Source organism: Ursus arctos, unplaced genomic scaffold (genome assembly GCF_023065955.2).
Source record: "Ursus arctos isolate Adak ecotype North America unplaced genomic scaffold, UrsArc2.0 scaffold_4, whole genome shotgun sequence".
In the NCBI taxonomy this organism is placed as follows: Eukaryota; Metazoa; Chordata; class Mammalia; order Carnivora; family Ursidae; genus Ursus; species Ursus arctos.
In genome coordinates this window covers 47,064,586-47,136,674 of record NW_026623056.1, presented here as the reverse complement: position 1 = coordinate 47,136,674, position 72,089 = coordinate 47,064,586, and the positions used below count along the sequence as shown (strand labels likewise).

The 72,089-nt window shown below is 35.0% G+C and overlaps 1 long non-coding RNA gene across 2 annotated transcripts; it reads left to right on the top strand.

Annotated features, from left to right (window-relative positions):
- The first annotated feature begins 32,233 nt into the window (after nt 1–32,233).
- On the top strand, nt 32,234–56,320 carry LOC123001140 (uncharacterized). 2 transcript variants are annotated; one of them, XR_007188657.1, is made up of 3 exons: nt 32,234–32,338; nt 51,714–51,805; nt 56,254–56,320. It is a non-coding gene; the product is annotated as an uncharacterized LOC123001140 (long non-coding RNA). The 2 variants fall into 2 exon arrangements; XR_006409756.2 differs by lacking the exon at nt 51,714–51,805 and adding an exon at nt 48,360–48,506 and having other exon boundaries at nt 56,254–56,302.
- Nucleotides 56,321–72,089: the final 15,769 nt, after the last annotated feature.

Genomic DNA, 72,089 nt, shown 5'->3' with positions numbered 1-72,089 from the left:
ACCCGACTGATATCGGTGCTTTGATGAGGTGGGCTCCCACTGCTGCATACGCAGGACTCTCCAGCTGTTAGAAGGACAGTGATATGAGTGAGGCTGTAGCAAACCTGTTAGTTCATTCCCCCTAAATAGGATTGGATAATGAAAATATATTAGGATCATTCAAACAAGGGGAGACCATAAAAATCAAAGAAATGTTAAAAATATAACAACGAAAGTGGGTAGAAGTATTCAGATAGTTTATTTAAAATGGCTTGGAAATAAGGGAGCTAGATAAAAGAGCCATTCAAAATTTAATGGACCATCTAGTAGAGATTATGTGATCTAGTTGCTCTACCAACTCTTCAAATTGTAAAAGAACCATGGCAATAAATTGATTACTAATTAAATATGGTTTTTTCTCTTGATAATCAACTATAGACGAACATCTTTAGGGGTTATAATTCAATTTCTGAATGCATTAGGTAATTAATATACATTATTATGTTTTTAATAATCATTCAAGTTAATCTTATCCATCATACCAGTGTTAAATAAAATTTTGAAACAATCTGTTGATTCCTTTCATAAAATTCAAATTTCATTGGTGAAAGAAGGTTAAAGAGGTGCCAAACTTTTGAATGATTATTAGCATATACTGAAATATTTGGTAAACTGAAATGTGACTTTAAAGCAAGGATTGGCAAAATTTTTCTTTATAAGTCCAGATAGTAAATATTTTAGACTTTTCAGGCTACATACACTATCTTTTCCATATTTTAATATCTTTGTTTTTATGTCCCTTTAAAAATATTTTAAAAATCTATTTTTAATGCCAGGGCCATGCAAAAATATGTCTATGGGTCAGATTTTGTTTGTGGACCATAATTTAGAGACCCCTGCTTTATTTATTTATTTATTTATTTATTTATTTATTTATTTATTTATTTATTTATTTTCCCAAATATTTTATTTATTTATTTGACAGAGAGAGAGACAGTCAGCCAGAGAGGGAACAAGAGCAGGGGGATGGGAGAGGAAGAAGCAGGTTCCCAGCGGAGCAGGGAGCCTGATGCGGGGCTCAATCCTAGGACGCTGGGATCACACCCTGAGCCAAAGGCAGACACTTAACGACTGAGCCACCCAGGTGCCCTGAGACCCCTGCTTTAAAGTAATATCTAATACCTAACCAGCTGACTGGAAATATTACATATATTTTTTAAATACAGTCACATTATTATTGCTAAGGTTCTTCTTAAATTGTCATATGATTGACCCTGAAGTTCTTAAGTAAATGTTCAGTCATTGTTATAACGTAGACAAACCGTGACTAGTTGAAGATGTACCAACTACAGATTTTAGAGACTTCTGAATTCATGACGAAATTGTTAACTGGCAGGTTTGTTACTTCTAAGCCTCCTTATTACTGTCACAAATTCAGGGTTGCTTTGTTACCTTCTGCTACTCCTTCCCCATCCTTGAAGCCCACCTCAGGCCTTCCTGTTGGCTTTCCTGCCAGTATGGGACTCTTGTTCTGACTCTTATGGGAAAATAGGGTGGTATTCCACTTCTACCTTCCCGAAAGCCACTTCATCAGTTTCCTCATTTTTCCAGCTCTAGAGGCTGCCCACACTGCTTGGCTTCCTTCCTCCATTTTCAAAGCCAAAAATGGGGGGTTGAGTCCTTCCCATAGCACATCAGTCCAACCCTTGCTTCCATCATCACATCTCATTTGTTCTATTGCTGTAAGACACCACTCTTAGTTTTTGACTCAGGTGTCTCATAACTCCCATCAACTTCCACGAAACTGTGGCAGAATATTTATTATCTTACAAGCATGGTAAAATCTCAGACTTCTCACAGTTCTTGATACTAAAGAAGCTCTCTAGCTTTCATATTTAGCTTTCAATTGTTAATTAATCACATTAAGTCTTTCATTATCTTTCTCAGTAAACACATTGTCCCTACTAACTGCCACAACGTTTTTGTTTAGCTCTGTATTCTAAGGACATAGAAGGATGCCTAGAACATACTAGCTGTTCAGAACATTGTTGAATAAATGCATGAAAAAATGTACTATATAGATTCATTCTGGAGCTAAGAATCTTTTACACACAGAAGAGTGTCAAAAATATGAACAGTATTTTATCTTTCTCCACATAGATCCTTGAAAAAAGAACACAGTATTAGTCAAATCAGAGTGAAAGGAATTTAGCATCCAGGTATAACTACCTCCCTCACTTCATGTCAAGGGTTAATTGGCTTATGCAATGTCTTCAGGTATGAGTGATAATTAGGATGAAGAAAATTGCTTGCCTACTGCTATATTAGGGTTCTCCAGAGAAAATAGGACCAATAGGATGTATACATATATAAAGAGATTTACTATATGGAATCAGGTCACATGATTACAAAGCCACTAAGTCCCAAGATCTGCAGAGTGAGTCAGTAAACTGGAGACCCAGGAAAGGTGATGGATAGCTCTAGTCTGAGCCTGACATCAGCAGAACTGATGTGGTCCCAGTCTAAAGGCTGCAGGCTCATGACCCAGAAAGAGCTGATGTTTCAGTTTGAGTCCAAAAGCAGTAAAGTGCCCATGTGACAGTCTGAAGCTAGAAATGCAGGAAAGAATCGATTCTCTCTTACTTGGTGTGGGGGTGGGGGTTTCAACATTTCTGTTTTATGCAGGCCTGCAACTGATCAGATGATCCACACTCACATTAGGGAGAATAATATTTATTCTGTCTACCAATTTAAACGTTAATCTTATCCCAAAACACCCTCACAGAAACTCCCAGGATGATGTATGACCAAATATCCCAGCACCTGTGGCCAAGTCAAGTTGACACATAACATTAACCATCACAACTACCTACTTGGTCCTGGTGATGCATGGGAACATAGTTGGGCATAAATAAAGAGAAAACTACACCTTGTATGCTTACAGATTTGCTGTAACAGATTTTCTGTTGTACAAACTTTACCAAAGCAAGGCCTAGAAACAAAGGCTCTCACTTTCAGGAAGTCTTCCCTACCACAACTGACAGATACCATTTCTTTCTTCTCTCACGAATTTTATCTGTAAAAATTAATATTCTATTTAAACAAAATCTGCTACTTTATGAAAATCTTTGCAAAATCTTGGCTTTTACTTTAGTCTTTTGGGAAAGATTATGACAGCAATTATTTAAATCTTTTTATTGTCTATTTTTTATTTTCTGGTAGGAAGCAGAGGGTCCTACACATAGTAACCCATTAATAAATGCTTGTTAAATAGATGAAAATATTATAACTAAATATGTTTGTAAGGAGAATAGAGAAACAGGTAAAACAGTATGATATTACTTTATCTTACAGCAGGAGAGGGTACTGACTAAAGATGAGTTAGTATTTAAGAGTAAAATGATAAAATAGTTACAAATCCTTTCAATTTGGCTTTCAGAGCTTTATTCTGGAACAAAGCTGAACTGGATATGCCAAAGCCACTGTTTCTCTTCACACTTACCCTTGGTAACTATGCACTCGGCTTTTGAAAAATGTATCTTTGAAGACACATCATTCACAAACCTGACAAAACCATCTAACCAGAGTAGAAAATACAAACACTCTTGTTTCAGAGGCTTTCAAAAACATTCACAGAGGACGGTGCATTGCATCCTTCACACTACTCAAAGACGCAGGTCATCAGGGGCTACCCTTGCATGGTGTGGAACTCAAAACAAACACTGATTTCATGTGACCCAACCAGTGTTAGATACTTACAGGTAAAATTGTTGAGAAAAAGTAAACTAAATAAAGGCTGTAGAAAAAGTGACAGCACTTATTTATATTTGATAATCTTTCAGCAAAACTGAGCAAAGGTGAAAAAATAGTCTTAAAAATACAACTTTCACGAAACACAATAGTTAAAATAACAACTACAACACAAACTGCTGCAGGCATATATCCAAATTTGTCTTTTCATTCGAAGCATGGTTTTCAAGTATACGTTCTCCTTTCCTCTCCTTACATGTAACCGACAAGAGGATCTGACTTACAATATTTTTAAATACTATTTATTGGCCAAGCAGAGTAAAAACTATATGAAATCTCTAGAAAGTAGAGATAAAATTAAATTTGCTTAACACTGATCCCCAAAATTCTACAAATTCCTTTAGGTTATTTGATATTTGTATTCTTATTTTTCTTCCTTCCTTCCCCATACATAACTAAGCATGTGCATGATTTGGGTGATCTATTTTTTGTTGTTCAATAGGAAAAATATTTTCTGTTGAGTTGATAAAGAAAGGTTATCTTTAATTTGATTTTTTGTTTTTCTCCTATTACTGTTCACAACTGTTTAACTTACTACTTTAATTACAATGCTTAAACCTTACTGTAAAATGATAAATCATTGCAAATATTGGATTTATATATTTTTCTGAGAGTTTAGGCAGTCACTGGGTAGGTCCAGGTGAACTGAGAAATCTGGACATCTCTTAGTAAATTTAGTCTGGAATCACCAATTCACTGGATATGATGTGGTCAACTATTTAGAAGTTCCACTTTCTGAATAAAATCTTAATGAATCAGGAACTACTGTTTATGTGCATACTTTTTAATTAGCAGCTGGAAAAAGTGGGTAGAATGTATTTATAAATTACACTATGGTTCTGAAAAGGATTGGAAGCCCTTCAATTATTTAAATCAACAGAAGCAGTTCCATATGTTTAGGTAAAATTTCTTTTTGTTTGTTTTTGCCAAAGAAAGAGGGATATGGGGAAGTAGAAGGACACAAGGAAGAAAAGGAGGTGATGGAGGTTTGAAAAGCTGACAAATCTGTGGCTTCAGCTAATCTTGTATCTTTCCCCCATAGCGTTGGTCAGTGGGGTTTCATGGCTACTACAAAAACTGCCTCTTCCCTTCTCAGTGGATGGAGTCAACTTATACTAAGCCTCTGGAAGCCCAGCAATAAAAAAGCATTACCAACAATACAAAGCATATATACTTAATATATACACAAATACATATTATATATGTGATATGTGCTATATATTATGTATAATGCATAGACATTTAATATAAATAACTATTAAGAGACATTCAAGCTAAGACTAAAATACTCTCCTTACGTGATATCTGCTGCTAGCTTCCTAAAATAACGGTTACATATCATTCTGTTTTTAATCAAAATTCTCATATGATTTATCTGCTGAGGCCTTCCTGGTAAAAGGAACGTTGTTTTTTTTATCCAACGCTTCTTTGAAGATCCAGGTCCAGGCATCTAGGATTCCATTCTGATTAAAAGTAATACATGGAGGGTGTGTGCACGTTGCATATGCATTGTTCATAACATGGCAGGTAAGCTACACATTTCTCTTGACACATTGGGCAGAACTCACCACAGGAAACCAAAGAAATGTATTTTTAGTTTGCTTTTAGGTTTGTTTAGGCAACAGTATTCCTCCTGTGTATTCAGAAGATTTTTTGCTTTTGGGCCCCCCAACTGCTAGGGGCATTGATTTTGGGGTATTTGTTAATGACCTTTTCAATCACAAACTTTAAAGCGCTTTAACTGTGCGTGCGTGTGTCTCTCTCTCTTTTTCTCTCTTGCTTCTCTCTCTTCTGTACTGCCTTCACTATTTCTCTTTCAGTGTATAAAACATTTGTATTTTAGCATTTGATGTAATATTTAGTGGCACAGCATTTGTCTTGATCATTGAGGGCTGTTTCCCTAGCCTTGCTGCTACATAACAGAAAAGAAAAAGTTCATTATCCAGAGATTTATAATTTTACTTTGCATTTGATATTGGATTTCTGCTCTAACCTCTGAATGTTCTATGATGTACTGATTAAAAAAAAAAAAAAGCACTGTGTATGAACAATGGAATGTGCATTTTAAATTGTATGGTAATTATCTGGTAATATCTTCTTGGGCTCTTTTCAATCAATGTTTCCTTCCAGCATGTGACTATTGTAGGAATCTGCCTATTAAAATTCAAATTAGGTAACAAGGTGCAAATTGCCTCATGAATGCTTTTTTTCCTCTTTTGCAAATTCTTCTTCATGTTTATAGCTCTCACAGTTGCTATACTTTCCATGATGCTGAGTTTTCATACAAAATTATTGTGCAAATATGAGTATGGTGGTTCTTAAATGAGAAACATGCACATTTCCATCATGTTGCCTTTGAAATGGAAACTCAACCGGTTAGCACGTTAACAAGAGCAGAAGAAGCTAATTAAGAGTCTCCCTAAATCCTGAGGATGAGTTTATAGTAGAGAAGTATAAGTCAGTTTTCAAAGTTCTTACTATCACGTAAGTGAAGTTTTTGATGGGGGCAATGTGGTAATCTCACTCCTGGGGCTTGTGGCTGTAGCCTGACTAAGTTGCTTATGAAAATGTGATTTCTCAGGGCTTTGGGCAAATTTGATTTAAGGAAAGAAGCCAAGGAATTTTTGATACAGCCCTGAAGTGACAGGTTAATATTACTGGGAAAAAAGTGGAAATGTACGCTTTTCCATTTCAGTATTTCGATTTGTCAATAGGATTGGCACTATAATTATCTCTGGATTAGTCACAGGCCTACATACTTGTTAAAAGCGAATATCAAGTAAACTGTAACTTGACAGGAAATTTGTTTTAAAAGATATGACGGGGGAGGGGGCGAGAAGTTCAAGCAGAGAAAGAAGTTGAGTGTTTTAAAACTTAACTGCTAAAACTTAATATTATTTTTCAGAAGATGTTGCTGATACAGGCAGCTTCAGGGAATCTCCACTTTCTCAAGAATTCGGAAATCACAGAACCAGGAAGTTTCTAACAGTAAAAATATGTCAAGCCCTAGGCGATTCCTGGACCCTTCCTCCCTTGGGATTCTGTCTACCTTCCATTGAGCACTTGGCTTTTAACTCCTCCTAACACAGCAGAAAAACAGAAAGTATCTGTTGAATGGAAGGATATGAAAAGATTTCCTCTTGCTTCTTTCTTCCATTCACTGATCTGTTGCTCTACATTTTTATTATAACCATAATCATATACTAAACATAAGCAGTTCTTTAGGCGAGTGAGAAGTGTTGGGTTTTGTTCTTCTCTTCGCTTTTTTTTAAACAGAACTTTGTTCCTCAACAACAGAAATCACATTTAGAGATTTCGGAGGGGGGGGGCAATAAAAAAATAACAAAGCCCGGCCAGATGGAGAGACATGACAAAAAACAAATATATACTTCATACAGTGTTTGGAGTAACACCAAGCTCTTTATTTTTTTTCCCTACCTGTACATTTTCCTACATGCTGCTAAATATTCAGGATAAAATGTGTTGAAGAGAAATGTAATCATTGTAAGGGCAAAGTACAATACATACTGAGACATCAAACAACAACAACAACAACAACAACATGTCATTCCTTTCCATGATGCTGGAATATTATAATCTACAGCAGCCACAGATACGTGACACAGATATGAAAACTTTAGAGCACACACTACATTTAGGAATGTAGTCCAAAGAAATGCTTACTTGCACAAGATGCATACAAAGAACCACTGCTGTTATAACAATGTTTTTAGTAGTGAATGAAAATTAAGTTGTTCACCAGTAGGGGACGCACTGAAAGAATGATGATGAGATTTTAAAATTCATAATCATGATATTTTTCATTAAAAAATATATATTCCAAGTTAAATTTGTCCCAAACTATACAAATTTTTGTTTTCAAAAAACAATAAAAAATAACAAAATTTGTTTTCAAAATTATGACATGAACACAACAAGGATGATGAAAGGCAAATAGTAACAGATTAGACAAAATTCCAAAGTGACTATGAACAAATATGTAATTCTTGGTTTCTTTTTTCTTTTTAAGATTTTAATTATTTATTTGAGAGAGAGAGTGTGTGCGAGAGAGAGTAGGAGCAGGGAGAGAAGCAGAGGGAGAGGGAGAAGCAGACCCCCACTGAATAGGGAGCCTGACATGGGGCTTGATCCCAGGACCCTGGGATCATGACCTGAGCCGAAGGCAGACGCTTAACCAACTGAGCCACCCAGGAGCCCCAATTCTGGGTTTCTACCTTTAAGAAATTAAGCCCTATTCCTTCTCCTTGGCGTGATTACAGTGAAAATATTTAATTTTAGCATATCACCTATGTTATACTATGTTTGGAATATGGTAAGTACCATAATCATAGTAGGCTCAACAAATGGTCACCTTTCATTTTTTTTCCTTTCTATATAATGCTAGTTTAATAATAACAAGTGTTTTTGTATTTGCTTCATTCAGATTAATGTATGATATGGTAAAAAAAAATAACAACACACAAAAATTATCATTGACCTACGTTAGGGAATTTTTTCTATTTTGCCTGCTTATACCCCACCTGGTGCTAAGATATTTAATTAAATTCAGTCAAATTACTGAATACCCATAATTTATTCTGCATTTTGCTAGGTACATTGGAGATGACAGACGTAAGTACTACAACGATTCTTCCCAAGAGGCAACATACGAGAGGAAAATAATTATAATGCAGTGAGAAGTATAATATAGAAATAGACGCAAGTCACAATGACACCACAGAGGAGGGCCTGCTTAACTAGATGTTTGAGGGAACGACAGAGCAGGCTTCCCTTCTGGAAGACATGATTTTTTTTTTTTTTAAGATTTTATTTATTTATTTGACAGAGAGAGAGACAGCCAGTGAGAGAGGGAACACAAGCAGGGGGAGTGGGAGAGGAAGAAGCAGGCTCCCAGTGGAGGAGCCTGATGTGGGGCTCGATCCCAGAACGCTGGGATCATGCCCTGAGCAGAAGGCAGACGCTTAACGACTGCACCACCCAGGTGTCTCAAGAAAGACAGGATTTTTGAGGTGGGCTTGGAAGGTTGACTAGATGGATAAGGAGGCAACAAGTGCTAGCCCAAGATTAAGACATAGAGAAAACCATGTAAAATGCTTTTACATTTGGAAGAATTGTGAGTGTACCTCCCCCAGGAGCAAAACACAAAGAGGGAAGTGAGAGGTGGAAACAGGAATGGAGAAGGGGGCTAGTGTTAGTGCTGGGAGACCCTCAGCAAGCTCCCAAAGCCCTCTGACACAGCTACATTGTATTTCTTTTCTTTCTTTTGAGAAGCATATGAGTTTTAAAATGTCTATTTTGCTTAAGGATGCTACAGTAGGAACTCTGTGATCCTTTTCCAAAAGATAAACTTTACCGAGAAAACAGAAAATGTATGGTCTATGGAATCTCTGCACAAAATCTCTTTGTTTGGAGATCAGGCTGACTTCCCATCTAAAATTCTGCTAGAGAAAATAAACTTGCCCTCAGTTGAAAAGCTTTGTGACCAGATGCCATTGCAGTCCTATAAGTCTGTTTTATAGGAAATAACAAAAGGGGTCACTTTTCTCTCCACCTGAGTAGCCACCCAGAAGTACCCATATAGCATGGCTATGGTAGAATTCAAACTCCTCCTTGGCTACCTACTGACTGACCCATTGAGCCATTTCATCTCAGTATTTTCTGTACATTTAAAGAAACCTTACTTTTGTCAGAAGGCTTGAAACTGTGTAAGACCTAAATTTGCTTAGCACTGTCATGGATAGTGAATAAAAAAAACATAAAAACTATTCCCTGATATTCCGAAACTTTTTATCTCACTAAAATTTAAGAGTTAATATTAGTCCTGACCCAGAAGGGGAAAACATTTCTAAATATTTGGCTGTTACCAAAATGGCTACATTATAAAAGCACTCACGTGCTTTACTAGAGAAATGCCAAATGCTTTGGAGTTAGGCTGCTTGTAAATCTACTGTAAAACCGTCTGGGCCTGGTTCTTTTGAAAGTAGTTCTATTTACTTCTTTCTCTCCTTCCTTCCTTCCTTCCTTCCTTCCTTCCTTCCTTCCTTCCTTCTAACATCCCAATCTCTTCCATCGTTATTGATTTGTTTAGGTTTTCTCTTCTGGAGTGAGGTTTGGTAATTGGATGTCTGTTTTACCTGGCAGGAATGAATTATAAACATGCATTACTAGTAATTTGCCAATCTTAACAATCCTTGAGGTTTATGTTTTATACCTGCATTGCTCTCTCCATGTATTCATTTTCCTTTCTAGGGAAAAAAGAAATCCTACTTTGCAGGCTTCCTGCAAGGTCCATCTCCTTTTGGCATACACTCACAGGATGGCAAGGAAGCAAGATAGAATCAGAATCCATATAAGTGCAAAATTTATTGATCCTATAAGATGGTACAGAGATTTGTTTTTCTTTTAATAAAATTTTACACAGATGAATTGGAATTATTTTTTTTAATTGTTTCTGTGTAGCTCTGTTTCTATTGTTTGATTGGATAGTCATATACTGGAAGTAGGAAAAGACAACTATATTGCTATCCACTGATCCACTCATACATTATTCAACATGCATTCAGGGGACAATATTTTGTCACATATAATAAAAAATAACACTGGTAATTAGCTACCTTAAAAGACTGATAATAGGAATATTTTCAAACTAAAAATCTCCTCTATGACCATGAACCATATCATGAAAGTTTTGAAAGTGTCAAAATAATTGACACTGTGCAGATGACAGAATTATTGCCAGTGTATACATTGAACAATCCATAATCAGTAGAGTTATTGAACAAATAGTTGGGGATCATACTTGAGGTAAACAGCATTAGCACTTTGACCACTTCAGTCTGCTGTCACTTGTAGCAGGAACATGTTAAAAGTTTAACTTGAAAAGCTGAGCCTGGAGGTCTTAAATCTAGTTAAGCAGAAACTTTATCGTGGTACTTGGCTTGTACCAAAGATGTATAAGCAAGGAACCCTCCACTGGACAACTGCTCCACTAGGTTTTTACTAAAAACTGATAAGGCTGGTCTCCTAAAAAATCTATTTCTTTACTCTCCCCTGACTCACAGTGTCATTGATACACCTTGGCTCCATATTTTTTAACTGTTTTATTATAGATACATCTATTGCAAAATCCAGCCTTTTGCCATTGCTTTACAATGTTACGCTTTTTTTGTGATTAATGCTAATTGTTTTTAATGGATTGCTTTCCAACTTTAATTCAACCTTATTATAAAGTTGGTGTCATATTGCAACCCTGTGTCTCTATATTTCTCATGTACCATACTTTTATTGCAGGTGGGAAACCAAATGCAAATCCAACAAATTATGAGCCCTTCCAAACTTAACTTCCCATTAGAGGCTGACACACCCTAAAATGATGAACAAACATACACCTAAAAGATAACTACTTCCCTAGAGATGAGATTTTAGCAAAGGTGTCCCATAATATAGAGATTTTAACACAGAAAAAAAAGTGCATAAGAAGACAAATTTTCCCATCTTTTGCTACCCCTCAAACCCAGTCCTTTAATGCTTGCTCAAAGCAATTGCATGGCTGAACAGGTCTTGAGAAATCACTGGCATTCAAATACTTCTTTATAGTAAGTACAAAGAAGACTCATATCATACCCAGGTAAACAGAGAGGGGAACCATGAAGAATCTATCTAAACAATAATTTTTGGTGAAAATTACAAATTTTTTTTTAAAGATTTTATTTATTTATTCGACAGAGATAGAGACAGCCAGTGAGAGAGGGAACACAAGCAGGGGGAGTGGGAGAGGAAGAAGCAGGCTTCCAGAAGAGAAGCCTGATGTGGGACTCGATCCCGGAATGCCGGGATCACGCCCTGAGCCGAAGGCAGACGCTTAACTGCTGTGCCACCCAGGCGCCCCTGAAAATTACCAATGTTAACAGGAGAAAAAATATACATATATATGTGTACACACACACACACACACACACACACACACACACACACATATGTATATATATATACAACTATGCAAATATTTGTAATATGCGAATGATAGAAAATACAATTCTGAAGGAGACACTCTAGGAAAAGAAGACGCATTTGTATGGCTAAATTCTCAAGGAAATTTTTAATGAATTCTATAAAATAAGAGATAAAAGGGGAATTGGAAGAGTTTCAGAATTCACTTGAAAGACAAATATATCAACACTGTTAGCAGCAAAACTAGTGCTAAATAACATAGAAAACCAAGTGGAAAGCCACTAGAATTGAAAATACTGCAAAAGAGACAAATTAATGAAAAATAAGATGATTTGCACAGAGGATGGATGAGGCTGATCCAATCAGATTAGTAACAGACATAACTGCAGAAATGAACTAACAAGTAAGTCAGAGAATGTATTTGAAGATACGAAAGAATACTTCATTAAAATGAAAGTATCTAAATAAAATTATTGTTAACAAAACATTATTAAAAAATCTCATACTAGACACTGCAGTAAAAACATGAATTTCAAGGATAAAGAAAAAAAATCTGACACAAATTGCCTATAAATACTAAGGCAAAATATCTGGCTCACCTAAGACATCTCTAGGTACAAAGCAATTTGATGAGGTGATTTTGACATAGCCCTTTCCACATTCCTCGGATGACAAAGGGACATTCTGAATTAACTTAGAAAAAAATAGCTTAGTATTTTTTAAATTGCATAATAGGTAGAACAAACACCTATTCCATCTTAAAGATTTATTTATTTATTTTACAGAGAGAGAAAGAGAAAGAGAGAGAGGGTGAGACTGCAAAAGACTGCTCACGCCCAAGCAGGTGGATGGTCAGAGGGTTAGGGAGAAAAGCAGACTCCCCGCTAAGCCTGACATGGCAGCTTGATCTCACAACCTTGAGATCATGACCTGAACTGAAATCAAGAATCCCATACTTAATCGACCGAGCCACCCAGACACCCCTGTTCTATCTTAAATAAGCATCCCACCCCTGGCTCTGTTTTATGTGTGTATCCTCAAGATTGTCTAATTTTCTCTTTGATGTCAAAAATGTCAGTGGTTTGCTAACCTTTCATTATAATTTTGCTTTCAATTTGTCTTTATATTTTTATCAGGTTTTCTTTATATATTTTATTACTTCTTTGTTGCATAAAGTTCATTGTATTTATATATTTTTATTGTACTGTCCCCTTTGGCAATTAAAAATTTACTTCATTTGTCTGATTTGATGATTTTTATAATGAATTCTAAATATGTATGATTTAATATCTTGACCCAGGATTGTATTTTGCTTTTTGTATTTGTTTATTGTATCTTTGAACAGTATTTACATTCAAACTTCTAAATTTTTTTTTAAATTATGTCATGTTAGTCATCATACAGTACATCATTAGTTTTTGATGTAGTGTTCCATGATTCATTGTTTGCATATAACACCCAGTGTCCATGCAATACGTTCCCTCCTTAAATACCCATCACCGGGCTAACCCATCCCCCCACCGCCCTCCCCTCTAAAACCCTCTGTTTGTTTCCCAGAGTCCATAGTCTCTCATGGTTCATCTTCCCCTCTGTTTTCCCCCCTTCATTTTTCCCTTCCTTCTCCTAATGTCCTCCCTGCTATTCCTTATGTTCCACAAATAAGTGAAACCATATGATAATTGTCTTTCTCTGCTTGACTTATTTCACTTAGCATAATCCTCTCCAGTTCCATCCATGTTAATGCAAATGTTGGGTAATCATTCTTTCTTAAGACAATTTGGTTTTGATAAATCTCTTATAATTTCATATATTTTTAAAAACACATTTCAGGGGTGCCTGGGTGGCACAGCGGTTAAGCGTCTGCCTTCGGCTCAGGGCGTGATCCCAGCGTTATGGGATCGAGCCCCACATCAGGCTCCTCCGCTATGAGCCTGCTTCTTCCTCTCCCACTCCCCCTGCTTGTGTTCCCTCTCTTGCTGGCTGTCTCTCTCTCTGTCAAATAAATAAATAAAATCTTAAAAAAAAAAACACATTTCAAATGTTTTCCTTTTAGTAGATATGCTTTTTATTAAGTCATATCCCCTACCCGTCTGTAAGCTTTCTATTTTTTACTTTTTTTCTTTTAATGCTGTTTCCTGTTTTCTTTCTTTTCTCACTTTCCCTACAGGTCAACTTTCTTTAATCACATCTTCCCCTATCCCCCATCCCCTGCAGTGGGAAAATAAGAATAGCTTTTAGGTTTTTTTTTTTTTTTTTGGTTTTGTTTTTGTTTTTTCTTGCCATCTAAACTCTGAAAGTGCTGATAGCTACGATATTTCTCAACTTTACAAAAAGAAAACCAATATCTGGTACTTAAATTTCTCATCTCTTTTTTTTCCAATTCTCAATTTTGTTAGTAGGCTTGAGTTTTTACTCAGTCTTTTAGATCTAAAGTATAGCTGTTATTGGCATTCAAGTACTCCTTTAGAGTACAAAGAAGACTCATGTCACGCCCTGGTAAACAGAGAGGGGAACCATGAAGAATCTGTCCAAACAATAATTCTTGAAAGTTTATTTCAAAAATTATAAACTTTAATAAGGTTTTAAATATAATTTCACATTATATTTCTATTTATTGCAATCTTAAAATGTAGTCATTGCACAACAGGATTTCATTCACACCATTTCCTCTCCAATTAAGAGTTCCTTTTTTAGACAAAATACTGTCACATTTTACATATGGTTAAATTCTACTGACAGCATGTAGGATTACATTGATCTCCATCAAACTGTCATTGAAAATCCCTTAAATTACAGAATTATGAGCAATATATACTCCATTATCTCCTGTAGCAGTCTAAAGTTCTTATTGGGACCGTACATGCTATGTGAGAGCTGCATATGTGAGAGCTGCATATGTGAAAGAGATTCACTGTAATCCAAATGTAATATTACTTACTGAGATCTGTTTTGACCAGGTCTCATTATCTTAGTTTGAAAAACTCTTGTGAAAAAAAAAAAAAGAAAGCCCCTAAGTAACTAACTTCTGTATTTTACATAACTGAGGATATAATTCGCCACATACATACTGTGCTATGAGGATACCCAGGGATCATTCCTTTGGTTTCAATAATAGAGTAGTTATACTCAGCAATATTTCTGTTATTATATTCATACACTATGAATCATGTAACTAATCATGAAACTCTCTTTCTCTTGGCTACTTGGATGTCACAGACAAATTTATGGCAATTGATTGACATATTCTTGTCTAAATATACATTTTTATCTTTATCTCCTTTATTTCAACATGTATTTACATGAATGCCAAATTTCTCATCAAATATTTTTATTCATTTTGACTATCATCTGATGTATATTCTTTGTCAATCAATCTCATTTAGGAATAAGGTACAGTATAAATCATTAGTAATCTAGAGCATCTATTAGGCATGTATCATACTGGAAGGCAAGTTTACAGATAGAAATCTAAAGATTAAGTATAAAATAAAGGTTCTAAGTGATAACTGAAATGAAACAGAAGGACAACTCAGACTGCTGAAATGGTTAGGAAAGGCTTTAGGGAGGATGTAGAGGTTAAGCTTGGTTTTGGGAGAAGTAGGAAAAGTATTTTTCCATTAGAAAAAAATGCAAAGGAAGAAACTATAAAGGCATATATGAGGACTGATAAAGGAAGACATCCTACTAGAATAAAGGTGGCTGTAAGAAGAAAGCAATAAAGTTAAAACAGGCATTGGGTAAAGAAAATGTCAAGATGTTGTTATCATTAAACAACTGTGAACTTTATCCTGCTGGCACATGGGTGTCATTGATAATGGATGGAAAGAAAATCGGCATTGATAAAACTACTTTTAAAAGAAAAAACTTACCTTAAAATATAAATAAAAAGAAAAGAAAAAACTTATCTTGCAATAATGTGTCTAGTAGATTACATAAGGTTGCAGAGATAAGGAAGTCCGTTAGAAAACTACAGTGACAGCTCAGGCATGATATCTAACACAGAATACAAATGTTTAATACATGTTCATTCAATAAATTAATGACTGACATAACAAAGGAATGGATAAGAGGGAAAAGGAACACCATTTACTAAGATGGATAAGAAAACAATTACAAATGGTGAAGTGACAGAATTGGAAACTAATTGCAAAAGAAGGTGTAGAAAAGATTAGAAATTCAGATGATTATCATGTTGGCAAAATATGAAACACAAGAACAGTAACATCTTTACTGAAGATGACTAATTTGATTTTAATTATATTGAATTTGAGGTGAAAAAATCTAGATGAAAATATTTAAGTATATTTAGAATATAAGATTATAAGGCAGAGATTTTTTTATTTATTTCATTCACTGATTTACCCCAAGCACTTAGAAAAGTACATGGTACATAGTGGGCATTCAATATATATGTCTTATATTAAATTGAAATGTTTAGGCAAATGTGACTTGACTGACATTCCCAATAGACATTATGTCTCATGGTAATTAGGTACATTATCTACATAAAAATAATATTGAAAGCATTCTTCTGAAGTGAACATAAAATAATGTAGCAATACTTTTTTTTGTGTACATTTACCCAGAATTTATTTTGATCTTATTGGATTATCTTTTTTTTTTTAAAGATTTTTATTTATTTATTCAACAGAGATAGAGACAGCCAGCAAGAGAGGGAACACAAGCAGGGGGAGTGGGAGAGGAAGAAGCAGGCTCATAGCGGAGGAGCCGATGTGGGGCTCGATCCCATAACGCCAGGATCACGCCCTGAGCCGAAGGCAGACGCTTAACCACTGTGCCACCCAGGCGCCCCCTTATTGGATTATCTTATTAAATATTCTTGGTAACAATTGAACAGAGATTGAGAGTACCATAAATCCATATTGAAAAACACTCCATAGATTTATATGAAAGAGAAGGAGTTTCTGACTCATACTTTACTGGGAAGCTGAGACCTGTTGTATGTGAAATTATTCTATGCATTCTGGCTTAAAAATATTTTGGTATCAGGGTGTCTGGGTGGCTCAGTCAGTTAGGCATCTGAGTTGGGCTCAGGTCATGATCTTAGGGTTCTGGGATCTAGCCCTTCTTTAGGCTGTCTGCTCAGCGGGGAGTCTTCTCTCCCTCTCACCATCCTTCTGTGCTCTCTTTCTCTCTCTCAAATAAATAAATAAAATCTTTAAAAAAATACTTTGGCAACTTAAAAAAAATATTTGGCATTAGGTATTCCCTGTGTAATATATCTTTTCCAAAGAAGCATAATACAAACTAAGAATAGAAATTAAGCTCAAAGAGCCCAAGGAGTTACATGGAGGGCTTCTCTTCTCACTATTATTAAATAGAAAATAGTTCATTGAATGCATTAGATCCTATTAGCTTTCAGCATATTACTGAAAAAAAAAGTTGGTATGACAGTGTCTACTCACAGTAATGTGCAGATCTGTGGAACAAAGGCAGAAAGAAAAAGGGATAATTTCACTTCATCAAAAAATAAATATGAACAAATGATATTTTCTTGCTCTTTCTTATAATAATCCACACCTGATTTAAGAAATATTCATGAGGTCTATAAATTGTAATTACCTCATTTTTATACTTCCTGAAAAGAGAAAAAATAAAAAGGAGATCTGATACTACTACTGCTGTGTTAACAATATAAACTTAAAATTATATACTAACCACTTTTCCATGATGTTTTATTGATTTTCTTTTGGTTCAACTTCATTGATTAAACGAGACAAAATATATGGTATTGAGGTTTCTCACTGATGTTTTCATCAAGACTGGATAAAATCCAAATGATACAGTATCTTCTAGCCTGAATCAAAGCCCTGATTTTATAGGATAGTTGTCTATTTTTTTTCTTTCTTTCAAGGGCTGGTTTCTTTCACTTGTTACTTAATATTTAAGTACAAAAGTGATATTTTCACAGTCTCACTTCCTCATAAATAATAAAAATCAAAATAAATATTTTAATAAAAAATTTTCTAAGTCATCATTATCAGCCCTAAAAACAATAGCCAAATGGTATTTGAGCAAGAGAGAACAAGAAAAAGAGAGAGAAGGAGAGGAGAAAAAAATAATTAAGAGAAGAAAAAATTTTGATCATTTATTTATCAGTTGGACTTAGTATTAAGTAAATATTTAATATTTTCTTTTATCTTGGGGACTTTCTGAAGATTCATACTATATAAGTCATATAACATAAGAATTTGCTCCACCATGCATAAGAATCCTGTGCAACGGTGTATATCTGTGAATTATTTCATGGCCCCCAACAACAACAAAATTGTCCAGATGAAGGCAAATGAGTGTCTGTCAGAGATTCTGAGAACTAATCCAGAATACCCAAACCTAAGCTCTCATGAAATATGCCCAGTTTAGGTCTGCATTGTCAGCTCCCTCTCTTATCATTTCTTATCTCTCAAGCCATTCTTTTATTTAATATGCTGTGTGCCCATTAAAAACAAAAACAACAACAAACCTAAAAGTATAGATTTTCCTTTATTATCTAGTTTGTGATACTGCTTTGTTTCTTTTTTCTTTTACTTTTTGTTTTGTTTTAGATTTCTTTTTTTTCTTTTCATTTTTAGATTTTATGTGAGGTGCTTAAATTCTGCTTTTAACTCTTAAACCACTTCTCATAAAACCAAACCAGGAAATAACAATTTTGATCAAAAGTTGCATATAAGCAACAGTTTATTTTATATTACATAATTAATTATAATGTTGGATACAACATCTGATCTCTCTGCCTCTAAGCATCTGTTTCCCGTATTCCTGAAATCCTCATCAAGTTAACTCCTACTCATGCGTACCACATTTTTCTACAGGCCATTTGGTTAAATGGGGAGCTCCACTGCCTGAGATCCCTTTACCTGCTGGGTTCCTGGTTAGATCTGGCCCAATGAGTAAAAACATGGGAGATCTGAGAAGTGAAAGTGAGCTAACAACATTATCCTTCAACGGTCTTACTGTGATCACATAGATGGCAGAGAGACACGGTAGTCCCTGGCGGATTGCAGTTTGTTCTCGTTCTTCTCCACTCTGTGACCAACTCTTCTACCCGACTGTTGACAACCTGATAACTAACAGTGACCCCAGATCAAAAGAGGCAGAAGATACACAGAAACAAGAGCTTCCTCTCAAATTCTTTAGGAATTTCCCTTACAACCAACCTCTTAGTTGGTTACATTTGCATATCTATATTAATATTCACAAGTGACAAAATTCTAGCTTGATTTCTTTAAGCAAATCACAGTTCTTATAGTGGATGTATCAGTTAGTTAAGTCATGAATATAGAAACTACAGAAGTATTTAAAATAGGAATAGATTTAACACTGGAGATCAGAGATTTGCCTAATTGTTGGAAGAGCTAGGACAGAGAAGATCAGAAAGCTCCTGGTAGATTTCACAAAACTGGGAAGTGTAGAAATTATAGAAAATTGCCACTCATGTTCTCAGGGCTTACAACAACGAAGTGGATGACTCTCAGGAGGGCACATGGAAGTGGCTGGCAAACACTCACAACTGACATCTGCCAAAGCCATGTGCCTGTTCATAGCTGTTGGCTAAAGAATAATTACTTCTGTTTTTCTTCCATTTCCCAAATATTTTGAGAGTACCTCTCATTGGTAGAAATAACCATACTGGCAGGAGATAATGGTAAATCTAGTTTCCAAATTCTAGTTCCTATCATATATGGGAAAGCTTAGACAGGAAGGGTGTTATATGTGATATAGTGATTGCTTTTGATATAAAAATTCATTTAGAGGCATTTATCTCCTCGAACCTCAACACATAATTTAGTTTTTCCTCCCATTATTATTATTATTATTATTATTTGCCCATTGGTAAAATTTAAGTCTCTTCTAAAAGTGATAAGATTATATACTCTTCTATTGTGTCACACATATGCTATTTTATTCTTAAATAATAACCAACTTTTCTAATTATTCTCTTGAAGGAAAGTTATAATACACACATAGAGATTTGAAGCAGCATGTGTGAAAAACATCTGAAAAAAATTAAAGTTTCTGGACAGATGTTATAAGAGTCTTGTAGAAAAAGCTATCAGCATTACAATCCCAATTCTAATTTACTTTACATCAGGCATTTAAATTTATTATCTTTAGGCCATATGTTCCAAATGAAGCTTGGTTCTATATTCATGAATCAGTTGACAATGAATAGTTAAGTTCTGCTAATTCAGAAAGGTGAAGTTGAGTGAGCTTATTTAAATGGTAGAATATTTGTAACTACAAATTCTATATACCATCAGAAAACTTCCAAAAAAGACCTGCCATATGTTTTAAACCGTGATGGAAATGGTTTAAAAAAAAACCTGCAGCTTTTATGCAGCTATACTTGAGAATATCTTAGCATTTCCATTAAAATTCTATTTTGAGAGTTTTAAACTTGGCTCTAAAATTCATTGTAGACTAAAACTTAACATGTGAAATCTAAGAGAATATTAAGTAACAGAATATGTTAAAATAATTAAACAGCTTCAACATTTTATAGGTCTTTAATACTTTAGCAGTACAGTTAGATTTAAATTATTAAAAAAATTTGTGCCACATGGACTATTGGTTGTGGCTCATTTCTGTATAATAATGAACCGTCCCAGCACAACAGTCATAATCTATGTGAACATTGCACTCTACTTGCTGGAAAGAGCAAAAATGACTACAGGTAGAAAAACTGGGAATGGGAGGCAGGATTCCCTGAACTTCCAAAGACAAATAAAAAAGTCAAGGATATATTCCAGATTCTCTGAAAAGTAGCCCATTTAAATGGGAAGCAGTGTGTTATCCCTGCAAATTTAGAGACTGGGTACCAAATGCTTAAGTAGAACCTGAACAGAAGTTAAATAGAACTGAATATATGAACTTGAGATTCCTTCCAGTTGAAGGAGTCCGTGAAGATCATACAAAGAATATGTTTATATTGTGATGTAAAGCCTGATTCTCTCCCCTGAAACCCAGCTCAATCAGGGTCAGTATGAATTATCAGCTCAGAAAGGCTGCAGAAGGAGAGACCCACTCTTGTCTAGAGCATGGTTCCAGGAATACATTCCTAGAGGAAACCTGTTGATCCTCTGTGGTTTACCCTGGGTTAAAGGGATGATGCAGAAGAATGAAGAGCTTCTGTATTGTGTTAAAGTCACGTTGGAATCAGAGAAAGATGTGTTTGAGCCTTGGGTTCTGCCATTTTCAGTCTGTGTGCTCTTGGGCAACAAAATAACCTCTCTAAATTTCAATTTACTAATCTAGAAAATGGGGTGATAATATAAACCTCAGAGGTTTTTAAAATTAAGATTAACTAGATAACTATAAAGCAGCAACAATGTGCTTATCACATACCAAAATTCAATAAAACCTAATTGTTGTTATTTTATATGTGTGGAAACCAAACACTGTTTCATTGACTGGAACCACCTACTACCACTATTCCAGCTATTATCAAGAGGAGGGTCCACCTGGTTACTTTTGATTCTCCCTCTGACATTGATTATCACACCCATGGGTATCAGGAAGGTGTTAAGAAGGCAGAAGATAAAAGAATAGTACTTGAGGTTGAGGACCAAATTCAATTTTTTTCTGAAATAGTATTACTTGATTTGAATATTGATCTTTCAGATCCATTTAGTTCTAATAATTTTTTTTAAGATTTTATTTATTTATTTGACACAGAGAGACAGCCAGCAAGGGAGGGAACACAAGCAGGGGGAGTAGGAGAAGAAGAAGCAGGCTCCCAGTGGAGGAGCCTGATGTGGGGCTCAATCCCAGAACACTGGGATCACGCCCTGAGCTGAAGGCAGATGCTTAACGACTGAGCCACCCAGACGCCCCTAGTTCTAATAAATTTTTGCATTACCTTAGTTCATTCATTAAGGCTTTGTTGGACACCAAGTTCTCTGTTAAAAACCAGTGCAGGGAAAAAAAAAAAAAGAAATAAAATATGTTTCTTGTTCTCAAAAGCTTGTAGTTCCAAAGGTAAGGCTGACAGGAATGAAATTATCCTAATAGCATGGGATAAGGGCTGAGAAATCAGATGCAGGGTGCATTAATATTAGATTGAGATGTCTGGGAAGGCTTCTTAAAGAATGTGATGAAACAGGTTTTTAAAAAAAGAATTTTAGTTGAGCATATGAATAAAGGAAAGGAGAATGTTTTAGTAACAGGAAGAGCACATTTCAACAAGTTATGAGAGAAAGAAATCATTTAGTTTGGAAAAAAGTCTAAAATCACAGTACTAACCCATATAGAAAGAAAGATATGCAAGGAAAAATCAGAAAGAGTTTTTCCCAAATCATATGGGAGCCCATCAAAGGATTTTAAGTAGGTAACTGGTAGAATTAAATCTGCATATGAGATTTTCAGTTCCGTAGCAATATGAAGGATAAGATTGCACTCAGATCAGTTAGGAAGCAATTCAATAATCCTGATGAAATAGTGCAGTATTTACTAATTGTATAATACTGGGAAAGTTATTTGGTTTTACTTGACTTTTTTAAACCTTCTTTTCATTAGTATTATGAGAAGGTAAATACTAACAGCAGCAATGACAACAATAACAACCGGGTAGGTCAGATTACCTATCGGAGATTGATACAAAGATAGATGACAAGTGCATGTGACAGCACTGCGCTCTGTGTCCATACAGGAATTGAATGTGCTTGTTCACATTTTTCATTCCAAACCACATTGGCTCATGTGGAATAAACACATGGAGGTGAATTTTTGAGCTGTTGAATGCTTGTGATCATTTTGGGATCTAGGCAGAAAAGGGTGACGAGTGATAAGTATCTACATCTCCTGTCGGGCAGTGCTTTGCATACTTGAACATATATCACTTGAGTACTTTGGTAAAATGCATATTTTCTAAAGTGCAGATTCAGGATATGCAGGCCTAGAATAGGGCCTAAGATTATGCATTCCTGAAAAGCTCCCAGGTGATGTTGAGGCTTCTGGTCCATGAACCACCTTTTGAATTATAAACTATAGGGGTACTTGTAATTTTGTCCATGTTCCTAGCAGTTGAAGAGGAAGATTCTATTTATTTATTGAAGATTTTATTTATTTATTTGAGAGAGAGAGAGAGAGAAAGGCGGGGGGGGGGAGCAGTAGAGGAAGAAGGAGACTCCCTGCAGAGCAGGGAGCCCAACTTAGGATTCTCCTGAGATCATGACCTGAGCCGAAGGCAGATGCTTAACCGACTATGCCACCCAGGCGCCCAAAGAAGAGCCAGATGTTAAAAAGCAAATGCAAGAGACGTGGAATTAACATGCTGAAATGCTATTGTGACTCATTCTGTAGATCAGGTCCTATTTCCCACAACAGTTTTCATCTTTTTGCCCTTTAAAGCCATCTACTATATATTGTATATATAAAGCTAATACTAATTCTGTGATTTCATTTCAGACTATTTAATTTCAAGTTATGGGTGAAAAGACATTCACTGTGTATTTTATTTATTTTTTAATCACATTCTCAAATTACTTTCAAAGTACTCCATCACCACACAGGCTTTCAGAACAGATTGGACACTGGCTTCCCTGGAAGGAAGGGGTATCAGGTGAACTTTGAAATTTGAAGATGAGAAAACTTAGGGGTCAGAACTGGAAAAAGAGAGAATAATGTGTTCCTCTACTTTTCCAGAGACTTGGTCAGTGGCATGGAATTTTACATAGAAAGACCCAGCTGATATTTTCTGAGGAGCAAAATTGTCCTTATCAGCAATTGGACAGATTGTTAAGAAAATGCATTTCAATTATTTTTAACTTAGGATCTATTTAAAAAGAAGTATTTTGCTATTGACTCCCATGAGGTGTTTTACTATTGAGAACCCTCAGGACTCCTAATTTCTAGGGAGTTAAGAAAGAGAAATCAAATAATGATTGAGGATATATAAAACTGTTCTTGCTCAAAAATATGCCACATGCAGTTGTGCAACCAAGAGATCAGACATAAGTCAACACTTTTTTACTTGGATTAGAAATGTTTTCTAGGAATAAAAAGTACATATTCTGAAGCAAAGTCAAGTCAAATCTGAGGCTTGGCTTTTGAAGCAGAAGTCAATCCTTCTGTAGAATTGACCTCTTTATTTGATTATAATTTTTCTACGTTCAAAAGTATTTTAGTACTTTATATTCAATATCATTCTGAAGGCATCAGGGAATATACAAGGGTGAGAGATAGAAGTACAATGCTTCCTGATGATTAGAGCACGCCAGTGGCACTTTATAAAAGAAAACTAAACAAGACAATATTTTCGGGCAATATAAAGTCAAAATACATCCCTCATATCAGGATGGACATTCTTTCTAAACACCAGGTTTGAGAAGCATTTTGTAAATCTCATCAATGCCTAAAACGAAACCTGATAATGCAGAGAATGACCCTCTGATATCTGCCAGGGTCATTCAGTAGACCATCCCGACTTGATAGGCTTTTATTTAAAAATATATTGCAAAATCTGAAGTTTAAAATCTCTTTCTATGCTTTATTTGTAATAAAGATTCAAAAGTTATCAGTTGCAAAGAAGAGAAATTCAATGTTTGGATTAAACAAATGTGCCATTTCTGGAAAAATTGCCTTTTCTTGTCTATTTTTGCTTGTTTCATACATCTGTGCTTTTGTAAAATAAAAACTAGTTAGCATGGCAACTGGAGAATCACGTGTACTATCTCAGAGCTAAAATATTCCTTGTTTGAGAAATATTATGTTTGCTATTTATTTGAAAATGTATAATATTATATTCAGAGGAGAAAATATTTTATAGGTATCATATCATAAAACTATTCAGTGTATTTTGTTTAACTGTTTTTCCAATAAATAATTTATTGTTATTTAAACAACATGTTTCATAGTACCAATGAAGAAAACTCGAATATAATAAAAATAAAGGAGGTTAAAATTTAATATTCTAGATGAATCAGATGTCAACTGAAGGACTCTTCCTTTTAGTGAGGGGAAAAAGTTGTTTTCCTAAATATGTTAAAATTATAGTAAACAAAGGTACCTAAGCACAATTATAAACTAAAAAAAAGCTGTAGAAGCTTCAGTATATACTATAAAGTTGCTACTCATTTTACCATCATTCTATTATTCAAGACATTTTCTGTGGCAATTTAAACTAACTTGAACATAAAGGAGACAGTTATGGATTCAACTTCACCAAATTTCTAGGAGGGATAGAATAACTCTAGTCCTAAACCATGCTCCTATGTGTCAAGAGACTCTACTATTAATTTGTGATTGTCTTTTAAAATTATCTTTATTCTCTCCTACTTCCATCCTCAACAAAGCAGGGTATACCATCTACATCTCAAGGATTTTACTCTTTCAACTTTCAAATTAGAGAGAAAGGGTAATTTTTTCTGAGAGGAATAACTCTTTCAGGACCATCCTGGGTGTGGTACTCTATTGTTAAATTATTTACCTATGGTGAAAAAACTGAGGAATAGGATCGAATGGACATGAAAGCTAGGGAAATTGTAATGCACCCCACATCTGTGCTGTGTAAGCACAGCTATGACCTTAAGCCCAATATGTATATTCTCTAATTACCCAGAGAACAAACACTGAGTTCAAGTTTATCTTCTCTGAATTAAGCACGAATATTGTTTACATATCTCCTATTCACTAAAGTCTGTATTTATTTTGTGCAGATTTTCTTCCTTTGCCAGGAAAGACGTATTCCTTGCTTTGCAGCAGTAATGTGCCTGCCTCCATCACCATTTCTATAGGCTTGCTTTACCATGCTCTAGGAATGATTTAAAATGTCAACATTTTTTTATACTAATTTTTTATTATGTTTTGTTAGTCACCATACAGTACATCCCTAGTTTTTGATGTAATGTTCCATGATTCACTACTTGCGTATAACACCCAGTACACCATGCAATATGTCAGCATTTTAAAATAAACAGATAATGGAGGCTTTGCCAAATAACTGGGTGTGTCCTGCAAGAAGAACATTGCAAGAAGGATATTGGTAGTCAGGAAATATATCTCAAAGCTAAGGGCTTTTTCTTTTCCTTTCCTGACTTAAATCTTTGTAAATCACCAAGGACTGTAAGATCTGAATTGAGAGAAGAAAATAAAACAAACCTCTGTTGCTCATGAAAGTAGAGGTATTTGTTTGGCCTTGCCAACTTCTCATCTTCTTCATTTTGTCTTTGTTTTTGTCTTGTGCTTTCCTCTACCTTTTCTGGGTGATCTATGTCTAACAAAATCCAGAGAAAATGTACCCATAATGCAAGGATATTGATTCAAGTTATACAAAGGAGTTATAACCCAGACAAGTTAAATTACGTCAAATAATACTGCTAAATAAGCAACATTTATAATTAAGAGAACTATGTTAAAAAGCTTCCTCATATAATTGATGTATGTAATTGCACAGATTAAAATTAAGTGCATTAAGTAGACCAAGTGCCTTTCTTGTGAGAACTTTACTTATCCACCTTATTTATTTACAAGTCAAACAGGAATATAAGTATTTATAAATGCTAGTACTTGATAGTAGATTGATAGTACTTTAGTAATGTCATCAGTATCAGGATTGTGATCAGCACCATAATTTATATATATACACACACATATATGTGTGTGTGTGTGTGTGTGTGTGTATGATTTATTTATTTATTTTAGGGAGAGAGACTGCACATGCCCATGAGCTGGGGGAGGGACAGAGGGAGAGAATCTTCAAGCAGACCCCCTGCTGAGCTGCAGAGCCCAATGCAGGGCTCGATCTCACAACCCTGATGTCATGACCTGAGCCGAAATCAAGAGTCAGATGCTTAACCGATTAAGCCACCAAGGTGCCCCCATAATTTACATATATTGAGTGATTATGTTACAGTGGCCATGCCAAACACTTTCCATATCTTATTTAACTTACTCTACACTAAACTCCACAGGGGTAGTCACGATTACCCATGTTTCCCTGATAAAGAACTATTAATGATGTTAGATAAGTTATACTAGAACATAGATTATATCTACATGTGCAAATCAAGTCGAATTTTCTTGAGTGGTATCTGTCTCTGGAAATGGAAAGGAATTTAGGATAATATAAAAATTTATTTGATAGTAATTAAGTGATGGAAGAGGATAATTTCCAAGAAGGTCCTTAACCAATGTGAATGCAGGATGATACAGCATTACTTAATTCTGACCTCTCTGTACAAAATGACACCCAACTGGGCAATTGAAACAATGCAGTCATGAACTATGTTCTGCTATCTGCAATAAAGATGGTGATAATTCTCTTTTTTACTTAAAATTTACCAACAGAGGTAAAGTATTAACCTCAGTTAATGTCAGTTATAGTGAGCAATACTTCCCACCTTTGACTATGCCTTTCTGCAACTCCATCTCTTTCAGTGCTGGAAAAGAAAATGTCTTAGTTTGTAATTCATGTTGTGAAATTTCATCTACAAAAGCTAAAATAAGAGTCAATAGAAAAGTCTATGTCCTTAATATAGAATAGTCTATATCAGGCTACATTATATATACACTCTTATGAAGAGTTTTAGGCTGTAAAATGTGTCTTTGTTATTTAGAATCATTTTTATGACATTAAGATAGTTTTCTTAGTGCAAGAACCTCAGGGATTATTTATTTGTCCAAATATCCTAAAGCAGTTTTAACATAACATTAATTGAAAGCAATATTAAAAGTGGTCTTGTTTAAAAAGGGGAGGCATGCTTCCATGGTAAATTATTCACAAAATTCTGAATAAATTTTAAGGAAAATTAAAGACCCCCCAGAGCTTTTCATATGTTAACTCACTATTAGTTTCATAACACAGACAGACAAACCTAAGGTGCTGAATTTCAGACTAAATTAGCCATGGTTCTCATCAGCCTCCCATTTTCTCTCATGGGATCTCTTGCAGGACTGATAGTCCCTGAAACACATTCTGAAAAACACTCTATGAACAGCACTGTAAATATTGTTCTCCAAATACCTACTATGAAATAATTTTAAATAAACTTGGAAAAATTTAGCCTTTACTTATAGTATTTCTCCATTTGGAATATTCTCTTGCTCTCCTTATTTTCCAATGTCACCTGCTCAACTCCTATTCATGCTTTAAGGCCAAGATCAAACATCACCTTGTCTACCAAATAGTGTCCCTTAACTTCCCTGGCAAAAACAATAGCATATTTCAAATATGTTTATTATGATTCTAATTTTCAAAAACTGTCTCGTGTTAGTTCCATAAGGAGAGGGGAAATTTTTATCTGCTTTGTTAGTATTTTTAATTTGCTATGCAATAGGAAAAGTTTTTGAGCAAGGAATAACATAACCTAGTATCAAAGTAGTTTTGAGAGCGAGAAAGCGAGCTCTGGCAGAGCTCTGGAGAGAGCTTTAGAGAGAGCTCAGGCAGCTAAGCGTAGGAAAGATCGTGGTTGAGTAACTGGTTAGGAAGTGATGACAGTCATCCAAGTGAGAGGTAATGTCAGCCCAACAGAGTGTGGTAACATTAAGAATGGGAAGCAGGAATAATAAATGATTTGAAAGATACCTGATAACTAGATTATGGGATGGGAAAAATGATCCGGGTACACAAGAAATTGGAGAAGTTAAAGATGATGTTGATGCTTCCCAGTTGGGTTTCTTGAAATTTAATAATATCATTAAGTAAAATTAATAATATAATTTCTCTATATCATCACATACAGGAGAATAAGGCCTTTAGAAAAAATACAAATACAAGGGAAGAGCTGTGAGCAGTAGAGGTTTAGAATCTACTCTGAGCAGCGATGGAGACCATCTCAAGGAAGGGTAACCTTCCACAATTCTAGCATCAGCCTCAGGGTATCCTGAAATAATTTGGAAACCAATGCAAAAGCGGTGCTTATAATTGATAGAGTTCTGTTCAAGGTTTTTTTTTTTTTTTAAAGATTTTATTTATTTATTCGACAGAGATAGAGACAGCCAGCGAGAGAGGGAACACAAGCAAGGGGAGTGGGAGAGGAAGAAGCAGGCTCATAGCGGAGGAGCCTGATGTGGGGCTCGATCCCAGAACGCCGGGATCACGCCCTCAGCCGAAGGCAGACGCTTAACGCTTAACCGCTGTGCCACCCAGGCGCCCCAAGGTTTTGTTTTTAGTCAATGTAGTTGTTGCTGTTTTTAAAGATTTTATTTATTTGAGAGAGAGAGAGATAGCAAGAGACAGCAGGAGCAGGGGGCAGGGAGAGGCAGACTCCCTGCTGAGCAAGGAGAAGAGGCAGGGCTGGATCCCGACTGGACTGAGTCACCCAGGAGCCCCATGTTGTTGGTTTTTTAAATCAATGGTTTGTATTTTTTCATATACACAACCATAAAATAATTAAAATAACAATAATGAAAAGACACTACTGCCTAGTAAAATAATTAGAAATCTAGTCATTTGCCTATTTAAATTTATAACATTTGTGTTTAACTCAGATTAATTTTAAAATTACAAAATTTATCTATTTCCCAAACTTTAGACATGGAGATAGTATACATGTGTATCCTTTGGATCACAGAAGGGAGGAACACATCCTGCAATCCACTCTGTCCCCAAACCCAATTCTTCAATGAAAATAGGCTGAAACACAGAGTTGGGATCTGTTGGCTACTGCCTGAAGTAAACACTCCTGCTCTCCAGCTTTGGAAAGCAGCTGTCAAAATGCCCTTGGCCTATATACATGTATGTGTGGTGTGGGCAAGAAGCCAAGGGCATGTATATTTAGAACTGCATGTTCTAAACCTGCTGAGTATCTCCTTTCCGGCTTGGCCATGACTAATGTCAGATATCACAGCATATAGGAAATTGCAGTCAGCCTCATGGAAAAGCACCCTCTCTTGTCACTTGCAGAAAGACTGAGATGGTCCTAGCAGAAAATTCACTCTAATGAGTAGAAAAATCACTGCTATCTTGTTTAATACATGTAATGACTTCTGCCAGAGACCGAAAAGAAAGGCAGGCTCATAGGCCAATTTAATCTCTCTAATCAAAAGAAAAACTTTAAAAGTGTACCCAAATAAATTACTAATTAATGATGTGACAGTCTTCTTATACTGTCTCTATTAATTTTTTTAATTTAAAAAGCTGTCAATTTGAATGCCATCATTATTATTATTAATATATAGCATATGTCTTTCCATGACGTGGCTAAGTGTCCACTGATTTCTAGGACTATTTTTAATGTGGATAATAATTTTAAGTAATAAAAAATGGAAGAGCATCTATTCATATTTCTAACGATTCTATGATTCTGTTGGTTAACAGAAGAAAGGAATGGCTAGACTACATAGATAAGTGGTTACTGCCTAGCATTATGTATTGTAATTTCATCAATACATAATTATAAAACAAGATGAAACTGAAGGCCTAGTTCATTCTCCTATTAAATACAGTTCGTGATTATTTTTAGCAAGTATTAACCTCCTGAAGTTATTTTCTACCAATGAGACTTAATGGTGTAAAATACTTAAACTTCTGCCAGTTCAGTTTTTCACTTAGAAAACCATCTTTACAGAATTTTAAACGAAACATATGAATATGGTGGGGCGGGGGGGGGGAAGAAAGAGGGAAGCAAACCATAAGAGACTCTTAACTATAGAGAACAAATTGAGGGTTGCTGGAGGGAGCTGGTGGGGGATAGGTTAGATGGGTGATGGGTATTAAGGAGGGCACTTGTGTTGAGCACTGGGTATTATATGTAAGTGATGAATCGCTATAAATTCTACTCCCAAAACCAATATTACATTATATCCTAACTAGCTAGAACTTAAGTAAAAATTTGAAACAAACAAACAAAAAGAAAACCATCTTTATAGGATTCTATGAAAGAACCTAAGGACCAAAGTGGACACATTTTTAAGGTGCAGACTGGGCTGTAATAACCCCTTCATTTAAATTAAAAAAAAAAATACTCAGTTGCATTCAAAGCCTTTTCTAAACTGAAAATAAAACATGATTTTGTCATTATAAAGCTTCTAGTTTTAGACACATTGAGTGCTATCAGATTGCATCAGAAAATAAACCTTTATGTATCATTATATATACCATTAAATAACAACAGTAAAACACTTCCTTACATTCCTTTATGACTTTTGAGCATAGAAGTGAATGTGATTAAGCATTCCATTTTTTTCCCCATTTTTTAAAAACTCGATCTCCCTGCTGCTGCCAGTATATCTCATCTCTCTGTGTTTTACCTAGCTTGAGTTTATCACCTCTTTATTGCATTATTTTTCTTTACATTTTTACAAATTTTATATTCTATATACATATTCATACTTGCTTAGTTGTTATCTTGGACTTAAAATGTAAATATGATTGTTATGTTATGAAAGGGTCATGTATATATTAATATCATTACTTTATATTCACATTTATACAAGAATTTGAGTGATTGAAATAAATTTCAAAAAAAATTGACACATATTTGTTGATGTTTCAGAAAAGATCAAGACTCAAAACAACAGAAAATCTGAGACCATATCCCTAGTAAATGAAGTGTCTCCAATGATTTATTTTGCTTTCTTGATCTCTAAGTTGCAAAATGCGTTTGGCCTGCATTTGTTTCCACATTTCTAGCTACTATCTCTTCACCCGTTACCCCCAGAATCTATGTATGACATCTTTGTTTGTTTTCCATGAGTTTTTCCCCTATGAATAGCGTAATTCTGCTAAAAGAACAATACTTATGTCACACATTTGTATTTCCTCCTCCAAGGGTCCTATGTCAGGATAAGTGCTCAATTAATGATGAATCAATTAATCTGTCTTTTTCTGTCTTATTTCCCCCACACACTCTCTTTTCTAGTCATTTATCAAGTCCTGCCAGTTTTCCTCTGCGGGGTTTTACATAACTGTCTTTTACTCTCTCCCAGACCCACCCTCTTCAACTTTAATCAAAGTTACCATCTGATCATCCTAAGGCTATTACAATTATCTGCTAATTGAACTCCCTCCCTCAAGACTCTTGCTAATGCAATTCATTGTATAAAACCTTGCCTGATTAATCTTCTTAAAATGGTATTGTGTTCACATCAGATCCTGCTTGAAAATTTGCACACATCTCTATAAAATTCTAATTCTGAAGTCCCAAACTGAAAACCATCACAAGTTGCCCGCTACTCCCTTTCATTCAAAATCCATTTACTGAGTTCCTAATACATGCAATTTATAATTCTTGGTGTTAGATATCTATATCTATATCTATATGGATCTATCTATCTATCTATCTATCTATCTATGTATCTATCTATCTATATGGAAAAACAAAGAACCTACCATCCCAGAGAAAATATACCAACAAAGTCTTGCTGCTTAAGAACAGATTTTTATTCCCACATCAACACTTATGATTGGGCTATGTACACCCCTCCAAATTTTCTTCATAGAGCAACTCAGTTCCACCCTCTCATGATGCAATGTTGACAGAAGAAATGTTCACGCTTCACCCTTATGTTTTTCTGGAGGAGAGGAAATTTCTTCTCCGCTGGAGTAAAAGGTTTTGAAGGTGCTATTCATTTCTTTTTTTCCGAAGCCTTTTACTGAATCCTCACCATGAGAGCAAAAGTGAGTTACCTGATTAATTGGTATATAGAGAGAAGAAATGAATCTGTGTGGCTCATCCCCTTTATAGTCTTCTCTCTCTTGGAGCAGGCTGCTCTCAAGCTAGTCTCCTTCTTTTCTCCTTTGCAATAACTAGTCCGCCCTTGAATGGAAGAAAGATCTATATTTGTTGAGCTCTGCCTGTTTCTGAGTAGAAATATTGAGTAAACGGCGGAGAGTGTCAGAGTGTGGAAGGAAGTGTCAGCTTGCTTGTGTCAGCAGATCTAGTCTCCTAGTATCAGCTTTACAACTAATACAATTAATAATTTGATTTCCTTCTTTTTCTTTCCTTCTTTTTTTCCCTTTCTCTTTCCTTCTTTTTTCCTTCTTTTGTCCTTTTCTCTTTGTTTTGGCCACCTACATAATATTGCTTATAACCATATTTTTATCTCTTAGGACTAACAGAATGTCCTGTATAAGTATTTATATGTAATGGAAAGATAATTAAGTTTTAAACTTTGTGACTTAAAGTGCTATAGAAATTTGGAAAAGGGACACTAGTGAGTTCCAAAGTATCTGGGGTGCTTCCCAAATGTAAGAAAATTGACTTGGGGGGTAAGTACATTTCAGATTTAAATAAACCATGAGTGGAAGGCAGATAATTCATAGCAAGTAAGAGTAAAATATGAAATAAAGTAAAAAGAAGCATGTTTATGGGAGAAGTAAGGAGATACAGAAGGGAAGGAAATTAATCTTTCTTGGAATTAATGGGAAATTAGTTTGCAGTGTTACTCAAATTATAGGTAGGCTTAAAATTCAGCAGATTAATTTCAGATTACATAGCATAAAAAATAGTACCCATCAGAATTCCATGTATTCCTGAACATTTCTTACCTCCTATGATGTTAGAGTCATCTGATTGGCCATGGCCAGTGGATTGTGCACATAAGTCGTATATGCCACTTTTGGCCCAAAGCAGTTTAATGTTGCTATGTCTCTTCCATTTCTGTATTTCCCTGCCTTCACGACCAAGTGTTAAAAAAAAAAAATCACAGAAAAAGGAGTTATATATCTGTTTACTAGATGGAGGAAAATTCTGGCTACCCACAATGAATAATATATGATTAAGAAATAAACATTTGCTATGTTAGGCCACTGAAGTTGGTTGAGATGATAATGTTGCCGAATTGTAAGAAATACAAATTAACTGGTCAGAAATTCAGAGTAATGATAAACCAAATTCTATGTTATCCTTACCATTTTCTGGCTATAAATTAGCATTAATGGGAGTAGCATCTAACTCATGTAATAATTTAAGTACTGTTTGAGTAACTCCTTTTCAGAGGGCTGAGCAAATGTGTGTTGCACAAATATATTCCGCAAGCTAATCCTGCAACTGGATCGCACTAGGTGTGAGGCATTACCTAATTTATCTCGTGGGAAATATTTACAGAATACCTGGCTGTGTTCTGCTGGTAGGAGGGAAAGAATAGTCTATCGGAATGCATAGAATGAACAGATTAAATAAATAATCTCTCAGTACTTTTAGGTTATATGCGGCAGTTGGAGCAATGATACAAAAATATACAGTAAGAAGTACGCACTAACGAGAAGATGCTAAATAAGCCTTCCATTTGCATTGATCAGATACACCTTGTCAGGAAAGGTGGGACTTCACTTGGTCTTTGAAAGAGACATGTCAGGATTTTTGAGGAAATGTAGGAAGAATTGCAAACAAACAAAAAGATTCAAAAATAGGTGAGAGTCATTTCAAGGAACTGTGAATAGAACATTTTGGCTGGCATGTGTGATTGCTACAGAGGAACAGAGAGATCAATTACCTAAACGACATTTTGAGGCCCAAATTGGGAAATATTAGCAGTTTGAACTTTGTTTAGAAATATACAGAGATATAAAAGATTTTAAAGCAAGGAATTACACATATATTCCTCTGAATTCTTACTTAGAGATTGCAAGAGATTCCTGTTTCGTTTTCCCGAGAAAGTGATTATAAAAATATATTGTGTAGCTCAGAGAATTGTTTAGGGGCTAAACAATGAACCTTTGAGGTGGCCTCCAGGAACAAACCAGAATCTTGCAGCAGAAGAGGTCTGTGTGGAAACTACTAGTAGTAAAGTTATAGCATGGTTACCTTTTCTAGACCAAGAAGTCAACCTAATTGCTACCATTGGTTTTCATGCCTATGTGACAGTTCTGTCTCAGGAAAGGTCCCTCATAATCACTGATGCCTCCAAGCCCGTGTTTCCAATACTCTCTTAACTGATATATGCCTGATATCTGAGCCCTACTCCTCTTACTTACGGTCAATTTTCATACTAGTGAGTGTGATTGGTGGATTCTGAGTCATGGCCTATTCCCTAGCTGCAGAGGATAATGGGAAAGCAATTTTCAGGCTTAAGGAAACTGCCACTAAGAGTTAGAAAAATCCCCAAGCATAAGCAATGTGTTCAAAAGGGCCCAAGGATAAATTTTATAGGGATCCCCTACTTATGTTCATACCTGTACTCTATTAAAGTTAATCTTATGGAGGCTAAAGAACAATAAAGGAAAAAGACAAAAATGCATATTAGTTAAGAGACTATGGTAGCATTTTCCTCCCCACCCATCCAAAGCAACCTGGTCCTAAAAATGCAGCCTGAGAGAATAAAATAGAGGATGCTAAATAAGGGCACATTTAAAAGTTTAATTAATAAAACAAACTGACTGAACTATTGGATGGGACCAAGAAGAATACAGGGTCCATATTCCTAAAAGGTTGACCCTATGTATACAAAGGATGATTGTACAATAAAAACTAATTGAAAATTCAGGAGCAGGAGCTAATTTGGAAGAAGAGGTGTTGATTGTGTTTCAGATATGCAGAGCTCAAGACGAAGTAACATATATGAATTACAAAATGAGTAAACTCAAGAAGATCGTGGAAAACTTAAAGAAAGCCATTATTCTGATTAAGTTTCTAAAAGAAGATCTAGTTTGAGGAAGCCAAAAAATAAGGTGCTATTTAGTTTTAGCTGCGCAAATAACAGTCTAATTTAACTATTTGGGTTGTGGAAATTCATGACAGTGTTATGTTGATATACTGTTCTCTAATTCCATTGTTTCAAAACCACAAGAAATCAATTGTGTGGGAAGAGTGTGAAGGCTACAGGCATCAGACTGGACTATCCCAGTAGAATGTAGAATGTCCGCTGAAGATCTCTGAAATATGAGGTAGAACTTCCACCTGTCTGATTTGATTTAGAAGTGATAAAAGCTGAAGCCAAGAGATGAGAGACAATGGTCTAAGTGAGCTTTTAAAAGCATCTGCCATATTGTAGTTCCATAATTCTTTTAAAAGATTGCCAAATTTTCATAAAGTGGCATGTATAGTCTAAGAAAGCCACTTCCTTTTATACAGAAGAAACTCTCAGGATTGTTTGTAAAACTTGACTTCAAACTGCAAACTACTTCTTAGTGGAAAACGATCTAGGTATTCTCCAAGAGTAGGAGAGAAAACTCTAAGCTTCCTATTATTTTTTCATGAAGTCCTGGCAAATGTAATTGGTTTCTCAATCATAATGAGCCTGAAACAACAGCAAAAGAAACTACTTTTTCATTGACTCTTAGAGAAATGACCCCTTAAGTCCAATATTGTCCTCAATTTAAATGTACCAGTGACCTGTTTAATCATATAAGATGTAGTTTTTGTAGTCATTTATCCTTGGTTAGCCAAGAACAGAGAAACAGAGAAGGAAAAATATATTCTTTAAAACAGCTGTTCTCTAGTAATTTGGGGATATTTATGTCACTAATTCTAGGGAGTACATAGATGTAAACAGTTAATAGTTGATTTAAAGATCTGTCACTGCAAAAACAGGGGCAGTGATACATTGTAATAAAAGCAAAAAAATGACTAGATGCTTTGTGTTTTTGAAAAGAAAATAACTAATTATGTATATGAAGGCTTCTGAGATAAGATTCTCCAAGAGACATATGGGTTTAAAGAAGAGCTAGCTGACAGACAACTCTTCTCACAAACCTCAGCTGAATCAATAAGCTCAGTAAAAGACCCATAGGAACAGAAAGCTTAATTTGTGGAGCTAATGTGTAAGTCCTAAATTGGTCAGGTTAGCTTAATTGAAATGGTGACCATGAAAGCTTTCTGCTTGTTTTAACAGACTCCAAGTGTTAATAGAATGGAATTTGCAAAGTATAAACTTTAACAGGGGGTTTGTAAAGTCACTGGAAGTAAGAATTAATTGGCCTGTAGTCTCTCTGGAATTAGTACCCACAGTCAAAAATAGATTTTGGGGCAAGAAAAGTAGGAAGAAAGGGTTGGTTTCCATTAAGGAACAAACTGGTTTTTAAAATAATAAATTCAGGCACATAGTAACTTAACATTGTTTTTCGCAAAATACCTGGGCATTTGACTAAATATTACTCATTTGCCCTGTTTTCCAACCTGGTAGGCCTCTAGTGTAAAGGAGGTGCTCAGGACAGCATCATGTCTTCTGCTGATCACTAAGAATCCTTTTCATTGGTAACAACATCATATAGTTATTCCCTTTGTTAAGACCACGGTCAAATACTTATTGAGCACAAACTAGATGCAGGCCATACTACCAGGAAGGTGCACAGCTGGAATTCCACTGAGATGCATAGGAGGAATTATCCTTTAAAGGTAACCGTATTGCTTTTGCAATATTGACTATACTGCTTTCACAGTATAGTGGCTATATTACAGCATAGTATAGCAGTACAGATTACTATATGGCTTTTCATAAATTGCATGTCATGAGATTTCTGCACCCAGGCATACCTCGCTCAGCAGCTGGGGGAGAATCTCATATGAAGACTGAGATTTTACTTTTGCTGATAGCTCCTCTTTCAAATATTTGGACCAGTCTGGTTATGTTCTGATTTACACACAGCTATTTTCATTTCCCAGTTGATGTCAGGGGCCCTTGGAATCTCTGTTTAATTAGTCTGAACATTTGGCCTCTGTGGTTTGTGCCACATACCATCCCCTCCCTCCTTCAACTCTACCCTCACTTCAAAGATGTCCACATCCTAATCACTGGAAGCTGTGAATAAAGCCTTGCATGGCAAAAAGGGATTTTGCAGAACTGATTAAACTAAAGACTTTGAGGGACGCTTGGGTGGCTCAGTCTTTAAGCATCTGCCTTTGGCTCAGGTCATGATCCCAGTGTTCTGGGATTGAGCCCCGCATTGGGCTCCCTGCTCGGCGGGAAGCCTGCTTCTCCCTCTCTCACTCCCCCGGCTTGTGTTCCCTCTCTCGCTGCCTCTCTCTCTGTCAAATAAACAAATAAAATCTTAAAAAACAAACAAACAAACAAACAAAAAAACTAAAGACTTTGAGATGGGGAGATTATCCTGGATTACTAGGGGAGGCCCAATGTATTAATTCACATGGTCCTTCATAAGAGGATGGCAAGAAAGTAATACTCATAAAAAGGAGATATGAAGATGAAAACAGACATAGGAGTGAGGGCTTTGAAGGTGGAGGAAGCGGACATGAGCCAAAAATAAGGAGAGCCTTTAGAAGCTGGGAAAGGCAAATAAATGTGTCCTTCCCTAGAGTCTTGTGGAGGCACATAACCCTGTGGACCATTTTAGACTTAGGGCCTTCAGAAAAGTAAGAGAAAAAATTCAAGCCACTAAATCTTTACCACAGCAATGGGAAAGTAACATAGTCTCTAATAGGAGATGAAGGAATTACAAAGATCTAAATCTTCATTTAGATTTTTTGAGATAAATGTTATGTATAATGAAATCACAGATATTAAGTGTATAATTTGATGATTTTTGACAATTTGGTACTCATATAATCACCATGCAAATTAAGATATGGATTATTTCCATTTCCCCAGAAGGTTACATCTTGGCCTTTCTGATCACAAACCAGTGCCCACCCCCCAACCTACTGCCTCCCAGGCAACTACTGTCTGTACTGTCTAATATGTGCCAGCTTAGATTAAGTATGACCGCTCTCAGATTTTAATAGATGGAATCATATAGAATATACTCATTTATGTCTTATTTTTCATTCAACATAGTTTCAAGATTTCTTGCACTCTTTTGAATATTAGTATTCCATTTTATCCTCCCTATTGACTTTTTAGCTGTCCTTCAATTTCTTTTTAGGGGTTTCTCTAGAGATTATAGTATGCATCTAGGCCTATTTATTTATTTATTTATTTATTTATTTATTTTTATCTTCATCAATTTTAAATAAATGTATAATACCACATCAATAATGTAAGACATTAAGGAACATAATTTCATTTATGTTTCTTAATTTTCATATTGCTATCATATACTTTACATCTGTAACTCATAAACCTTACAATGCATAACCAGCATTTTAGCCCTAAACCTTTTAATAGATAGTATCTTGAAGTTCTTTTAATATTTCTTGTGATTTGAGACAAATTTTTTTATCTTTTGTCTGCAAATATCGTTATTATGCGTTCGTTTGTGAATGATAATTTCAATGTGACAGTTTAAAACATTTCTTCTGTACTTTACAAAATTTTTCAGTACCTTAAAAATGTAATTTTATTGTCCTCTGGCCTCTATTGCTGTTATGAGCACTCATCCATCAATCTTATTGTTCTTCTAAATATAATGCCACTCCTTTCTGGTTGTTTTCCATGTTTGTTTGTTTGTTTTCTCTTTATCATTATATAGTTTTAGTAGTTTGACTCTGATATTCCTCAGTATTATTTCCTTTACATTTGTTTTAATTGGAGACTCCTAAACTACCTCAGTCTGTGGGCTGATATCTTCCATCAGCTCTGGAAATTCTTCCACCAGTATCTGGCTTCTGCCCTATTGTCTCCTTTTTTCGCCTAGTATTTCAACTATACTTTTGTTAGAATGTCATATTGTGCCACAAATCTCAGAACCTCTGTTCACTTTCTACATGTAATTATTTCCTCTCTTTGATGTGGTTTGATAATTTCTATTGACTTGTATCAAGTTCACTCATCTTTTCTTCTGCAATATTCAGTCTTCTGTCAAACTACTGAATAAATTACTCATTTCCGATATGATGTATTTCAGGTATGGGGATCCTTTTCAGTTTTTACTTTACTGAAATTCTTTATGTGTTTGCACATTTCATTGTCTTTTAATGTTCGTGTCTTTGTCTGTCTTGAGAAGTTTTATGTCTCCTGGCACACGATGTTGCTAATCCTGTTTGCTTGCCACTATGAGCTCAGATTTTTCAAATCAATTGGAGAAAAAGAAAAAAAAGAAAAAAAAATGTGCCTTCCTGAATGGAGAAAGGGCTCTGGATCAAAGAACATCACAAGTGTACCTCTCAAATCATTTATGTCTTCCTGACTAGTCTGTCTCCAGAACTAGAGCATCCATCAGTGACATTTTTCTAACACATGAAAAATTGTGTCCTGTTATGCTTTAGTTATGGCTGGAGTTTTAAAACCCAAGTTGTCAGCTTTCTGTGTTTTTGTAATTCTGTGCGTGTGAACATAATGCCACTTTCCCTCTTTCTAAAGAAGTTAGAGTTTAACAGTAGTCTGTTTATAACTAGAGCTCTCTTTCTCTCTCTCTCAATTGTTGAAGATTAATTTGTCATAAAGATCCATCATTTCTGCAAACTATAGGTAATATCTACTGAAATAGGCCAGCAAAGGGGAGAAAACACAGAAAACACTTCTAGTGACTTACATTGAATATCAATGAGTGAATATGAGTAGCTGGTGATAGAAATAGTCTTTTAGTGTGGCACATCCTATTAATGACATACCAAATGCCTATTTCCCTCTTTTCCTTATTAATAGAACTGCAATTTAATAATGAGTAGCAACATGTCCAGGTTACAATTTATTTTTTTTTAGATTCCCTCGTAGCCAGAGTTAGTTACCTGATATACTTTGGGCCCATTAGGTTTATTTATAGCTCTGTACTTTTTAAGTTTATATTTTCTGAATCCTTCTGCTTTTCACCTTTTTTCTTTTCCTAATTTTGTCACCACCCTGCTTCCTTTAGTTAACCAAAAAGGAAAAGATATTTGCTACAGTTCCATCTTGAGATCGTAGCTGAGGAAATGAGAAAATCACAGAAATCTCTGCCCTTATAATCTTGAATTGATTACTCTAGGAAATCTTAACTTCTACTTTTTTGGTTTTTTTTTTTTTTTTTTTTTTTTTTTAGCTGGAACTTGAAAAAAGCTGGAGTTGTATTTTAGGAAAACAAATTACCACTCGTTTAATACTATAGCAAATAGAAGAAAATGGATCTCCAGTTAGGAAATACATGTAATATACCAAGAGTGAGATCAATATGCCCTGAGATATTATAATGAAATAAAGAATATAAACAAGGAAGCACATGAAAAAATAATGAAGGATCAATGTACAACATGGTGACTACAGTTAACACTGCTGTATAAAATATAGAAAAGTTATTAAGAGAGTAAATCCTAACAGTTCTCATCACAAGAATTTATTTTTCCCCTCTTTCTTTCCTTTTTATTGTAACTATACAAGAAGACAGTGTTTAGCTGAACCTGTTGTGGCAATCATTTCATAATATCTGTAAATCAAACCTTCATACTGTAGACCTTAAGTATATATAGTGATGTATGATGCATTCAATTATTTATCAATAAAACTGAAAAAAATAAAACTGACAATTAAAACTAAAATAAGTATCAGCAAGACAACAAGTATTTATATAGAGAGGAATGAAAGATTTTTCTCGATATTAAAATTAAGGAACCTAGGTGAATAATAACATCCTTTGCAGACTACATAAGTTTGGTTCAAGCCGAAAGAGGTTTGACTTGTATATGCTGAGTTTGAGGGGTCAGAGACAGGGATGTTCAGACAGAAGTGATGAGGAGGTGCAGAGATGAAAAGGTGAGACCTTGAGAAAGGAAAGCTTAGAGGCATGGTTTTTAGACAAAGATATTTAAACTACTAATGAATTATCAGAAAATAACTGATCAAAAACAGCTTTATGGTCTTGTTCTGCAACGGATGAAGTACAACCTGTCATGAGAGGTTAGTGAAGGAGAGTCTGACAGTAACTGAGAAGGAACTGATAGAAGTGTAAAGGGAATCACAAATGAAGAGCTTCTTTGGGGAGGGTAATTAAGATAACAAATGCCTTAGAAAAATAAAAGGAAATTAGGGTGTTCAGTAATAATAAAGGAAATTCAATAATAAAAGATAATTTTGTGTGACTGAAGAAAGAAATTTCAGTAATGGTATGCTAGAAGAATTTAGATTTCATTTTGTTAGTGAGTGGTTCATGAGGAAATGGAAGCAGTGCACACGGGTTATTTTTTGATGATCAGAGTGGTCAAAAAGAGAATGGTATGAGATGATACCTTAAAGGCATGTTTGTGTCAAGAACTGTGAAGGGCTTGAAAATTTACTCTATTTGCAAGCAAATAACGTAACTTGTCACAGTTTCATGGATGCCGGCAGAAGACACAGGCTCCTGGGTCAGAGACAAAAATATTACTATAGCAGTAGTGGTATCAGTAGAGTACCATGTGCGAGTACCCTGAGCCACAGTTCTCACAGACAGCCAGGTAAGACGCCAGGTGAGATGCCCGCACATGGAGTGGGTTTAAATATAGGAAAAGAAGCCAAAGTTTAGGGAACCTATTTATAATGGTCCATAAGCTTGTTTGACCTTTGTCATGAAAGAGACATTACCATTATTACACTGCACAGTAAAGAAAATTTCTCTTTGCTCCAGAGGGAGACACTATCTCTTTCTTCCCAAAAGCTATTTGCTATACAAACATCCTTGAAAAGATAGGCCAGAACAAAGTCAATCAATGCCCTGGCTTGCAAGACATGAAGACATGTGCCACATCCACGGAGAACTGTCTCCCTATAATTAGATTGGAAAAGAAAACTCAAGTTTTATGTGAAAAACTTTAGAATGTTTGTGACCAGAGAGACAAAATCTCTAGTGAAAATATTTATTAATGATAGAAGGGAAAGAAATAACAAAATACTAGAGGAAATGCATTGGAGTATAGTCAAATAAAAAGATAGTAAAGTGGCACTGCCAGAAATGGATAGATCTGGAGATATTTTATTCTGGGAAGAAAAGAGATTTTTGCAGAGTCATGTCAATATTTATAAAAAAATAGGAACTGAAGCGATTTTCTGTGAGTAAACGTGGAAAAAGATAAAGGTTTCAATGAGAATATGATACCTCCAAATTATTTGATGAAGTATGAGACAAAAAATTATAGTGGGAATGATGTGAACTCAGCTGCAAGAAATTATCTTTATACTGTTGTTGTTGAATTTAAACATAACAATGCATGTTACTTTCTTGAGTCTCAAGTTTCTAAGTAAACATAGATTTCATCAGTAGTTCCAATATTAACTTGAAATGGAGAGCTACATGATTAAACGTGTTCAGCTACTGAATCACACACACACACACACACACAAAGAATAGAAGATACTTGTACATGAATAACACAATACAAACTCAGGGACATCTCAAAACAGAATTTTACCGTTAACATCTTTATATTTTGGCAGTCATTTATGTTTAGGTTTATTTACAGGAATATAGGTAAAATTAGTTAAAGTCAAGCTGCCCACCCTGGGCACCAGCCCAATAAGTAGGCAGCTGTGTGGCTGCCCCGAACTGAAGTATCTTTAATTCATATATTACTTATTTTTTTTTTTTATTTACAAATTCAAGCAAAGGAGAATAATTTGGAAACCACTTAATCATGTTACATGTAAACCTAAGGGCAGATTTACCAAGCAGTGAAGTTAAACTTCCCAACTAATTGTTGACTCATTGAATTATGAGGTGAGCTTTAACAATTGTGTTCTCTCTGAAGTGTAAGTTAGAGATCATTAAGGTCCCATTTCCATTTGTTCTTGGCATCCTAACCAGTCAGAGGATCCACATACTACAGCGGTGGAAACCTATAAAAGCCACTAAAGCCTCCTCCGGACAATAGCTCCTATGTCCTTTTTCTTCATGCACCCACTGTGCCGGCTCCCAGCTTAATAACCTAGACACAGTGTTCTCAGATGCCAGACCCTGTCTCCCTGTCCTAAGTTTCCTATCACAGTGTCAAGACCACAGGTTTTGTCATCAACACTTTTTCTGACCCACACCTCTTCCATCCCCACTTCTCTCATTTTTCTACAATTCAAGATCTCTCAGCATTTCCAGTGACTTTTCCATGATAACTTTTCTACTGATTGTTGTATGCCCAATTATTTTTCTCTGTATTACATATGTTTAGGTCCTTTTTCTAAAATCTCTAAACTTTTGAAATCCTAGAGTAAGTGATCATGCATGTCTTGTGTATTTATGACAAAATATTGTAGCACAGTTTTAAAAGCTTTTAATTTATTCAATAATTCTTTGAAGGCTCTGTTGATTTTGCTACAATTTCTCAAAAATATATTTTCTCTTTGGAGTATATCCATCATATTCTATACATTTCAATCTTCATATGCTTCCTTGTTTGGTGCTATGTGTATTTCTGTATTTCTGTGAAGAATTTTATCCGAATCAATCTCTCCCTCTCCCTCTCCCTTTCTCTCTCTCCCCACCCCATCCCTCTTTGCTGATCTGATGGTCTACTATTTAGCTGCCAGCTGCCAGCATCCAAGTCATCTATCTTGAAGGTTCTACATTCCCTTACCTACTGTTTCATCAATTCTTTCCTATTTGTTATCTTTCTGACTGAATTTACTCAGAATGATAATAATTACTAATTCCCCTTTGAAATATATATTCTGAAATTGGAGGAAAATGCCTATCTCCTAGCAAACAAAACCTGAAATATATATTCTGAAATTGGAGGAAAATGCCTATCTCCTAGCAAACAAAACCTGAAATATATATTCTGAAATTGGAGGAAAATGCCTATCTCCTAGCAAACAAAAACCTCTTAAATAATGCAAGCTTCTTTGTGTTGCTCATTTGTTTTCTAACTTGATTTAGACTCTCCAGCAACCATACACAATTTACTTCAAAGATATTGAACAATCTCTCTATGAATTTACTAAACACATGCCTTGGCCCAGGGGTGATACTAAAAAAAAAAAAAAAAAAAAAAAAATAGCAGCCAATACAACAGAGGAACTGGCCAATCCAGAAAAAGTGCAGCTGAAGTCTAGAGCAGAGGCCCACAGGCTACCTGCTGTGACCTGATAACTCTTCAGCTGTAGTTTTGCTGTAAATGAGGAACAGAAGGACCTCAATGTCCAGATGAGAGACTGGCTGGTGCCAGAAACGGTTATTTTAAACCTGATTGGAACTATCTTGATACTATAACTGCTAAGGCCATGCCGATGAATTCTTGCTATTGTTTTTTTGTTCCTGGCTAAATCTTAACCCTGCCTTTAAACTGCTTGCTGCTAATTACTTCCCAGTAAAAAATTCTTCCAAACATCTTGTCACTAGTGTCCAAACTGTTCTAAGGGCAAAAACTCACCTGGACCTTGTGTTAATATTTAAATATGGGAGTCATACACCTCCCTCTCTAATTCAGAATCCCTAGGGGAGGGGTCTGGGTAGTTAAAGCTTTCACAGTCCCTGCAGGTGATACTTATCCTTACAAAGGTCATGAAACAGTGGCTCACTTGATGTAATCCTCACACTTTCATAATTTGGGCAGTATAAACTTATGAAGTCTATTTTCAGAAGAGAAACTGAGCCACATCAAGGTTTCATAACTTAATATTAGAAACCAAGCCTTCTGTTTCTAATTACAATAGTCTTAGGATAATGAAATTGGATTATTTACCCACACTAAGAAGTTTTTAAAAATGGTAGCATTTCTCTTCAAATTTTGTCTTTATATGCTAATTTTTTTCTCTATGTCTATGTCATTTTTAATTTTATTTTAGAAGATTACCTATTGAAGTACCACTTAGTAGTATTTCTATTTGTCTGCTTCTTAAAATCAAACATAAAATATTAGCTTCATTAGCAAAATAATAGAAGCAAAAGTTTTATCATAAAATGTTATCCTAACAATAAATTTTCTTTTTTAAGTGACAGTTAATACTAAATAGAGGAAATTTAAGTTCCCTAAAATGCACATGAAAATCAAAGTAAAATGGAAATAATTTTGGAAAATAGTAGCTATTTAACCATCTCTCTTTGCAACACCTGTTTCTCCTAACAAAGTACTTGTTTTATTGGTTTGCCTTCTGGAAATAATTGTGAAGAAATTTCTACCTCTTTGTAAATGATTTTTTTTCTTTTTTTCCCCCTTTGAGATTAAAATATAGTTTCTTATCAATAGAAAGCTGGTGTGTGTTAAATGCATATAAAAAATGAAAAACATTAATTGACAAAGAATGAATGATTGAAAGTAGGCAAAATAATATGTGGGATGAAGATTATGGTATGTCATTCATTGAAAAACCTGAAGATGGCATGGAGAATCAAATCCAAGTGGCTCTGCCAATTAAAAAAAAAAAAGAAAAAAAAGATTGCCAGGGCTGTCAATAATCAACCAGAAGACAGGAATTATACTAGATTGAGGTGAACTTCCTGATGGAAATGTCCTTGTTTTGGTATTGACTAGACCGTCTATGTAGAACTGGGAATATTTATGTGACTGTCAAGTCTAAATTCCAGGAAATTAGGAATCCATGATTAGGGTCCATGCATCATTTTGTCTCAATAAAGGGATTTGGAATTAAAAATTAGGCCAAATAATATAAGATTGTTTCTAAGGATCTCATTTTTGGCTTTGACATAAAAGGTGTTTGAGTGACTAAACATATGAATGTTTTAGAGATTGCTGGGAGATATATGTAATGCTAGAACCATTGAGAATTTTTACTTATTTGTTTTTTGTGGCTATTCAATATAGTTTTCCTCAAAATGATCCACATGTTGGAATTACTGTAGTGCTTTTCATAAAGGTATATTCCTGAGCTGCTTTGAAAACAGTTAACTGACAAGTATGGTTATACTTACTGATAAGCATTCCAGATGCTTCTTATGCACAGTGAGGTTTTAGCACCATTGCTCTAACCTTATTGAATCAGGTGTTTTTCTACAGGAGCATGTTCTAAAAATTTATGAACAGATCTTAGTGATTCTACAAACATGCAACTTTATCATGTGGTGTGAAGAGTACTGAAATAATTCCTCCCCCAAAGACAGGACTCCTATAAAACCTGAAACTTCATTTTGTAAGATTTATTTCTTCAGATTAAATAATAAGCTTTCTGTTAAGGGTAAGTCAATTTTTTGTTGGGGTTAATGTAGACCCTGAAATCAGCCTTAAAACCTGGCTTGCTAAAATGTAACACGGAGGCCGCTGAGGTCAGGGAAGGTTTCGGAGAAGGGTGTAGGCCTTTGGAATGCTGCGGGGAGTTGCCTTCCTAAAATTTTCCGAGCCCAAACAGTCACCCTGTGATCTAAAAAATGTAGGCATTGTCCCTTAGGCTATGTTTAGCAGAACTCGTAGAACACGCAAATTAGCATATTGTATCTTTCCCGTAAACAGATCCTCCTAGTTTCAGTAAGGCCCCTTGTCCCACATCACTTGCTTGAGACACAGTGATAAAGATTTGTGATTATCTTGAAGGACCAAAAAAAAAAAAAAAAAAAAGCGGGAGCAAAGAGGGGCCAAGGGTCTTTGTCTCTGAGCACTGACCCCCTTGCCTTCTCCTCTCTTTCACAGAAAAGTTTGAAGTAATCTTTCATCCATCAGTATAGGGATTGCTGGCCATTCCCAGCAAATTTTGATAAAAGTAACTTCAACCCATTTGCTAAAATCTTTCATCAAAACTCTTTTCCCACAGGTAGCAGCACAGGGCAAAGCATCAAGAGAATGAATATTGTGATGGTTAAGATGGAACACAGTTACACATTTCTACCAATATTACACTCGTGTTTTGTCTTCTATTGTAATCAGTCATGTATACATGCATGATCGTACCTAGTGACTAATAAATTCTTGAAGGGCAGGGACTGCTTTATTGATCTTTCTATCTCCAGAGCTTCAGGGCTTGCTATACTGCTTGACACATGATAATTTATTGTCTGAGTAATAATACTATTACAAAAGAATTAAGGCAAAGGTATGGGTTAATTTTGGGGGAAGGCTGAACTACTGGGAGACTAAGGTACTCTATCTCAAAGGAGAAAGAAATTCAAGGTAGGGCAAAAATAGAAAAAATAGAAGAGAGAAGAGAATGCATTTGAGGTTTTTTTTTTTTTTTAATTCTATCAGAAGTCAGTACTTCATTCAAAAATATGTTTTTGCCTCTGGACCTCATTATTTTAAGTACATACATAAAATTTGGGCATACGTGTGTATGTGTATTATTGATAAATGCATGATTTTCTTCTATATTAAATTTAGTGATTGCTTAAGCAGTGATAGCTTTTTAAAACAAGCATATATTTCATTTTTTAAACAAATTATGCATTTATGTATAAGCCATTCACAATTTATTACTGTTTACAAAACACTAGGGTAAGTCTAGAGAATTTGGAACTAAATAGGTTACTTTTTAGAAGGTCACACAGTATCTTTGATTAAAAATTGAGTAGGAATCATTAAATGGGTTTGTAATCTAGATATTACTTATATGAGTCTATATTGGTGAACAACTTTACAGCTATGACCTTATTAGTTGCTTTTTAACTGAACTCACAGGCTGATTACGAAGTTGGAAAGAAGCATTCTGCATTAGGGGCGCCTTGGTGGCGCAGTCGTTAAGCGTCTGCCTTTGGCTCAGGGCGTGATCCCGGCGTTCTGGGATCGAGCCCCACATCAGGCTCCTCTGCTGGGAGCCTGCTTCTTCCTCTCCCACTCCCCCTGCTGTGTTCCCTCTCTCGCTGGCTGTCTCTGTCAAATAAATAAAATAAATAAATAAAATCTTAAAAAAAAAAAAAAGAAGCATTCTGCATGAAAACATTTTCTATAAATTAAAACATATATATGTGTGTGTGTATACGTGTGCATGTGATAATCAGTGTCAAATATTACAATTATATTCATAGGCTTCCTTTGTGCTTTTAGGAAAAGTCCTTCAGCAGCATCAGAATCAGACATTCAGGCTTTTTATGCACCTGTTTTCGAGGTTCTGTCTTCCGAGTGGTCATACTAGTAGCCAGAGCAAGTGACATAAGATCCAAACAATACAAGGATCAGACATTGGACTTTAAGGTTTGTTAAGCATATCTGTTTACAGTTATTTGCAATTGGCTTTGTCCTAATACCGTTTTTAAACCTCTGAAAAATTGCTGATTACTCTTTTGATTAAATTCAAATCATTTAATTGGTAAGTAGGAGGGAGAGAACATGATTTGAATGCTATAGAATTTAAATGTTTTTCTAAGATCCTGAAAGTCTAATTCTCATCACTTAAGCATATCCCTTCTCTGCTTTGGCTGATGTAGTAAGACCATGACTTGCTATTACTAAACTTTTTACACATTTATTGATAATTGTATTAGGCTGAAAAATGACCTTCCCAAAGGACAATAGGAGGCCTATGCTCTAATTTCCAGGTCTGTGAATGCTACATTGCAAAAGGGACTTTGCAGAATGGATTAATTTTAAATCTTGAGATGGAAAGATTATGCTTGATTATCCAGGTAGGGCCAGTATAATCGCAAGGTCCTTATAAGAAAGACATAGGAAAGTCAGGGTTAGAGGAGGACATCTGTGACTTTTTAAGACTTCAGTTTTTATAGTTTCCTATGTAAGTGATATCATATAATATTTGTTTTTCTATGTCCTCAAGTTCTATCTATGCTGTCGCAAATGGCAGGATTTCCTTATTTCTCATGGCTAATAATATTCCATAGTGGGTGTGTGTCTGTGTATATGGGACTATATATGTATATAGACACACACATACATATAATAAAATATATATATTGTGAATAATCCTGCAATGAACACAGGCGTGCAGATACGGAGATCTTCATTTTAATTCTAGATACATACCATGATTGGGATTGCTGCTAATGCTGTAGTGGTAATCTTATTGCAATATATAAATGTATCAAACCAGCATATTGTAAACCTTAAGCTTACACAATGTCATCTCAAAAAGAAAAAGCAAAGATTGGAATGATTCAGTTGCTCACTGGGGGGGACACAAACCTAGGAATTTGAGCAGCCTCTAAAAGCTGGAAAAGGTGAGGAAATGGATTCTCCCTGAGAGCCTTCAGAGGGAATGTAGCCTGGTTAACACCTTGATTTTAGGGCTTCTGACTTCTGTAAGATAATGAATTTGGGTCATTTTAAGCTACTATATTTGTGGTAGTGTGTTACAGCAACAATAGAAAACTAATATGGTCATCAAATACAGCCATAATTTAATTTCCGTTAAAGAAGAAAAATGTAAGTAAGGAATGTTTAAGAGTTCAGTCTATGGAATCAGAATGCCTGTATTTAAATCCCCTTTCTACCACTTTCTAGATGTGTTACTTTGGCAAGAGTTTGTCTGCTCGCACAGAAGGAATAATAGTAGTACCTATCTTTTAAGAATTTTTAGATTAAATGAGCTGATACATTTAAAGCTATTGTGTGACACACACTAAGTTTTCCTAAGCTCTAAATCATCATTAATCATTTTGTTATTGTCATTATTAAAGTCATGGTTATCATTTACTTATCAATTACTGCAGTACAGGACAGAAAATTGTAAATGTCATAAATGTTTTTCTTTCTTCCCACCACCCTGCTTCTGAGTCTAGCAAGTTTGATAGGTGGTATATTGTGTCTCTGCCCTTGACTATGGAAGTATCTCAATTATAGTGCACTTTTTGTCCCAATTACATGGGTAAAATTCCTTTTAACTGGAAAAATAAATAAGTTATTTTGGGGGAAATAACTGGCATTTGATTCTGGTATGTGTTGGACTGCTGTCCATAAGTTCCTCCCACTTTATGGTGAGTTACAATCTCTAATTACCACATAGCTCAGCCACCATCACACAAAATTGTCAGATATGGAGTCATTTCAGTTCTAGTGCTTAGTTAAAAACAAAAACAAAACAACCAACAATAATAATAAAAATTATGTTTTATACCTGATGGCAAACTACCTCTTCTGGTGATAGCTTTCATATTTTTTAAGAATTATAAAATGACAGCCCAGGACTGTAGATAAAGCATCAAACAAAAAACAATAATAACGATCTGAGTCTATGTAGCAATTTTCCTCTAAAACCAACCTTCACAATGCTATGATGGATTAAACAAGTACCATTTTCAGATGTCATCTATACGAGAAGGAACATTCTAAGTTGTATGATCCATAGTAAAAAAAAAAAAAAAAAAGTGAAAGATAAACAGTAATACCATCTTAAAAAAAAAACATTTAACAAGTGCTTTTTGTTGTTTTGTTTTGATTTGTTTTGCATGCAGTGTTGTATTTCTTATGGACCCTCCCCCCCAAAAAAATTGGCTTCGAAATAGGACTCAATTTGTATATATGTGATTGAACAGCTAATTATAGGTACTTCACCTGGGCAAGATGCTGGACTATAGACATGCCAGCCACTCTTATGTTGATCTCTGTCAGCTGGCACGCTACAATTTAGGAAGGTCACATAAACAGCTTATCACAGGGATTAGTTTTGTTTGCTTTATCTGTCTAGAGACACTGCCTGAAAAAATCTGTTTAAGAACTCTGATTTGGGGACACCTGGTGGCTCAGTAGTTAAGCGTCTGCCTTCAGCTCAGGGCATGATCCCAGGGTCCTGGGATCGAGCCCTGCATCGGCCTCCCTGCTCTGCTGGGAGCCTGCTTCTTCCTCTTCCACTCCCCCTGCTTGTGTTCCCTCTCTTGCTGGCTGTCTCTCTCTCTCTCTGTTAAGTAAATAAATAAAATCTTAAAAAAAAAACCCAAAAAACTCTGATTGTGTTTGAAGTTAATGTAAGAGCATGAATTAGAAATAACAAAATGAGCCAAAATATTAAGATCACCATATAAAAGGGAAAAACTCAAGGAAATTCTAGATATTTCAACTCGTATTTTTGGTTACGTAAAGTTCAAAGACAAATGTTCACATAAATTTGTGTACTTATCTTTCCTACAAATACTCTCGACGTGTAAATGCACGTATGTTGTTGTATCTATTTAAAAGATAAAATCATGTCACTACAATGCATATTTAACTGATGATATTTGATATTTGTTAAATATCATTTGAATAATTCAGACCAAAAAACTATTTTAAAAAGTCAATATTAGCAACAAAAAGTTATATTTTCGTAAGAATACAATTTGTGACCAAGTTACCTATTTTAAGGAACTTATTGCATTATAAACTTCTCTGAACTTCTAGATCTTGGTGATGATTTGTCAGACAATATTAAATTCACTCTTATAATATATTCTACTTTTTTTTTTTTTTCAGGTAAATGCTGGAGGCTAAAGGCCAAAAATTAAAACATTCTTTATGAGGAATCATATGGCACAATGCTATATACCAAATTTAGGCTGAATATGGTGGGTATTCCCCGGATACATGTATTTAGGGAGCAGATCTTGACAACTCAATGCTATACTTTGACAAATCATGGATAAAACATTGCTTTCTAATCTTACAGTACTTTTAAGTTAAAACAATACAGACATGTGCTAGAACCTTGTAACATTGGTATTCTTTAGTTGCAAATCACAGAAACTGGCAATTAACATCTAAAACAAGGGAAGTATTTAAAAAGGATTTTGGAGGAATGCAAAATAGATTTTAAGGTGGGAGATCTAGGCTTGAAATTGGACAAGAAATTCTGGATGGCGATGGCATTAGTTCTAGAGCAGCAGGCATGAAGTCTGACAGCGTCTTCTAGAATGAAATGAAATTGAGTGTGTTTATATCCTTTTGTGGCATGCTCAAGTTTCTGAGTCTATTGACCTTAGTTGAATCAAGAGCTCAAATCTTACTAAGGGCAGAACAGTGCACATAGTTAAGAGCATGGCCATACTATATAGAAGAGAAAGAGGAAATCTGAATGAGATCAGGATGAAGGAATAGCTGATAACAAACTATCTTCCTCCCCCAAATTGAACTGTGTGCTATGGGTGTATTCTCATATTTTGACAGTTTTTAAAATTTAAAGCTAAGAATTAGGAAACTCGTTTTTTTTTTCCTTTTTTATTAAAGTCTCATCAATGCTGGTAGCAGGAAATGGACTACCTGGGTTTGGTGGTGGGGTACGGGTAAAAGAAGCATTTTTTAAAGAATAAACTTATCTGAAAACATACAATTTTAAAGAGCTCTTTTTAGGCTGCATTGATAATTAATTCTGAATCTTTTTTGTCATACAAGAAGCTGGAAATAAATCAAGCCTCCTATATTATACTCTAGACACCTGCCATCCTCAGTTGTGATAGATGCAGCCTAAATTGTTTGAATTTTTACTTAAATGCAGTTTAATACAGAATTTAAATTATATAAAATAGAAAAATAGCTCTAATTGCATAATGCATTATCTTTGCAAATAAATAATGTATAATTCACAGAATCTAAAAATGATACCACAGAACTTTAATAAATGTAATGTGTTACTCCCACCCATCAGTAATTCTATAATCACTTACAGTCTAAGTCTTCATAAGTTGAAATTATTTTAAACTTTTCTTATGCTGACAAATACAGACCTTTTTATTCTCCATTTACAAAATGACATCTGTTCTATTTCCATTTTACTTTTTCAAAATGAGGTTACTTTAGTATTTTATTTCTTATTTTGTCAAATAGCTTTGCTGAAGATGGTGAAAATGCAGTCCCTGAAGACCAAAAATTACAGAAATGCAGACATAATGCTTTACATATGGTAGTTATGTACTTAACATTTTATATTAAGTTATTTTATATATCTATTTCCCTCTATATTTTTTAACTCAACCAAAAACAAGAAAAAAATTAAGAAAAAAAATCAAGCCATGTAGCAAGTAGAAAACTATTATTTTAAATGCAAGTAACAATACAGTATTATTAATATAAATCAGTATTCCCATCTGATCATCTAAATACAGTCTGTAACTTTTTCTATTCAATCATGACAAAAACAAAAGTAAAACTCTGATCAGAGATATGTTGTTATTGTCATCTGATTACCTTATCATCCTCTCCCTCACATTATATACCTTCTCCCAACTGACATGCAATGCCCATGCATGCACACATGTACACACAGAGACACACACACATAAACTGGAGTTTGAGGTTTGAGGCTATAGATTTTGATGGCAGACTAGCCTAGGTTTAGAGCCAGCTCTATCATTTACTAAGTATGCAACTTCAGCTAAGCTACTTCTCTAAATCTTGATGTCTTCATTTGAAAAACAAAGAAAGGCACCATTCATGGTCTTAGTTAAGTGTAAAGTGCTCATATTGCAATTTACTATGGTTGGTATAGCGCTTTTAGGAGAAACAGTAGTTGTGATATTAGTAAGTGTTCACAGTTTATCCTCTGTATTCAAAAAGTTTATTCCTAATCATAATCAGATAGAAACATCTTGTTGAGAGATCATTCCTGGAACATAGCACATATAAGAAAAATAATTATAAAGCCTAGGATGAATCATAACTTTGATAAATCCTAAGACAATTATGTCATTAGAGCTACATATTTTTTTTTCATTTTAATCTTTTCTTACTTGCTTAGTTATTATAGAAATAAGAATATGAGAAAACTCAGCATGACTACTGGTGACGACTGATGAATTTTAATAAATAGGGTTAGATGAAACAAGGCCCAAAACACATTTTGTTATATTATTACACTATATTATTTTCATTTATTTGTACATCCTTTATCATTGCAATTAATTCAGGCTCAAAACTGAATTTTATTAATGTTTTAGTCAATAGGACCCCAGAAAGCTACGATGCTATATTAAGAAAGTATATAGCTTTAAACTGCGACCTTGCTTCCAGTTTTTCTCTATTTCTTTACTAAAATGCCCATGTCTGACTGCATGTTTGACATCACGAGAATAAGCATTTAAATAACAGGTGTCAGTCTCTTCTATGTCTAGCTTGAAGAATATTCCCTGTAGAAGAGGAGACTTCTCTAAGCATATCTGAGCTAAAGATACAAAAACTTTCCTCTGTTCTGGTCTTAATCCTTCAAATCTAGGCTCCAGGCTACAGCATTTTTAGTTCAGAAATCTCACTTCTTGATAAAAATGAAAAAAAAAAAATCTTAAGCAAGAGTAGTTTAGGAGAAGCATAACTAAAAACCAGAAAGTCTGGCCTAGCCCTGAATCATCTTCAATCTATCTTGATAACTGCGAGCAAATAAAACTTGGCTTCTCTGTAAAATGAGAAAGTTTGGTTAAATTATTTCCAAGCATCACTCTAGTGTTAATGTTTCTGGGGGAAAAAAAAATCCATCACTGTGTGTTATGTTAATCTAATTAACATATTTCATAACATAGACACTGTACACACTTAACATGTACATTTATACTTAGAGATACACATGCTTTCTCAATGTCTCTCTCTCTTCCTTAGCCAAATATTGAAACCTAATACTCCAATAGTCTCACTCTTATTAAGCAAAAGATAAATCTAAAAGGATTTGTCATCAGATCAGGAGGATTCTATGGCAGATTTATTTCCCTGGGGAAATATATATGCCAATGATAGAATTCTAGCTCTGACTTTGCATGGTGATAAAATGTCTATTTGTTTTTTTTGCTAGTGAAAGAAAAATGGAGGAGAGGCCATTTATCATCCTGTGGGATGAAAAGTGCTCAGCAAATGCTTAAGTAAAATCCCCCCTCCGAATTTAAGATACAAGTCCTCCTAAATCCACATCTACTTTTATTATTGATTTTTATCTTCTTTGCCTTCAAGAAATAGCAGGAAACATGTTCAATTCTAGCCTGGCGGAAAATAGAAGGAAAAAAGTAACATCGGCAATCTATTCTACTCTGGTGAAAAGATTGACTTGATGACCTAATTGGCCCTTCCTGACACTAATTTGTATGACTGACGTTAAAACTCCTTGTGCTAGGTGGAAACCAAATTGAGCACCATAGTAGATAGAGAAACAACAGCCAAATTGAAAGGTAAATTAGATGCGCTTGTCTGAGTCTGAATTTGCCAGTTGGTTTTTTGTATCTCTATGGCAATGTGTAATTCCATCCACAAGAAGGTAAAGAGGAAGTTAGAAGAGCCATCAAGAGAGGAAATAAAGTAAATTCTTATTGATCTTCAAAGGAAATAAATATCCCATTAGTCTGCCTCTTAGATGCTAAACTGTTAGATGTCTACTACACAGGGAGATAATTTCTGGGTTATTTGAGTAAGCTAAATTTTCATGATACTACTCAGAAATCCAAGACTGTGGTAGTCTGATAATGGCTTATAGATATTTCTCATAATGGCAGCTGGGTTCATTTGACTGCTCAAACTCTTCCATCTAACTCTTTAATGGATGCACTAGAAAATCACATGAGGTAGCAATTATGTTGTATTCTTACTGGTACAAAATGATGCACAGCAGAAGAAACGTTTCCTGACCCATAAAACCAAGGTGGTGTCATAGATTTTCATATAAATTCTGTAGAAACAAGGAAGCTGATCGAAGACAAATAAAAATAAATGATCACCTAAATAATTTTGACTCTCCGAACTACAATAGAGTAGAATTGGAGAACTTTCTTGATCCATCTGCTCTTTCTTTTTCAACTACCTCCTACCATTCTACCCGACCCTTAGCAGAAATATATTGAACAGTGTATGCCTCTCACCTTCAATAGCCGACCTGACAAAAATGGCTAAAAGATGCCTACTTGCATGCCTAGAGATGAAAACTCAGACATTTTAATGAAAATGCCAAACTCAAAACCCAAACTATAACAGCAGACTTTTGTTCTACTTGTGAATTATATGGAGAGGATCTGAACCTGTGTTCTCCCTTTTTCTTTTATTTTCCTAGGTGCCAAGGAGTAGAAGAAGGTTGAGTGTTCTACATTATTATTAAAAGCCATAAAAATGAATAATAGGAATATTCAATATTATTTATGTGCTCATTGTTCTAAATTTACATACCTTCCTTCATTTCATTTTCACAAGAAACTTCAGAGGAAGCTACCAGCAATATTCCCATTTTACAGATGAGGAGAGAGTGTTTCAAAATCTGAGTTTATTCAACTACTAAGCAGGAGAGACAGTGTTAAAGCCCAGGCATTTTGTATTCAGAATCTGTCATTTTAAGTATTCTGCCACTTGGGCAGAAAAGGATTGTAATTTACACCAGGATGATACATTAATATTCTGAGTTGCAGGATATTTTAGCCAATATACTGCTATTATATTACAGATGACTTTAGTATCTTGATTAGAATTCCATTAATCACAATTTTGTTTCTGCATATCAGCACTATTATATTTTCAAGTTTCTATGGAGATTAAAAGTTAGTCAGATTAATTAATATTTTGTTGACAAGAACAGGATCTGTGTTATAAACCACCAAGAGCTGAAAGAGACTATTAAATAAAGCAAACAAACAACAGAGATAAAACAAACAGAAACAAACACACACACACACACCTACGTCTCCTGCAGTAGGTGAGAATCAGTAGGCATATAAAAGGAAGAAGGGCCAGGCATGCCCGTTTAGATACATAGACCATTTCCAGCCACGAGAAGGATAAAGGAGAAAACTGAAGAAGCTCAGGAAGTGGAAGCTAAAAGGTTTCTGTTTTTGTTTTTTTTTCCTGAGTTTTTTGCCATTATTTTATTTGTTCTTCACTTAAAATATTAATAATATGGAATTGTCTACATTCATTTCTTTTCCTAGTAGGATAATGAAGCGATTACTATATAAAAAGTTCTCTTACGTAAAAGTAAATTCTGAGGCATCCCAGAAATGCTCAGTTTTGACTTGTTATCAGATCCATCACGTAGAAATAGAGAAATATTCTTTAATGGAGTTTATTGAACTTTAGACATTATATTAAGAAACTCTACAAGCTCAAAGCATCAGTGACATGCCCTGTGAATTTTATAACAACAAGCCTTCGGACATAAAACAAGAGAAAATAACATAGTCATCTATGCTATGCATTGCCAAATAAACTGCTTCAAATGCAAACCTTGGGGTTTTCATCCCTATATGAACAGTACAGGCTGGATGAATTGCAAATTTGCACAACAATTGTAGCTAGAACTGGAAAATAAATGAGTTAAAGTGTATTAATTCAGTTTCTACCCATTAGAAATTCAAAATGTGTACAATGTTCAATGACTGCAATTTAAAAATATAAAACGGAATGAAGAAAACATTACCACAACCAATATCAATTCATAAGCATTCAACTTTGGCAATCAACCTTACAAATAAACTAATAATATCAGTATACAATGAACAACACTCATGTTTGTGTGGGGATGGTACTTATGCACAGGTCTAATGAATCTGCAACATTTAATGAATACACACATTATGTGTACAGAATATATAAACTATAAAATTGGAAAAGAATGGATGGAGATGGTCTCTTTGCTTATAGAACTTATAGTAAAATATGTCCTTATAATAAAATATTGATGAAAATATAACCCAAGTTTTCTGAAAAAATCTCCTTGTCAACCCTGCAAAGCTAAGGGGAATTTATCAGATAAGCCAACTCATTCTAATTTGAGACACTATACTATAAAGTATACTTTCAGCATGTAGGTTCTCCAAGATTAAGGATATTACTGTCTCACTTTGGGCTAAATTCTCTGTCTCTAGAAAAAAACTGCCAGATGTTGCCAGATGTCAGATTCATATTCTCTCTCTCTCAATAAAGATGAGTAAGAAGGCAGGCAAACAAATTTACAAAGATTGAGTCTTTCTCAAAGGAGGAAGAAGCACATTTTTACCAATTTGGTCTGAGGCAGAGAGAGTTAGAGAGGATTTCCAGTATAACCAACCATTTTGCTCTCACCTTGAACTCAGTCTCTATTTTGCAGAACCTAGCATCTCGCTTTAACATTATACCTTCTTATATACTTATATTGCTTTGCGTTTATCTGAACTAAGACAGTGGCTCCCCAGAATGATATATACAGTTTGCTTTAAGTTCAGCTACATGATGGTAAGCATTCTGTAAAAATCGAATATAGCTCCACACCAAAACTAAGAGCCTTCCAGACAACAGAAACAGACTTTTAAGCTTTTACTTAAAATGCACAATACTGTAATGATCATTGTTTCCCACCTTTACAAAAGCAATGTAAAAAGCTGGATAGTGTACCAAACTAAAATTTCTTGAACTCAGAGCAACAAATTAACCAGAAGTCTACAGGAAGACAGGGTCTTTCGAAGAGACATAAAACACAACTCTTACTTGCCTGGGGCAGATGCAATAAGCCAACAACCAAGGAAGAAGAATTCAGCTAACATTTAAATAAATTGCTAAATATTGAACATGGGCCCATGTGAGAGTATAGAACTTGTAAGTGCTAAAAAAACACTAAGATAATACATGCCCACTTGTAAAATTTCTCCACAGACCTCAAGATGTGATCATGAGAAAAACTGGGGTGAAATTAAGAGACAGGAGAGCTCTCAAGATGTGGGCCAAGGGAAGGGGACTTTCACGTAGGATAGGTATGAAGTCCCATTCAACACAGGAATACACTAACAGTTACAGAGATTCCCAGTCAGAAAGGAAGAAAACAAAAGGGGAAAAAAAAAAGAGAGAGAGAGGGACACCTGTCCCAGGCAATGTCAAAATCCAGGTGGGAAAATAGGTTTCAAGGCCTGGGAATAATACCCTGCTTGAAGTTTACACCCACTAGGCTTATGGCTCTGTTCTTGGAATTACTCATTCTTTTCATGAAGGATAGCATGTGCTTGAAGCTTAGTAATCTTATCTTGTTTCGTGCCTATAGAATTTTGGGAGTATCACGGCCTTATTTCTTCTTCTCGGTGTCCTTCTTAGTACAAACTGACAGTACTCCTGCTGGTACAAAATTTTGAAGTACCTCGTGCATCTCCCATGTATATCACATGGATTCACTACGTTCGATGAAAGGCTCTTCCATAGATCTTTCCTAGATAATCCCATATCTATTCCTAGCTTCTACTGAGATGGCTAAAAGGACCCACATGTCACACCCAATCTCCTCACAAAGCCTTCTGTGTGATGAATACTGGGTGCTTTTATCCATCTGAAGCATTATAAAATGACTGGCTAGCCACACCCTTGTTCTCTCTCCAGAGCATCGCTTCTTGCCAGTAAATTAATTTTGGTAGGCAATGTAGATAGCCTGAGAATTTTTCAAATCATCATGTCCTGGTTTCTTTTTGCTTGAAAGTTCTTCCCTCAAGGGGCACCTGGGTGGCTCAGTCGGTTAAGTTTCTGCCTTCAGCTCAGGTCATGATCCCAGGGTCCTGGGATCGAGTCCCATAGGGAGCCTGCTTCTCCCTCTGCCACCCCCCCTCTTGTGGTCTCTCTTTCAAAAATAAATAAATAAAATCTTGAAAAAAAAGTTCTTCCCTCAAGACATCTCCTTCCTCTCACATTTTACTATAGGTAGTAATAAGAAATCAGATCATACTCTCAACAGATTGCTTGGAAATCAGTGGGGTGGAAGCCTCACCGGCACAAGGAACTTGAACACAACCTCTAACCAAATATAAAATAGTCTTCTCTGACCCAGAGGTGATGCCCAGGAATCCAGGCTTATGAGTACTATCATTGTCATCCCTGGCAGTCTGGAATACTATATATATAACCAAGTCCACACTTTTTCAGAAGTAGTCAGAAAGAGAAGTTCCAGGATATAATTTCTTCTCTGTATGTTGGACAAAAATCAACAAAAACCACCTACAAAAAAGGAAAAGCAGCATTTCTCTCCAATGCTTTTGTGTAAGGAAGGTCCTCAACTTTTCTCTAACTCCTGCCTCCAAGTGCAATTGGTCTGTAAATATAATAAAAGATCCAGGAAACATAATGCTAAATGCATAGAGTTGAATTTATGTACCCTTTATCAAATCAACAGCTAACAAATTTAACCATCGGTAACAGATTATGAGAGATTATAAATACTACAGAGCTTATGTTACTCTTTTAAAGGACATAACTTAAAGTCATTCCAACATATATTTAATTGGTACACTAATTCTGGTATCTGAGTCCCCATTGTCACCTTAGATCACTGATAAAACAAGTCTCATAAACTTCAGACCTCTGGCATTCTTTGACTATTAAATATAATTATCTCATCAGCCATTTTCAAGTTGCTTTGTTGTTGTGTGTTTTTTCCCAATTAGTTTTTCTTCATGTTTGGTACTCTATGTCATCTGGTAATACAATGCAAGTTTTCACACTCTGATGGCATTCATCAAAGTGTAAAGGGGTTGATTTTCTCATTAGCCATCTTTCATGTTTTTGCATGCTTTTATTGACTTTTGGATTAAAACATTCCTTTCAACACTCTTTAACCGGAATTCCTATTTTGTTGACATGAGTGTTACCTAATAAATTGTTTAATTTTTTCCTAATAATAAGGTATTAAAATCATTTTACTATTGCTGGTATCACACAGCTTAAATAAAAAATAGAGGTTTTTTTGCTTTATTTTGAATATAGCATGTTAAAATAAAACAGGGCTTATAAAACCATATGATTTGAATTACTTTTATGAAAGCTTCTGATCAGACTTCAGTGTAGGCATAATCCTAACCATTGTTGATAATAATTAGGTAGAAATGATAGGTCCAAAAAATGTCTTTGTTGTTGTTGTTGTTATTGTTGTTTTATAATCTGGAAGACTGAAGGATGAGAAAACACAGGGCAACAGGAAAATGCTATGGGGCATTCCTGAAAATTCCTGGCTGCAGAAGACGCATTCAGCCTGGCTTTAGCCAGTACTCCTTTAGGAAGCGCACAAAGGCTGCAGAGCAAGACCTGGAGATCCCGAACTTCCTCCTCCTCCTCAAGCCCTATCTCTGAAGGAGAACCAAATGGATAGTTCTCAACGTATCCCTCCTCCCCTCTGTATTTCTGCTTGAAGCCAAATAACTGGACTTTCTTAAATCTTTCCCCCTGATGTATGGAGCAATGATGTGAACAACAAGCATGAGGATGCAGCATAGAGTACGAAACCATTTTGGTTTGCTCAGGATTGAAGATGTTCCCAGGATGCAGATCTCTGGTGCTAACACTGAGGAAGTCCCAGGCGCTTCCTGACAAATTAGAAAGCATTTGTTGCCCTGACACAACACTATGTTAAAGGTGACGTCAGGATTCGGTGTTTGCTGTGTCCCAGATCTCAATACCAAAAGATGATATGTGTCAGATGAGGCCATCCAAAAATCCTCAAAAGCATCATACCCAAATACCTTTAGGGATAGAGGATTAATATAAATATTGAACAGCATAAAAATATCTGGATTCTGTCAAAAACAAAACAAAATTCTGCACTCTTATTTTAATAATTAGTTTATAATTCCCGATAAATCACTTGGTCTTCATCACTAGATTAGGGATCCAGCCCCAGGTATCTTCCTAAAGCCTTCATACGCACAGTGACACACAGTGGTTGTGATTAGTGGCATGTGAATCAGAGCAGACTTTGGAGGCAGGCACTGAGAGTTTGGATGCCAGCTGCAAAACCCAGTATCTGGGTGGTTAAGGGAAGTTCCATAACCTTCTTGTGCCAGTTTTTTAAGTTTTACTAGTTCCGGTCTCATAGCAATGTTGTAAGAGGTTAAAGTGTTAATATATGCAAAGAATTTAGAACTGTGCCTTGGTTCATAGTAAGTATGAAAAAAGCAAAAGTGTTATTTACTTCCCCATCTTGTCATTCATCACTTAGCAAATATCTATCAACATACATGGCATGCCTTATTATTATTATTTTTTTCTCTGTCTCTACTGCCTAGAAAAACACCTGGAACTTAAGAGTTGATAGATATCTGTTAAATGAATGAGTAGTGGAATGTTGGTTAAATGATGAAATTTAACCAAGCCTCCTCAGCCCATCATGATATATAGCCTGAAACATCACTATAAAGAATGAGTCATCTATGACAAGTAGTGTTAATTTAAACAGTTTTCTTTTAAATAAGGGACACTGAAGAAATGTACTTTAGGACAGCAAGTAGAAAGGACATGACTAGCAATACTTTGCTAGAATATTAAACTATTGCACTGATGGTCATGGATGCTGGGATCCCTAGCTTAGATGTCCCTGTCAGGACTGAAGATATATTCTCCCAAGTGCTAGTTGTCAAGCTCCTTTGGTAGCTGCCCGAGCTGAAGAAACTGCCCCCTCAAAGTTATGCCTCATTCTTGAGACAACCTTCTTCTAGTGACTGATGCTCATGGAGGTATACACACCTGCCTCATTGCCTCCAATCAGGAGAATTCTAAAGGGCCAACCCAGCTTCATAGTGCACACAGGGCTGGCTCAGGCCTTGTGGGAACAGCACAGATCCCAAAATCTGTCTTCACAATCTTCATTCCATCCCTTTTCCTTCAGTACATTCCTTTCAATGACCAGGAGATGCTGGGAGGCTTAAATGGGATAGCTTGTGAAAAATGACTGAACAACATTTCTGTACATGGTGAACACTCAGTAAATATTAGACACTTGCATTTCTATTATCGAAGCAAACCACCTATTCCATATATGAATCCTTGTAGCATTCCTCTTTGAAGGCTGATACATCTGGCATCTGAAAAATCCTATCAGGAAACTTACTGTTTACACCGAACAATCCTGCTAAAAATCTGTAGGCAGTGCCTTCTAAGTCAAAATCTTGTACCCATTTTCTTCCATAATTACCTAAGATAAACACAATCCTTTCACAGCTTTTCACATTTCATCATGGATAAAGAGAACCTTTTCTTATTACCTCAAAATTATATAATCCCTAAAATAAATTAGATTTGCTTTGGTATTTGTCTTCTTTTGTTTGGAGCTCCCCAAATGATCAAGACTAATTCTCTCCTTTGCTTGCTGGTAGCAGACTGGAGAAATAATCTCCTCAGGGAAAAATAAGTCTCTTTCTCTTATATCCCTTGTATTCCATATATATATATATATGAAACTGCAGAGTCAGTATTAGTTACTGTCCCAGGAGAATGAAAAGATTACTTATTAAAGATATTACTTACAAAGGGTAGACCTTCTAATAGTTTAGTCAAGATCTTTTTTATTATCACAGATTGAATATTTAAGAAATCGTCATGAAACTCTTTATGGATTTGAGTGATCTGAAAATGCAGTGAGCTGAGAAAGTGAGACAAAGAACTATGCAATAAACAAAGAGGGCCTCTTGTCCTTGTGGTCACATCAGGGCCATAATGATATGGATCAGGCAGAAAGTTCTATTGGACAGGATGCTCTAATGCTTTAGACAGATGAGTGCCCTTCTTTTCTTTTTTTCCATATAATTCCAATTTACTCCTACGTGCCTTCATTATTATTGTACTCCCACACTGGGTAGCATAAGGAATGAAAACAGAAAAACTGATATATTGATAATTATAAAGGTATCCCAATTTCAACATTGCAATTTTCTCACTTATGATACTTTTATTCTTTAAATTTCCACCAGTGCAATATCATATATTAAAGAGTAAAAATTAATACAATAGTACATGAAGCATCTTGTGAAAATACTGCCTTTTAGGGACCTTTAACTTGTAATATTAGGTTTTTTTTGTGGAAGCTTTCAAGGGACAATGGCATATACTAACACCTAAAGCACACAAACTCATACTTTTCACAAGCAGATTCACGTAATCACTGCTTCTTTGCCTGAGTAGGTCACAAATAAAATAATGAGCTGATGCTGTGTTTTTCAGAGAAAAGTTGATGTGGTGTATGGATCTTTGTCACAATGATAGCTGGCAGGTGCACCCTATCATTTGATGAGCTAGAATAGGATTATTTCATAGTGCAAAAAACTACTGGAGACCAAAGGCAAATAAAATTGAAAACAAAAGATAATGGAGAAAAATAAATCAGTATTGCTTATTATTTTTCATTTCCTTTTTTCTTTAAGTGGCTGCTTTTACTTGGCTCAAAGAACATGGCATTTTTTATCTGTGTCTTTGTCATGAGGACTGACAGTTTGCCTAGAGCAAGAGTATCAAGGCAGAGTTACAAGAAAGTAATATTTTATCATTCAGAAAGGACAAATATGATGCTTTAACATATATTCCCCATTTCATACCTTGTGTGAGTTTTTGGAAATCAGTAAGTGCTTCATATTTTTCTGCTTTGTCATTCCTTTTATGCAGCCTACAAACTGCATGTCTCCTGGACATTGTGGGAGCATACTCTGGTGTAATAGGTACTCAGCAGTAAATAGTAAAGCAAATTGGAGAAATCTCTGACCACCAGCACATGTAAAGCTTCTACTATCCTAAGTCATAAGGTACTATTCTAAACTGCCATTAAATTGTTTGTAAGATTTTATTTATTTATTTAAGAGAGAGAGAGAGTGGGAGGGAGGGGGAGAGAGAATCTGAGGCAGACTCTGTGTGGGGCTTGATCCCACGACCACGAGACCATGACCTGAGCAAAAACCAAGAGTTGGACATGCAACTGACCTAGCCATCCAGGCACCCCTAAACTGACATTAGATTTAAGAACATCTAATATTGTTCTTTTATCAGCATCTTTGGTACAGTGTCACCTTGATTTCTGGTTTTATTTTTTGTTTGTTTTGTTTTGTTTTACTCTAGATCTTTCTCATGTTGCCAAACACAAATTATCTACTAAAGGACCAATGATAGCAGGAATCGTTTCTAAAAAAGATTGAAAAATTATCTATTTTTTCATACACTTTTGCAAATGCTGTTGCTATACATATTTACTAGAGACTTAAAAAAAAAAAAAAAACTACATATTTTAGGATTATTCTCTGTGCCCAACTGGAGAACTGATTCCAAAAAAGGATAAGTTTCACAGTGCTGAATTTTAAGGTATGAATTACCAGTGTTATGTTTCTTCAAATCCCTGTTGGAGGTAAGAAAGGTTTCATGAAAATCTCTGAGAGAAAAAGGAAAACCTACACATACTCCTGAAAATAAGTGATGTGGGCAAGTATCTTATATGACTCCATTAGAGGCAAGTAACATGATCAGAGTGCCCAATGCACTCTATTAGGGATTTAGGAAAAAGTACAGTCTATTTTATAAACTTTCACAAACACACACACACACAAACACACAAGTCTGAATGAAGAAAATAGCTTGAGAACTATTTCAAATATATTCCTAGGTATAGTGTATATTTACCAAGGTGTTCAGTTATAAATAACAAAAAGTCAAGTCAAACTAACATATCTTTGTTTTTTAAATGACATTATCAGCATACCTAAATGAAAACTTAATTCACAGATGGATCAAGGGGCTCAAACGATGACATCTGGAGCAATAATCTTTCCCACTGGGCTGATTAGTTCTTCTTTGTGCTTTGCTTCTATTTTAGAAACATTTGACAATATGATGGACCCACATCCTCACGGTATATATTTGAGAGAAAGATATTTCTCTTTTCTCTAGTTTCAGTAGAAGTACTCGACTTGAGTCAAGTTATTAATAATCACTTACTGTGGACAGGGGTTGGAATTTGTTAACAAAACCTGGGTATATGCCCAACTCTGGAGGTAGGGTTCAATTAGTTCAATCAAATTCCAAAGAACCATTAAACTGGAGATGGGAAAAGGGATTCTTGAAGGTAAATGGGGGTCCTGTTATTAGCAAAAGGGGAAATGGTTGCATGTTCAGCAAAAACTTTTATTTCTGACAAGTGATATAACAGGATGCAAGTGCTTCTTGCTAGTTTACTAAAGAGTCGTGTGAGTTTCAAAATACTGCATTAATTCAACTAACTTATTTCTCCAGAAATGTTGTAACTGCCTCTCTTATCAAAAAAATCACCTCGGTTCTGTGGGTGAGTTATTCATGCCTCCATTCCTTTCTTGCCTGGCAGTTGTGCTATCCAGACAGAAGATTTCAAATTGGCATACCTGTCTAATTCTCTAGATGAAAGATCAGTTTTGTGGTGTTACAATTTTGAAGTAATTCCAATTTAATCCAACAAACAATCAGTGATTTACTTAGAATGTTTTAGGCATTAGTCAGTGGGCTACGCATTTTGTTAAACATAAACTTCAGTTTCTGACTCCATAGCTTGAATCTAATGTGGAGAAAAGGACTAGTTGTGAAATTCTGAAAAACAAGAGCAAAAGTGTCAAAAAACTGTATGAACTTTATCAGACTCTTCTTTAGAAATTACATACATATATTTTTGCATATAACATAAATACTAATTGATATAGTGCAACACTAATGCATAAAGATATAGATTGAAGAGTAGACAAGAAAGCCTAAAAGTCAAAAGTCACCTAAATATATTTGAGAATGTAATCGATGATAAATGAATTCAAAATTAAATTTATTTAAAATCAACATGTAAAATAGTTTAGGGAAATAGACCAGACAGTTAAAAAAATTAAAGATGATATATTTCATTACATGTAACACAAATTGGAAATGAATCAAAATTGAAATATAAAAAAACAAAAACATTAAACTATGAGACAAAATTATGAAATATACACATATATATTCATACATACATAAATACATATATACATATTAGAGTGTAGAGATTATTCTAAGTATAGCCTAAATCCAGATATATTTCTGATAAATTCAATGATATAAAAAGTAAAAAAAAATATAATGTCCCCCATAACCAAAATCAAATTACAAACATTATAGTGGAAATATTTGCCACTTCTGCCTCAAAGGACTAAGTTGTCTAATATATAAAAAGCCCCCCAAAATGCATAAAAACAAGACCATAAGACATACAGAGAGAAGACACAGAATGACATTTCACAGGAAGATGTGTAAATGGCTCTAAATCATATGAAAATATTTCAATTTCCTCAGAATTGCTGATATTAATTAAAATTACAAAAGTATCTGGTAACTTAAAATACAGTATTTTACTATAAGGCTAAAGATTAAAAGAACTCTACACATATTCTAGCTAGTAAATTTATTTCTCACAGGGCTAAAGGTCAGTAATTCTAAAATGCTTCATGCATATGCTAGGATTGAGCAAATAAAATACATTGTAAGTGATGTAAGCCAGATTCCTTCTTATCACAGATAAAAGTTACAAATGAAGGGGGAAGACTAAAATAAACTCTCTCTAGGCTGAACTGGAATCACAGATGTAATTAAGACCTTGTGATTTTTAAATATATGTATTTAAATACACACACGCATACATGTATAGATGAAAATATGTGCATATGTCTCACTTTGTGTGTGTGTATATGTTAGTAACATACATGTACTTCCTAGCTTTGTTTACTGAGACACCACGGAAACAATGATATCCCAGTGGCAATGAGCACACCTAATGTTCTAAATACCAACATCCTATAATAAGAATTGGGGCTCAGGGCGCCTGGGTGGTTCAGTCAGTTAAGCGTTTGGCCTCCTTTGGCTCAGGTCATGATCTCAGGGTCCTGGTCAGCAGGGAGTCGGCTTCTCCCTCTGCCTCTGCCCCTCTCCTCTGCTTATGCCCTCTTTCTTTCAAATAAATAAAATCTTTAAATAAGAGTTAGGGCTCCTCAGAGAAATGATTAATCCAGATCTGGGGCAGGGAAAACTTAAGATGAGCCTGGAACATCTGTGATTTCTGAAAATAAGGAAGAACTCAAAACAAAAACAAAAACAAACAAACAAAAAATGGGGGCATATCCAAAGTCATAGGAACCAACATGAAAGATTTCCCAATGGCTAATCTTAAAAATGAATAAGAATGGTTTCAGACACTAATTCATAGAATAAATAAATAGAATAAATAAATAAAATAAAATATTCATGCTTCTATGCTGATGCAAATAATTCAAGAGATATAGTGACTAAATGCAGTGTGGTATCCTCCATTGGGTTCAGGAGCAGAAAAAAATGCATTAATGAAAAAAGAGGAGGTATAAAATCTGAATAAACCCTGTAGATTAGTTAATAACACTATACCTATCCAATATCTTAGTTTTCATAACTGTGCTATGAATATTCAAAATGTGAACATCAGGAGGAAATCAGTAAATAATAGCTGGCAACTATCTGTACTATTTTTGTAGCTTTACTGAAATTCTAAAATAGTTTCAAAAGAAAGTGTTAAAAAAGACATAGTTCAGAAGAGTATGACAGTATGCCCCTACTTTTTAAAATATTAGATATAATTTTTAAAAAAAATCTAATACATATACAAAAAATAGGACTTATATGTTGTGAAGAAATATACTTTTCAAAAGTTACTGGGGTCCAAAGAGACGGTTATCACAATGAACTGGGATAATGATTCATGCCTTCATGGAAAAAGTACGTGTTAATTCAAAACTAAATATAATTCTGCAATGTGAAAACTAATGGATTAGACCAATGAAAAGAAGGGCATTAGAAACAGAAGGAATAATGTGAGAACAATTTAGAGGTGTGAAAGAAGATGACATATTTAGGGAACAGGAACTAAAATTATTAGACTAGAACACATAAAAGGAAAGTAGAAAAAAAAAAGATTCTATCTGTAGGAAATCAGAAACATAGAGGGAAATGCCACCCTACATCAAAGTAAACATAAAATGTAACCCTTGCAGAAAAATGTGTGCTTGCAGGTGTGCTTTATAATTTTCCACAGTTAGAAGAATATACATATAAAGATTCAATGTGAGATTTTTAAGATACATTAAAAATCCTTTATTAACTAAGTAATCAATAGTTTCTAGTTCCAGAAGGCTTTGTCTCATAGTGTGTGTGTGTGTGTATGTGTATGTGTGTTTCTAAAGCATCTTATTTCAACTCTAGCAACAATACTCCAAAATTGACATTATCTACATTTTATCGATGAGGATGAACATTTTAAATTACTCATTCACCTGCTGCAGCCAGCTGGGAAAAGAGCTGGGTCTAAAATCACACTTACCAAGTTCCTATTTGATACTCTGTTCAATATATTATGCTTCTGTCTGCTTTTTGCGTTACCACCTAGTAACAGTCCACATTGTTAGAGAATAGGAGCAAGAAATGTATTTTATAATCTCAGAATTTAAAGCTGAAACACCCTAGAGATGAGCTGGTCTATCTAGCTCCAAAGTGTTATAGGTCAGAGTAAGAACCAGCCTAAAGGCATGCAATTAGTCACCATTATTGTTGACCAGACCCAAGTTTCTTAGTTTCTGGCCCCTTCTTCTATGCCAAGTGATTTATTTTTCTGAAAGCTGATATAAGAAAAAGCTAGGGACAAAACTAAGATATTTCATTAATGAATTTACTGAAAAAAAAAATCAATTTACAGGAAAAGGATACCTATAAAATAAGACTTCTTTTTCTTTCTTTCTTTCTCTTCCTTTCTTTCTTTCCTTCTTTCTTTCTTTCTTTCTTTCTTTCTTTCTTTCTTTCTTTCTTTCTTTCTTTCTTTCTTTCTTTCTTTCTTTCTTTCTTTCTTTCTAGATTTTATTTATTTGACAGAGAATACACAGAGGGAGAGAGAGAAGCAGGCTCCCTGCTCCCATCCCAGGCAGGACCCAGGGATCATGACCTGAGCCGAAGGCAGGTGCTTAATTGACTGAGCCACCCAGGTGCCCCAGGATTTATTTTTTAAAGAGAAAACTATTTAAATTAAGTTATCATAAGCTAAATCATTGTCCAAATCCATTAGTGGACTTAGTTCTTAGGGCCACATCAGAGTAATTAATATCTGTAAGTATAGGCATTGCTAATATCTAACAGCATAAATTCTAACTTGAAAAAGAAGGTTGGAGAAAAGTGAGCATTTACTAAGGCATTAAATGGCAGAAGTCCTAACAGCAAGAATCTTTCTGATATTACTCAAGAAGAAAATTTTAACCATTTCCTCCTAGTAAATCAGAAGACAGGCTTGAACTAAATTAGCATAGAACATCCTTAAACCACCCACAGAATTCAGAATCAGTGAAACATTTGACAGGGAAGAGAGCAGACTGGCATAGTAAATTGATCTGTGTTTCAAGGACAGAATTGTACTCATGCTGCTAAACAGTGCAGACAGAACACTGAAGCATGTCCCTGTAAACATGGAGATGTGGGACATGGGCCAATTACCCTCCCTTTCTCCTCCTCTTTCTTCGTCTCCTTGTCCTTTACTCTTCCCATTCCCCTCTGCTTTTTCTCTTGCCCCACACCCCTAGGTCCTGTGTATTTATCACAAGCTGCAGTTAACCTAATCCTGAGAAAGACATCACAGTAATCACTTCAGTAACCTTCAGTGTCATCACCCCTACCCACTACTGAGATGGTCAGAAAGCACCCCGAGAAGCCTGATAAGTAATCTAGCTCTTGAAAGAACAAGATAAACTCACGCAGTTTCTGTCTCAAAGAAGCTTCTCAAAGAGGCAAAATTTACATCGAAGGATGGTAGTTACCCAGTGGGTAAAACTCAGACTAAACAATGTAAAGCAGATTTGGACACTTGTGCACATTTTTCCAACATACTTTAAAAATATATATATATTATACACACACACACACACTGTATATATAAAATATATATACTATATATATATATACTATACATATATACACATATATAATATACACATATATAATATATATACTGTATATATATATACACACATACTATCATATATATATATATATATATATATCATATATATAGTATATACACACAGTTCTTAAGACGTGTTAGAGACAAATGTGGAATTTTAAGTTTCTTCCAATTGCCAATTTTGTTCTAAATAGATTCACTGATATAGTCATTACCCTATGACCCATATGAGTCAAATATTTGCCAAAAAGATATACAAAGAATAGTGAAATAAAAAAGAAGAATGATTTCTTTTTTTTTTTATAATGATTTTTTATTATATTATGTTAGTCACCATACAGTACATCCCCGGTTTCCGATGTAAGGCTCGATGATTCATTAGTTGTGTATAACACCCAGTGCACCATGCAATTCGTGCCCTCCTTACTACCCATCACCAGCCTATCCCATTCCCCCACTCCCCTCCCCTCTGAAGCCCTCAGTTTGTTTCTCAGAGTCCATAGTCTCTCATGTTTCATTCCCCCTTCTGATTACCCCCCCTTTCTTTATCCCTTTCTTCCCCTACCGATCATCCTAGTTCTTATGTTCCATAGATGAGAGAAATCATATGATAGTTGTCTTTCTCTGCTTGACTTATTTCACTTAGCATTAAGGAGAATGATTTCTTATCAGTGAACTTATTGTAACATTTTCTACAGCAGGCATAATGATACAAAACAGACACTAGTCAATCTTAATGTGTTTTTCTCAACAATAAGCAGGTATATATCTAGGAGTCTTCTTGCCCAGTATGTGCCTAAATAACATAGCTAAATGTCCTTATTTTTTATTTGCTCTGGTTGGGGTGTCCTGGACATTGGGAAGATCAAAATAAAATCAGTAGTATCCAAAGTTAATATAATAAGATATGAAAATAATATATGTTATGCTATTATGTATTAATATAGTATGTGTATTAATATGGTATATGTATATAAGTACATATATATTATATAACATAATATATATAATTATGTAACATAATATATGTATATGATACATATGTATATGTTGTATATGTTATATTTATAGTATATCTCTCAGAACAAACTACATCCACATTACTATTTTCTTTTAAGAGATCACTCTGAGAAACCATAAAACCATATATTACTGATCAAAGTATCTACACAGATTTTATTTGGGAA